Raw genomic sequence first — 72,089 nt, forward strand, 5'->3', positions numbered from 1 at the left:
TACCATATTACAACATATTTTTATTATGTTAGCATGAGTCCCATAAAGTGTTGCCGTTTTATTTATAAATTAAAATATTTAATTTTTTATTAAAAAAAAATTAAAATATGCTGACGTGTCACATATGGGTCCCACATAGGGGTTCCCCACTGCTCACTTGTCACTGATGTGGTCCCCAATGTGGGCCCCACTCTGCTGACGTGGCAGGTGAGTCCCTTATGTGGGCCCCACTCTGCTGACGTGGCAGGAGAGGGTCCCCCGTGTGGGCCCTACTCTGCTGACGTGGCAGGAGGGGGGTCCTAACATATGGGCCCCACGTTGCTGACGGGGCACTGGGTTCCCCAATCTGGTGACGTGGCAGGTGGGGGTCCCCTATATGGCCCCCACTTTGCTGACATGGCAGGGGTGTGGTGGCATAGGTGAGGTGGCAGTCTTAAGTGCTTGAGCCAAAATTTTATGAAATGTTGCACAACCTAGGAATTGAACCCATGACCTCCTACAATGAAAAATGAGGTACTAACCAATACACCACATGAAACAATGTGTTTTGCTCCACATTCTTTGAATATAACCTTATACAAATAACTCATTTTTAATTAAAAAAAAAAGACTCTTTAACTCCTTTAATTATTTTAAATAAAAATCTCGATGATCCGTCCGTACGGATGTTAGAAACGATCGATTTTAGGGGTGTACCATCATTATTAGCATTTTATTTATTTATTTATTTTGTGGGATAATATAACAGTGAATGCAGTCAGAACACACTATGCCCAGTATTCGTCCCGAATGAAGTATCGATTATTTTAAATTAAAATTTCGACGATCCGTCCGTACGGATGTTAGAAAATATCGATTTAGGGATGTACCATTATTATTAGGATTTTATTTATTTATTTTGTTTGATAATATAGCAGTGAAAGCAGTCAAAATACATTATGCCCTGTATGCGTCCTGAATGAAGTATCGATTATTTTAAATTAAAATTTCGATGATCCGTCCATATGGATGTTAGAAACTATCAATTTTAGGGGTGTACTGTCATTATTAGGATTTTATTTATTTATTTTGAGCGATGATATAGCAGTGAAAGCCGTCAGAATAGACTATGCCCTCTAAGCGCTACTGTCCCGAATGAGGTATCGATTAATTTAAATTAATATTTCGACGATCTATCTGTACGAATGTTAGATACTATCGATTTTAGCGGTGTAACATCATTATTAGAATTTTATTTATTAATTTTGAGGGATAATATAGTAGTCAAAGCAGTCAGAATACACTATGCGCTGTAAGCGCTATTGTCCCGAATAAAGTATCGATTATTTTCAATTAAAATTTCGAAGATCCGTCCTTACGGATGTTAGAAAATATCAATTTTATTGGTGGACCATCATTATTAAGATTTTATTTACTTATTTTGTGGGATAATATAGCAGTCAAAGTAGTCAGAATACATTATGCCAAGTATGCGCTACTATCCCGAATGAAGTATCGATTATTTTAAATTAAAATTTCGATGATCCGTCCATAAAGATGTTAAAAACTATAGATTTTAGGTGTGTACCATCATTATCAGGATTTTATATATCTATTTTGAGGGATGATATAGCAGTCAACGCAGTCAGAATACACTATGCCCTATAAGCGCTACTGTCCCGAATGAAGTATCGATTATTTTAAATTAAAATTTCGACGATCCGTCCTTACGGAAGTTAGATACTATCGATTTTAGGTGTGTAACATCATTATTAGCATTTTATTTATTTATTTTGGGGGATAATATAGCGGTCAAAGCAGTCAGAATACACTATGCATGTAAGCGCTACTGTCCCGAATGAAGTATCGATTATTTTAAATTAAAAATTTGAGGATCTGTCCGTACGGATGTTAGAAACAATCGATTTTAGGGGTGTACCATCATTATTAGCATTTTAATTATTTATTTTGAGGGATAATATAGCAGTCAAAGCAATCAGAGTACACTATGCCCTGTAAGCACTACTGTCCCAAATGAAGTATCGATTATTTTAAATTAAAATTTCGATGATCCGTCTATACGGATGTTATAAACTATCAATTTTAGGGGTGGTACCATCATTATTAGAATTTTATTTATTTATTTTGAGGGATAATATAGAAGTCAAAGCATTCAGAATACATTATGCCATGTAAGAGCTACTGTCCCGAATGAAGAATCGATTATTTTAAATTAAAATTTTGACGATCCGTCCTTGCGGATGTTAAAAACTATCAATTTTAGCGGTGTACCGTCATTATTAGCATTTTATTTATTTATTTTGTGGGATAATATAGCAATCAAAGCAGTCAGAATATACTATGCCCTATAAGAGCTATTGTCTCGAATGAAGTATCGATTATTTTAAATTAAAATTTCAACGATCCGTCCGTACAGATGTTAGAAACTATCGATTTTAGGGGTGTACCATCATTATTAGGATTTTATTTATTTATTTTAAGGGACAATATAGCAGTCAAAACAGTCAGAATACACTATACCCTGTATGCGCTACTGTCCCAAATGAATTATCGATTATTTTAAATTAAAATTTCGACGATCTGTCTATACGGATGTTAGAAACTATCGATTTTAGGGGTGTACCATCAATATTAGGATTTTATTTATTTATTTTGAGGGATAATATAACAGTCAAAGCAGTTTGAATACACTATGCCCTATATGTGTCCCGAATGAAGTATCGATTATTTTAAATTAAAATTTCGACGATCCGTACGTACGGATGTTAGAAACTATCGATTTTAGGGGTGTACCATCATTTTTAGGATTTTATTTATTTATTTTAATTTTAACTCTGAATGAGTATATATATTATAAAATTTAACACTATTTAATATATTTTTTATTATTCACATGAAATAGAAAAAATATTCATAAAATTCGGATATTAATTTCAAAACGAACAAGATATATAAAAATGAAAAACAATTAAACATTTTTTTGTGATAATTACACAAATTATGCATTTTTTGGCCCAAGTCCAATGGGCCGAAGCCCAAATTATTCAGCTATCCTAAATTTTGCCGCCTTGTCCTGAATATTCAGCTCAAGTTGACTAAGTAGTAAGTAGGGTTCCTTTTCTGAAAACAAGAGCGGGCTTTTCTGAAAACAAGAGCGGCACAAAGAGGGTTGTGAGTGGGAGATGAAAGTTGAAAATTACAGTTTTGGTTCAAGAGATTCAGGTTCAATTAGGGTTGAAGACTCCGTGGAAGAGCTGAAAATTAAATGAGGATCTCAATTAGGGTTCAAGAGATTCAATTAGGGTTTGGGCTAAAAATTATTTTTGCTTACAAGAATAACCTAATTTCCACTAGTAATTTAATTTTGTAATTGTATGTTCATTTTCAGAAAACAAAGACAGCTGAGAAAAAATAACCTCGTGCTGGACCAAGAACTCGCTCACAAGCAAACGGTTTAACTGCAACCAACAAGGATGCACCTGACAAGGAAGCCAAAGAAGCAGTCCTTACGGAACCTGCACCACCATGTACCATTCAACTACCATCACTGCAATGACCAGGAATGATGCTTGCTTATAATAATATGAGGAAGTGCCAGAGAGAAGATAATGAAAATGGTGGTACAAGTGGAAGCGACACTCTAAATCAAAGAGAGGCTGGAAATGCTGGAAATGAAGACGAGTTTCCATTATTTGAAAAGGAAGATGTTGAAGGTATGTAAATTCATGTTGGATTTTTAAGTTTTATTCGATAATGTTGCGTAATGTTGACAGTGAATTAGTTTGACTGTGAAAATAATGAAAATTAACTTAACAATTTTATTCATTATTTTAAGTATGGTAAAATAATGAATTAGGTTGATTATGAATTTTAGTTGCATAAATTACACTTTCATTTATGATATTATTTAACTATCATTGTCATTAGTTTTTCTGGTACATTATACTTGTAGATAAAGCTCCTATAAGACCCAGGGGAAAGACTAGAATTAATAAAGTCCATACTAGGTCAGTTGACAAATGAGTTGTCATAAGAAGGAATCACAAGTTCCAACCTGTAGCAGATGATGATACAATTAGAGCTGAGCTAGGAAGTTTTTTAGGAACGTTGAGGAGGTGTGTATCACTGACCTACAAAAATTGGGATCATCTTCCGGCAACCTTGAAGAAGACTCTCTGGAATTATGTAAAGATATTATATTAATTATTCTGATGTTTAAATAAATAAATAATAATTCTCATACACTAACTTTTCTTATTAATTCTTATGCTTTTTTTTGAATTTTATTTAAGCAACATTACATTATTCCCGATCAATTGGAAAAGTATTGTATCCAGTCATTAGTGATTCCTAAAGGGGGTGAAAGTGTTGCACTAAAAAGAATCATTATGTGGATTATAAACTGATCAAGAGAGGCTGGAACATAGGACAAATGATATTCCACTAGAGGAATTCAAAATGCTACTAATTTACAGGGCTGCTGAAGAAGTTCATGTAGAAATTGAAAATTGATGCCATTATGTTATCCATCCTCTGGTATGATTTTTTATGCGGAATAACGAATTGATCTTTTTCTTGTTATTGCAGAAAAAGGCTGAGAAAAATGCTGAAAGTCGTAAATTGTATACAGACACACACACTGCTGGTCCTGTATCTTTTGCCCAAATTCGGGACAAATTGGTACATACTACTTCTGTTATGTTATTAATTAGTGTCGTATGAAGGTTAATCATTTAGTTAGTTTTAGTTGTGCTTGTACTTTATATCTAGTGCTTTATATATAACACAAATGGTTGTCAAATATATAAGGTCTAATGATAATATGGGTAAACAAGGATGAGAATGCAGTATATAAATAGTAAGACCAAATTTTATTTAGGGATAGATTTTATCCCTGGATTTGTCCTCATATTTATGGTTATAATTTGAAAAAATGAAAGATAAGGTCTAAGTTTTGAAGACATCCAAATGTGAGTCATCACTTCATTTTTTTTAATAATTATTGGACAAATTAAACTTGGAGACATGGTACTTTTGGCCACTCAAAGTGGGGACAAGGTTAAAATAGCCCCATTATATTATTTGACTTTGTTTTCATATATCAGGTCATATATCTGAAAGAAAGATTTATTTGTGTATGCATGCCCATAAATAAATTCAGATAAAGAGATGATAGCAACGAAAGATAATCACCAGAGAAATGATGGGACTAATAGAAATAGCAGAATACTACTGTACAATAATATGTGTAGGCTAAATTAATAAAAACGATGATAAAAAAGGATGCTTATAGTTAACAATTCACAAATTGTTCGATCATCTGTACATTCTTTAAATATGCTAAAAAGTATAACTAAAATAGTTGATGCATGTATCAACCCATATCATCAGATGTAACAGTTTTTGTTAAAACCCGCAAACGAAAAGTCGGGCGCAAGTACAAGTCTGATACTGCGGTGATGAATTACAGACTTGTAATCATCTGATTTCTAGTCCAATAGAAACAAATTACTTAATGTAGTATCAAATGTCATAATTTGTTCTTGGTTTGTTTTTCAGGGAAAGATTGAAAAAGCACTGACTGGAGAGGACGGAAGTAGTAATGTCGAAGATCTTGTTACTGATGGTAAATCGCATGGCCCTTCTGGCTTGTTGGGCGACAGGTGAAGTCTGTCGATATTTCAGCCCCTTCTCCCACAGACACATACATCGAGGATTTGACAACTCAAATCAAGCAAAATCTCCAAGTTGAATTTGAAGCCAAGGTAAAGAAGGATATCGCTGTAGAGGTCAAAAAAAGAATGTACATGAAGAAGTAGATTCAAAGCTGGCCTGGGTTCTTAAAAAGTTGAGTGAGGCTAATCCAACAATGTAAATTAATTTAGGAGATATTTGTGCAACCATTTCTAGTGACGAAGACAATGGTACTCCATTGACCAGGGATTCGAAGTTGGCTTAGACAGATATTGGGTGGTTTTTTGGTACTTTATATCCCTTAGATATATGCTTGCAAATTTGCTAGGACCCTTATTTGCTTTTGTCCTATAAGATGGTACTTGTGTGTCTTTAGATGCTTTAATATTGGTGTATGCACCTCCAGTAAAATCACATTTGCAAATGTGACCTTTTGGTACTTATTGTCCAGGAATATGACATTTGCAAATGTGATCTTTTGGTACATGGACATTTTTTAAATGATGTAGTTAATCAGTACTGGTGATATTGTATTTTGTTTCTGATGACTTTGATTGGGAAAAGAGTTATATATGGAACTGGGCATCGATATATGCTGAAAGGATATTTGGAAATTAACCATTATGTAAGTGTTGCAATATGTATTAAAAATATTGCAAATACTGTATATTATTGTTGTTATCTTTAAAAAAATGTTGTAAAAGAGCATGAAAACAGCGAGGGCCCTGTTAGTAGGACCCACTCACTGGGCCCCACTTGACAGTGGCCCCCACCTGTCAGTGGGCCCCACCTCTTAGTGGGCCCCCTGTCAGTGGGCCCCACCTGTCAGTGGGACCCACATCCACGTGTCAAAATGCCATGTGTCGAAATACCTTGTGTCACGCTTAGTGGTAGTCCACGTGACATTCCACCTGTCACGTGGGCCCATTCTTTTTGTAAATTCACACTATTTGGCAACATAATTCTTGGTATTGCCCTAAATAAGAAAATTTTGCCTTTGAACCCTAAGGCAACATCAAAAATACTAACATCTGAAAAGTTTTGCCGTTAATTTTTTTAAAGTTTTTGCAACATTTTTTGGGCCTCTGGCAACTTATTTACAATATTGTAGAAAGCCAGTTTTGGCGTAGTGCCGGGTCATCCTCATTGTCTGGAGTACATCAGTTTCCTTTATGAATCTGGAAGCCATGGAGTAAGCTGCTGCCAGACTTTGTGGCTCCTTATTGATCAGTTCAACAATATTTCTCTCATTGTGCTCTGGGTCCAAGTTTCTCCTGAAAATACTCAGAGCCTCACCCTCATCCAGGCTCGAGACTTTATTGATTGCTTTCTGGAACCGGCACATATATGCAGAGAGAGACTCATTGTCATGCTGCCGGATGGTATCTAGGTGACACATATGCATTTCATGCGTCTTGTTTGCTCGAAATATCCGGAGTAAAGATGCGCGAAACTCCTTCTAACTATGGATGCTGAGGGAGGGGATCCTGCTGAACCATCTCTGGGCCCCTCCCTTAAGAGTTGATGCGAAGAACCTTGATTTTGCCAAGTCATTATAGTAATATATTTGCGTGATTTGATCAAAGTAGTTCAAGTGCTCTTCTGGGTCTCCCAGACTGTCAAAGGAATTGAAAAAAGTATTGCTTCAAGTCCCGCTGCCGGGGAATAGCCTCCGAGGAGTGGATAAAAGGAGTTAATGTTTCCCCAATTTCTACTCCTGAATCTATGTCCATCTTCCTTTGCAATTCATAAATCATATCTTTTAAGTCTTTCTACTTCTCCTCTTCTTCATCATCAGAAATCAGCTCCGGAGTGGGATCCCTCCGGGTTCTTTTGGTCCTAGACTTGGCCAGTAGCTTTTCTTCTTCTAACTGCATTCTTTTTTGGATCTTCAGCTCGAGCTTTGCTTCTTCCTCTTTTCTGATTTGCTCCTGCATCTCTTCCAACCTTTTCTGCTTAGCAGCTTCTGCGTCTTTCTTATTACCCTGATTCTTTTGCTTTTCTTTCCCTTAGCTCCAATTTGGTCAAAGACAGATCACTTAGATTACTGGGAGTCCCTGGACTCCTCCGGTTCTTCCTTAAGTTCGTCTTCTTCCTGGAGCCGGGTTTGCTACTGCCTGTAGAGCCGGATTGCTTCTGCCAGTTCATCACTTGTAAGGTTGGCCATTGCTCTTTGGCCACCGGGACATTAATGTATTTGTATTGGTTCAGCTCAATAAGGCTTCTGGCGTCCCGGGTGTTTACAATTCTCTCCACAACGGGAGTGTGTTTCAATGGTTGCTCCTGGAGTGCTTCTCTGTCGGCTCCTGGAACATGTCTATGAGGCATGAGCTTCATGATCTTCATCTAGAGTTTATTCTTAGGCTTGAGACTGTTTACAGAAAAATACTCCAATCTAATCTATTGACACTTTTACAGACTCAAATAATACAATACATAATACACACTTAGATTATCATACAACTTACTTAGGGTTGTCAATTTGAATTAGTATTGTTATAGTACAGACATGTCTTGCACAAAAAACACCCCCGATTTTTGAGAAGATTGCTTATCACAAATTCATGCATGTTAACAAGAATAACCCAAGCTATAATGAACAATGAAACATGATATACAAAATTGACAGAAATACAATATTTATACATTAAGTGATTTCTTGAGTTTGGAAGATATATTTATCAGATAAATGTCTCATCTCCTGTTTCTTCTCTAGTGAGGTCCTTTAACTTTACAAGTATTTACAGTTGCTCTATGATTAGTGTTCCACTTAGAGCTTCTACAAGTTTCAGTTTTTCAGGTATTGGATAATCACTCAATAAATCAATCCTAGATTTTTAGAATCTTCTAGCTTTGATGTTTAGAAATTGTTCATCCTTGGTAATTCTGCTCATCCCCTTTGCCTTGAGATCTTTAAATTTTTGTATATACATGTCTATCTCCTCAATATACTTTCTTTTTCTCTCCTCACTTTCAGCCTTGTTTCTTACTCTTCTTTTTTCCCTTTCTACCAACCATTCAGCCAAAATAGATCTCGATGCCTTAGTTGCAGTATCCATATATTTCAGTAAGCTTATCACTCTTTTGATCTATGTGGGTGAAAATATGACCATTAAGTTGCTGCCAATAAATATGAAGGATCCATCCTGATAGTAGATTATTACTTCCCTTAGTGTTACAACACAAACTCTGATAATTTCTTCAGCTAATTGTTGAAAGTAGTCTTCATCTGAGATGCACCAGTTCAGAGGTTAAAAATCACTTTGATTGAAACAGTTCTGGATGGCCCTTTCAGTTACTTACAGTTTCTCTAATTTTTTCTCCCAACAGTTTTGTATTGAATTTCGGTTGTTGGCTTTACAGAAGGTAGGTTTGAGATTTTCTTTAGATATGTTTTCCTTGAGGTGATTGGTATTTTTAGTAAGGTATTGACAGTTTGTTTGTACAAGAATTCAGGCTTTGAGGTTTGAGGTGGTTTATTATTTGAGTTTGTTGGCTTAGAGGGTTGAGTTTGATTGGTTTGGATATTTAGGATTTGTTGTTGTGGTTCTGAGGTGTCTTTCTTCTTCTTCCTTCTTTTCTCTTCCCCTCTCTTCTTCTCATCTTGCTTTTTCTCATCCTGCTTCTTATCTTTGCTACCAGTTGCTCTAGAAGTTTTGCTTGAATTTGAGCCAGAAGGTGGTTGATTATCTTTCTTCTACTCATCATCATCCGTGTCATCCTTTAAGTTGTATTGTAAGTTTGGCAACATGGTATCAACATTCAAAAGGTATCTTTCAAGGATTCTAATCGTCTCTTCATCTTTAGCTTTCTTGTGCTTCTTGCATTTCAGAGCATATTGAAGAGTCATTATTAGTCTCATGCTTCCTCTTACACAATCTTAGGAACATTGAAGATTTTGTATCTTTTAGACTGAGGACTGATGTAGGCCACCCCTTTCAATGGATATAGATAGGATTCAGGAAAAGCATCTATCTGAGCCTTCTTGAGTTTATGTAGCAATTGGGTGTCCTCTGAAATAACTGCTTGTACCTTATCAATCACTACATCCAGCTCAGATGCTCTCAATTTTTGAATATTAGAGAGAGACACATGTAGACATCTGTCCAATCCACAATCATTCACATTAGCTACAATCCTCTTTTCCAGAAAGTTATTAATCTTGACAATCACCACTCTAATAAAATTTATGTTGTTGGCCAATGCTCTTTTGTATCTGATGTAGTTGTTGTGGAGAGACACCCTCAAGCCTGCTAGAAGTTCATTGAATTCTTGATCTTGCACATGATCCTTCTACAGCTTTTAGAAGTCTGTCTTTTCCAACATCTTTAGATGGTTGAGCTTTTGAAGAACTTTGACCAACTTGATTAGAAGATGTCAATTTTCTAGGCTCCTTTGTTTTATCAGCATCCGTAGATTTTTGAATCGTTGCTTCTATCCCCCCTTAGTCTTGGTGATATGCATAAGTAGGGGAGTTGGAATTTCTGGCTTCACAGTCTCAAGAAGTGCAGGCAATAGAATGATAAGTTTTCCCATGATGGCTCCGAAAACTACAAAGTTTTGCATTTGTTAGTGCTTGTGGGAGTCCATTGTTATTGTCATCAGTTTAGCAGCTATCAATCACAAGATAGGTAATGTTACTCTCTATTCTTCTTGGGTTATTGCATGAATGCATGAACATCTGAAATTGTCCCTTCCCTGTTCTTATAGTATTTTGTAAGAATTTAATATCTATGTTCTGTTTCTTGATCACAGATTATTGTACGCATGGCCACTGAAGCAGGAAGCTCGACGGTTGCTAAGAGAAGAGCATCTGCACTTATTGTTGATGATAGTTCCATAGTTAGAATGATCACCACAAAACACCTGAGTACCATGGAGTTTGAAGTTTCCTCGGTTAAAGATGGAGTGGAAGTTGTAGCTATGTATGAAGCTGGAAAGGGGCATTTCGATGTTATAGTTATGGATTTGGAAATGCCGGTGGTGAATGGTATCCAGGTTAGTTCTTCAAATTATCGAATAATATTTGCCAATATAAATAAATTTAGATGTCTATATTGTTTGATTTCAGGCCACTGCAGAGTTACGGGCCATGGGAGTGGACTGCAAGATAATAGGAGCCACTGCCTGCAATGATGCATCTCTAAAGCAAAGTTTTTTTGAGGCAGGGTTGGATCACCTCTTTGAAAAGCCTCTGGACGTTGCTAAACTCAAAAGCTGCCTCCAGTGAAAAGCCTCTGGACGTTGCTATGTGTTGGAATACAATGTTATTGTATGTTAAATTATTAAATTTGTGGCGAGTGAATATGAACTTGGATAATAGTCCAATTTATCATATTTGGAATAACAATTTCTTAATATTCAATAATATATTTGGATATTTAATATTTACATAAATTTTTCTATATTACGTGACTGTCTTTCACGTTTTTAAATTTTATATCCTACAAGTTAAGAAAGTCATAAAATTGACTGTTTTTGATGTTAAAATTAAATAAATTACTGGAATAATATTAGTGAAAGTTGCCGATCAAAATTTAAAATAACAATCATATGAACTAAATAATTATTCTTTCGTACTTCTAGCAAAAATATTTTTCACTTTGTAATTTTTAACCAAATAATGTTAACATATATCATTAATAAAAGCTATATTTATGTTGAATTTTTTGTTTAATGATTATTATAAAAAAATAGAAATATCATATTATTGAATAAACTCAGATTTACTATGTTTAAAATTATTTTATAGTAGGAAAGGGCTGTAATTTGTGTCGGTCAGCTCGTGAGCTGGCCTGACTCGAACTCGTTTAAGTGCCCTCGAATTAGCTGGTTTAACTCTCAGTTTATTTAGTTAAACGAGTCGAGTTCGGGCCAAGATATCGGCTTATTTAATTAACCGAATCGGCTCGACTTGAGCCGTAAAATCAAATGAGCTAGTCGCCTTGTTAAAACCGGCTCATTTAAATAAACGAGACGACTCGACTTTACTCCTGAAGTTAAACGAGTCAAGTTCACGTAGAGATTTAGGTTCGATTAGTTAAATGAGCTAGTTCGGCTCGACTCGATTAATCTAGGCTCGAAACTCGGCTCGCGTAACCCGAATTACAGCCAAGGTATTCATAAATATATTTACCATCTTCTGAAAATATTTGCAAAAATATAGTGCAACCAAAATCAACCATATATGTAATTAGTTGTATCGAGTTTTTTTGTCGCATTTGACATTGCGTAGAGCTGCAAAAACTTGTCGATGTTGCATCCAATTGAATTGTCGTAGAAAGCTGTATTTTTATATTTTTTTTTAAAACATAACATTCTTGCAAAAAAAAAATTTTTTGCAATTTTAAATAAAAGTTGACAGTATTTTTATAAAAATATTTTTAAACTTAGATATTTTAGAAAAAAACTCTTTCCTTAACTCGGTTATAAGTCACGCTATTATCTCTATCTCTAGCATGATTTTTGTTACCTTAAAAACAAAATATATAAAAACCAGAAATACTATTTAATCTAATATTTAAATCTTTTTAACCTTTTAATATATGTTATTTATATTATTAAATTTAAGAAGAACAATTATGTCTAATATTGAAACATTTGTTTAAATATATTAACAACCATTTTGACGATAAACCTAATTTTTTGCATAAAGAAGCAAACAAAATGTTCGTAATAATTGAGCCCCTCACAATGCCCTGACAACCATATCCCTCAATTACTAGAGTCGAACGAGCTCCAACATGACTCCACCTCCTTATTTCATTCCTCATTTGTTCCAATCATCAACGCCTGTAGTAAAAATATTACCCATCTCATTCCAAAAAATGTTTCCACGTTTGATTGTCCAACATCTCGCATCAACGAACCACCCTCATTATCATCCGATTCCGTACCTTTGACCATTTCTCATAATTTATTCACCCTTTGGCCTTGTGCATTGACATGCTTCTCTTTTAAAAATTTATCAAAACTATTATGAATAACCCCAAGGTCCATAACAATCATTTACAATCCCATAACTCACCCAAAAGACTTCTCAAAAACTACCAACATGGCACGGTTCATGGATTTATCCATGGCCAAGAAACGAGCGAGACAGTTCTAACTAGCTTGCCAGACTGAGACTAGGAGTTAAAGTTTCTTGTCTTTATTTTTTGGCTCCAGTTGTTAAATCATTTTGGAGTGTTTTGGATTGATGAATCATCTCCATATCTTCCATTTTATTACAATCTCGTCATTATCAGTCTCAAGTTGTACATAATTTAGCTTCTCATAGTATGCTGTCCACAAAATTGGAAAAAAACTCTCATATTTTTAGTATAAATGCTCCTTCCTTTATATCATATAGTTGGCACCAAAGCTCCACGTATGATCACAAACATAATTTAAGTCATGTATACTTGCATTTACCTTATAGATACTATGTATAGACTTGTCATTAGCTATTAATACATCCAAGATGTGACCGACTACAATTATAATGGGGATTTTTTGTAGGTATTTTTCATCCAAGCTTATTATATGTCTTAAATAAATTATAGATGGAATTCGAGTTTGTACCCATAGATTTAGTCAGCTAGAAGTAGTTGCATATATTTTGATAAATATAGGAAGAGTCATGGGCAAGTTGGAGTCATGCAGTGTTTTTGAGAGTTTTTCTTGTAGACGTTACATTTAGTAGTTTATTTATTCAATTTTGTAATCTGATTTATCTTTTTTAGAAATATCAGTACTTAGCTTTATTTTTTCATTCAAATATATAAATGTATATATGTCTGCATCTGGTTTGAATATACCACTTGGTTCCGAGCTTTGTTTATTGCATGCCAAAGTTTATAAAAAAACACACAACAGTGGAGACACAAAAAAGCAAAGAGAGTTCAATATGGATTAAATACCTGGTGTTGACAAAAAGCAACTACATAACATGATCATTAAAAATGAAGGTTTACATGTAAGGAAATGTTGTTTGGGAGGCAGTGGAAAAGACAAATACAAAAGGGACTATTGATGATAAAATTGATAAGATGGCTCTAGCCTCCATTTATCAAGGCATGCTGAGGATATTCTATTATCTATTGTTGATAATAAAACAATGAAGAAGACTTGGGAAGCTGTAAAGACAATATGCTTGGGTCAGATCGGTTTAAGAAGGCATGTATGCAAATGTTGAAGGCTTAATTCGAGTTTTTGAGTATGAAGGACACATAACTGATCGATGATTTATGTATGAAGTTGAACAGAATAGTAACGAATATACGAGCATTGGAGGAAAATGTCGATGAGGTATATGGTGTAAAGAAGCTACTTTGAGCTGTTCCGTCAAAGTTTTTCCAAATTACTGCCCAATAGAACAATTTAGTAACTTGGAGATAATGACTATCGAGGAGGAAATGGGGTCTCTAAAAGAACACAAAGAAAGACTATGTGGACATATGAAAGCAATGATGGACAACTAATATTGACAGAAGAGGAATGGAAGAAATAGGAGGGAAATGAGAGCCAACTATTAATGACAAAGGGATGAATGAATGAGGAAATAAAATAAGGGACATATGTCTCTACGATAAGGGTCGAAATGGAAAGGCAGAGAAGGATGTGGGGCACATGACAAAGTAAAATCAAATGCTTTAGTTACAACATATATGGATATTTTGCCGCCGAGTGTCGTAAGCCACACAAAGAAAATCCCAAGGATCAGCTATAGGTGAATCAAACTCATATTCATGATGATGAGCCCACATTGTTAATGGTGGAATTAAATGAGAAAACCAGAGACGCTTTGTTACTCAACGAAGGGAAAGTGACATCAAAACTTCACTGACATTTCAAAAAACGAGAAGAATCAGGTCTTTGGTATTTAGACAATGGGGATAATAGCCACATGACGAGATTTTGATCAGGAAGAAAGTGTGACAAATCAGCTAAGTTTAAGGATGCTTCAATGGAAGAAATAAATGGGAAACGTTCAATTGGTTTTATGTACAAAATGGAAAAAAGCTCACATTTTATGAAGTTTATTAAATTCCTTCCCTCCGCAACAACATTATTTCTCTAGGACACCTATCAGAAAATGGAAATAAAGTCGTATTGAAGGGGGATTCTTTTGTAAATTTATGAGATTCAAGGATTTATGATCATGAGAGTCCAGCGTTTAGCTAAAAGATTATACAAAATTCTTCACGAGATAGTTGGTGAGCCTGCTTTTTTAATGATAAATAAATATGGATGAATCAACAAGACTTTGGCATTCAAGACTAGAGCACATTATATTCTGGGGAATGCAAATGATGTCAACGGTTAAAATAGATTGGAGTTTTCCAGAGTTTACACAACCAAAAGAAATATGTGTGGGTTGCTTAATGTCAAAACAGAATCAAAGGCCATTTTCCCAACAAACGAAATATGACGCAACATAGTGCTTGAAACTAATTTGCGGAGATCTTTGTGGACCAATGTCATCTAGAATAACAGCTAATCACAGGTATTTCTTTCTTTTAGCTGATGATTTTAGTCATATAATATGGATTTATATGTTAAAGGTAAGGATGAGACATTTGATACATTCAAATATTTTGAGTGTTAGTTGATAAGGAATCAGGATATAAGATAAAAATGTTGCAAACTGATCGAGGTGAGGAGTTTGGTTTATGAAAAGAATTTAAAAATTACTATGAGGATGCTGGTATTATGAGATATTTCACTACTCCTTATACTCCCCAACAAAATGGGGTAGTGGAACATTGGAACCGAATTGTTGTGGCTATGACTCGTAGTTTCATGAAAGGGAAGAAGATGACGTCTATGTTATGGAGGGAAACTGCATGACACTCGATTTATATTTGAAATCGACCACCCACCAGGGCCCTATCCGAGAAAGTATCATATGAAGTTTTTTATGATAGGAAGCCATAGCTTGAACATGTAAGAGTGTTTGGTTTGTGTGGCACACATGAAGTTACCAAATGCACACACAACCAAGCTAAGTGATAGAAGCAAATTGGTAGTAAACCTTGGAAGGTAACCTAGAACAAAAGGTACCGCTTATTCGATCCAGTGTCTGGCACTATACTCGTGAGTAGAGATTTGGTGTGTGAAGAAAAAAGAGAATAAATGTGGGAAGAAAATAAGCAATAAGAAAATCATGTGGTTATTCGAGATTCATTTATCATAATGGGGAGCCACTCAAACAACAGTGATGAAGGAGCGAGTGAAGAGGTGCCTCGGACTCCTACCAGTCACAATACATATATGAAGAATGCCACAACTGAAGGGTTTCGACCACATAAACGCAACGGAAACAATAATAAAAAATGTGAAAACTCAGAATTTTCGAAACTCACCGCATGATGGATGCGAAAAACAGATAATTAATTCGTAGATCAGATTGTTTACCTTAACAAACTTTACGATTATGTTTGTCAAAAGGAGATTCTAACTTTAACTGAACATCACGTATCCCGCCTTAACGATCTACGCCGTAGAGGTATCCACACGAAAGCTGGTTCGGAGGAGGCTTGTACTAGCACCAAGAACAGACCTATTTTTCCCTCTCACTCTCTCACCTTTAGCTGCTAGGGTTTTATGTTTTTATCTAATAAAAACATAACCCTAATTTTAGTCTTAAGGATGTTTATATAGAGAGGCAAAAACAGTCCTAACCCTAATCCAAGTTAGAGTTTATTAAAATCTGAAATTCTATGTATTTAATAATTAAGTTTAACTCAAGTACTAAATAACAACTGAATTTCATATTTAATAATATACAAATTTGAAATTTATTTATCCCATTAATTAAGTCCAACTTAATTAATAATAAATAATTCAAATTTCCTTTTAATTCAAATCCGAGTTTGAATCAAATATTTCTCCATGCTTTCTTTGTGCGACCCTATAGGTTATTATTACGTTAACAATAATTTAAATATCTCATATTTAAATTATAAACAATGAGTGGCATCTAGTAATATATCATTGCTACCCAAGTAATAAGTGATCGATTAAACCTTTCGTGAATAATGTATAATGTAATATAATCCCTTTAACCAAATATTATAGATTAAACTGGAGACATGTAATGTGTTATCTTCATCATAGTTTAATCCAAGTTTCCTTGATCAATGAGTAGACTATCATATCAAATCGACATTTGAGCGTGACCACACATTTCATAGTCTAGCTCACACAAGAGGTCAATAATATCACTCCTAAAATAAGAGGGTTAAATCTCATATAGATCATTCATATTTCTCATACAATTCATAATATACCCAATGTCCACTTTTATCATTACCCGGTCAGGGATAACTTTTAATGGAATCAATGTATATTAATTCTCGTATAGAAATGTAATGAATTTAGGTCTAAGGACCATTACATCATTATCACTGTGAGAATTACATAAGACACAACAGACATGTAAAATCTCACATTGGGTCTGTTCAGCACCATATACATATACATCTGCCTGTATTTTTGATTTTAGGATCACTATACCTATGATCAATGATATGTGATCATCAGTCAACAAACACACCAGTCTTAATGCATTATTATTGTCCGTTAATAATAATACTCTACTAGGGATATTTAGGAATATTGATAGTATTCTCATAATCTCATTTCTATGTCACGTATTTAGAGATATAGAATTGTATATCATATTCCAAGGACATTTATTAATCTTATATTTATATCACACTAAATTAAGAATTAATAAACTATAAAGGGAATAATCGATAGAACATAAACATTAATAATCCTAATGTCTTAAACTAAAACATCATAGTGTTGTCTTTAGGGCACAAACCCTAACAACAATAAGTGAGTCAAAAATTGGAGAGTACAACCTACATTTTCGTACTTGTATGTCTAGTAGTGGTACATCTAATAGCAGCAATAGTGAGCCTCCTAATTAACTACGTTTGTCAGCATTGCCAGTGGAAGAACCTACTAATTATAGAAAAGCATCATAACCAACACGATTTGTTTGTCTTTGGTTTCTTGGCCTTTTCCTTGTCACTCTTAGGTTTATTACTATTAACTTTCTTAGTAACAACATTTCTTTTCTGTCCTACAATTACTACATTTACGTTCGTGGTACCGTGCTCAGTTGGAATCACATGTCCTTGTTTGGACTTGTGTTGTTCTTGGACCGAGATGTCCAACATAAGGTTGGTGCAGGTTATCTCTCCTGTCTGTCTTTTCAGGGTGAGAGAGAACTCTTCCCTAGACTTGGGAAGCTTTTCAATCACGCTCATAACCTTGAACTTCTCAGTGAGATCCATTCCAGACTCCTTTAAAATATGCACTATCATCTCGAACTTATGCATTTGCTCAGTCATGGACTTATTGTGGACCAGCTTGAATTCAAGGAACCTAGCCACAAAATACTTTTCCAGACCTTGTGAGCAGTATTATGTGTATGGTCCATCTTCTCCCATAAGAGTTTTGCGGAGTAGGCATTAGAAGAATAAACATCAAACCAAGTGTTTGTTAGAACAGCCGACATGGCCGCCCCAACCACCCCATCCTTCTCAACCCACTTCGCAAAAGCCTTAACTGTGTCGGCCTTTTCTTGATCTACAACCGGTTTCTCATACTCCATAATCAACCACAAACCCTTTATAGTCAACCACAATTTCATCTTTTTCTGCCAGCGAAAAAGGCCGATGCCACCATTAAATTTCTCCGGAAAGCTAGTCAAGTCAATGATTTGTGGAAAACTATAAGTGGTCCAATCAATGACCCCAGCAGATGCACCAGAACTACCACCACGAACGGGACCTCAGTTTCACTAACCATTATGCTAAATAATATATAACTAATTATCTCTTCTACAATGTTAGAAATAATAACTATTACAACAACATAAAGGCAATTATATAACATATTTAGCAAGCCAAGGCCAAGATAACAATTAACGAAACAAAACATGTAGGTAAACAACATGCATACCGGATACTGTAAGAACAAAGAAAGAACAGAAAGTGTACCAGTAAGCATAACTTTAACACAGTCAAAAGACACAGAAAAAATAGTGGTAGCCAACAGGTACAATGCAACAAGAAAATAATTAACTGAGTAGCTAGGCCTTACTCGAAGCCCTGAGTATCGTTGAAGAGATATTTGCCCCCACCTGTAGTGTTGGGATGCTAGCAATGTCTCCTCCAGGATAAAGCAACTCCAGACTTGATGTTCACAACAACAATAAATCCAACTTCGACTAGCACCTCAGTCGCCAGAAAAATAAGCAGCTCTTAGACAGTGTTCGGGAGAGAAGAAAAAGCAGAAAGGAGAAGAAGAGAAGGTAGGTGTGGGGTAAAAAACTCAGCAATTTAGTCCTCTATTTATACTAGAGGCTAAGTGTAACTGGCCACCCTGAATTAATTTCAGAACTAAAACTACACATTTATTAAATAAATCAAAACTGATGAGTTTCGAATTTAAATAAAATATAACCCAAACTGATAAATAAATTATAATTAAAATATTAAATCACATATAAAGAAAATCCTCGCCCAGGTAGCCTCGCATACGCGAGACGCGAGACATTCGCCCAAATCGCCCTGGTCCGGTCTGGTGCGGTGCGCGTGTTCGCGCGCGCGTGAAGCACACAAGAACACAATGCACTATCACACATCTTAGTATTTATAAACTACCCATGTGTGTCATACTCAATAAAGCCAACACCCCCTTTATTAAATTTCAATGTGGGACAAAACACATTCTTATTTTTTTTCAAGCTCTTTCAAGCTAACTTCAACTCTAATTCTCTATGGATTTTATTAAAAAATATTCTTAAAACCATACATGAACGTTTAAGTTCACACATCATGGAACAACTTTCAATAATTAGATTTCAGGATTATCATCAAGACCATAATAAAAATTATGATCTAAAATCCATTTTTAACACATAATTGTTTAGAAAGAGGGAAAATGTATTTAACTACAAAAAGACCTACTCCATTCAAGTGCAGAAACAAGATTTTAAATAATGGTAATGGAAATTAAAATCTATTACTGCAGAACCATCAAACTATAAGGGGCAGTACAATTTTTCAACTTCTTAAACATTAAGTTGTGCATGCATTGATTATATAAAGTTAGGATGTTAAGCTGCAAAATACCCACTCTATTCAAGTGCGCGAACATGATTCTAAATAATGGTAATGGAATTCTAAATCTATTATCACAGAACCATCAAATTAACAGATTAATGAGTGTATGTTACTAGTGAGCAGTCCAATTCTTTTTTTAATCATTTTTTAGATGTTTAGATTTTTTTAATATTTAATTTCTAAAAATCAATATTTCAGGCTTTAATCTTTTAACGTCCAATTTATACTCATATAACTATAAATAATACTAAATCTAACCCAAAAAATAAAAAAAATTACTAACATTAAAGGAATACTTAACTATTTTAAGAAAACACTTTATATACATATACTTATACTTTAAAATAATAGTAAAAAGATACTATTTTTTATTTTCTTGGGAACACCTGTAGTCGAGAAGTAAGTCGGCCCATATTAACGAAATGAACTATCAATGTAAATTATTTTACTAAGGTTGTTTGTTGATGATAGTTCCATTGCTCGAAAGATTACCACAAAACACATGAGTACCATGGAGTTTGAAGTTGCGTCAATTAAAGATGGAGTGGAAGTTGTAGCTATGTATGAAGCGGGAAAGGGGCATTTCGATGTTATAGTTATGGATTTGGAAATACCGGTGGTGAATGGTATCCTGGTTAGTTCTTTAAATTATCTAATAATATTTGTGAATATAAATAAATTTAGACTTCTATATTGTTTGATTTCAGGCCACTGCATAGTTACCGGGCAATTTGGAGTGGACTGTCTGCAATGATACATCTCTAAAGCAAAGTTTTATGGAGGCAGGGTTAGATCACCTCTTTCAAAAGCCTCTCGACGTTGCTAATCTCAAAAGTTATCTCCAGTGAAAAATAAATCAACAGAATTTAATTTATACGCCGATTTTCTAATGACAGTTGTGCTATGTGTTGGAATACAATGTTATTGTATGTTAAATTATTAAGTTTGTGGTCGATCTCAGTGAATATGAACTTGGATAATAGTCTAGTTTATCATATTTGGAATAACAATTCCTTAATATTCAATAGAATATTTAACATATGGTTGCATATTTGCATATTTATGCAAATTTTTCTATTTTACGTGACTGTTTTGGAGGTTTTTAAATTTTACATTCTACAAGTTAAGAAACTCGTATGAATTGATTATTTTTTGCTTGTATAAAATAAATTATTAAAATAATATTAAAGAAAGTCGCCGATCAAAATTTAAAATAAAAAAATGCCCTAAATAATTTTTCTATCGTACTTCTACCAAATTTTAACCAAATATTATTAACATATAATATTAATTTTTCTATTGTGTTTAAAATTATTCGACCAAATTTTTGGACACGTAATAAACAAGTTATCTTATTATATAGTAGCAAAGTCGGTCAGGTCATGAGTTCATTCGACTCGGCTCGTTTAAGCGGGCTTAACTCTGCTCATTTAACTCTCGGCTTGTTTAATTAAACGAGGTGAGTTCGAGCCGAGATATCGGCTCGTTTAATTAAACGAGTCAACTCGACTCGACCCGTAAAATCAAACGAGCTAGCCGGCTTATTGAAACCGGCTCATTTAACTAAACGAGACGGCTCGACTTTTCTCGTGAAGTTGAACGAGTTGAGTTCGGGCAAAAATTTAGGAATAACACTACTAAATTGATAACTCATATGACGCAATTTTTTTAAGAAAATTACCAAAACTTACTAACTTTTCTAAGTTTTTGTGTACTTACCATCTTCTGAAAATATTTGCAAAAATACAGTGCAACCAAAATCGACCAAATATGTAATTAGTTGTATCAAGTTTTTTTTGGTTGCACTTGAGGTTGAATAGTGCTCCAAACATGTCGATGTTGCATCTAGTTGAATAAAATTATAGAAAGCTGTATTTTTTCTAAAAATATAGTATTTTTGCAAATAAAAAAATTATTTTTGCAATTTTTTTTTTTAAAAATGACAGTATTTTTACAAATATATTTTTTGAACTTAGGTATTTTAGAAAAAAAGCCCTTTTATTAACTCATTAATAAATCAAGCTATTATGTCTATCTTTAGCATTATTTTTGTTACCTTTAAATTAAAATATGTAAAAAAAACAAATTATGTACTTGCAACTATGAACTAAATTAGTCTGAAGTAAACAATTAAAATGATATTATTTAATATTCTAGTATTGTAAAACATTTGATTTCCGCTCACCAAATGTGATTGTTACTGATGTGCTTGAAAGATTCAATAAGCTGATTAATAATTTGCAGCTTCATGACAAGTACTATGAAGCTGAGGAGGTTAACTTGAATTTTTTGCTCACGCTTCCTGACCATCTTTAGCAGAAAATATCATCCATAAGAAGTCCGAGGAGTACGACAGGGCGATTGCGAAAGCTGGTGCTCCGGAGATTACTCGTTGATGGCTTATCGCGTACAGGCATATTAAGACAAATCCGCAGGCATACTGGGAGAGTTTTTTTGAAGATTTTATCAAGGGAAAATAACATATCAAGGCTGGACTCGGGGAGCCTGAGCTGTTTGATGGTCTTTACCCCAGTTTCCTCCCTCCAAATGCTCCTGACTTTTAATTTTGTATTTGATCTTTGAACTAAAATTGTGGAACTTGTAGTGTTGTTGGATTGCTTATTGGTTTGTAATTTTTGTATTTGGCTCCGGGCTATTTTAGTCCGGTTAAGTTTGAATATTTGCTTTTATTTGCTTTTATTCTTCTGTGTTATCATAGTTTATTCTTGCCTTAGAAATTTTTCTAAGTTAATGATGTTTGCTTTAGTCCGGACTCATATTTGGTCCGGACTAGTGGTTGCTTATTTTTACTTAGAAAATTAATTTTAAGTGAATATGTGTGCTCTAGTCCAAACTCCTAGTTTGTGTGGACTAGTGGTTGCTAATTTTTTCTAAGAAAGTTAATTCTAAGTAAATATGGTTTCTCTAGTCCTGACTAATATTTTGTCTGGACTAGTGATCGCTTATTTAATTAGAGAATTAATTTTAAGTAAATATGGTTGCTCTAGTCCTGACTAATATTTTGTCTGGACTAGTGATGGTTTCTTTACTTAGAAAATTAATTCTAAGTAAATATGGTTGCTCTAGTCCTGACTAATATTTTGTCCGGACTAGTGATGGCTTCTTTACTTAGGAAATTAATTTTAAGTAAATATGGTTGCTCTAGTCCAGACTCGTGGTTGGTCCGGACTAGTGGTTGCCTATTTTTACTTGGAAAATTAATTCCAAGTGAATATGTGTGCTCTAGTCCAGGCTCCTAGCTTGTTCGGACTAGTGGTTGCTGATTTTTACTTAAAAAGTTAATTCTGAGTAAATATGGTTTCTCTTGTCCTGACAAATATTTTATCCGGACTAGTGATGGTTTATTTAATTAGAGAATAAATTCTAAGTAAATATGGTTGCTCTAGTCCTGACTAATATTTTGTACGGACTAGTGATTGCTTCTTATTAAATTAATTCTATGTAAATATAGATGCTCTAGTCCTGACTAATATTTTGTCCGGACTAGTGGTGGCTTCTTAGAAAATTAATTCCAAGTAAATATAGTTGATCTAGTCCTGACTAATATTTTATCTGGACTAGTTATGGCTTCTTTACTTAGGAAAATACTTCTAAGTAAATATAGTTGCTCTAGTCCAGACTCGTGGTTGGTTCAAACTAGTGGATAGTTTGAATAATTGTAAAAAGAGAAATGCTTTTCATTAATCCGGAGTTTCGTTCATACAAAAGATATGGAAAAACAAACTGGTTGCTTGCTATATTTGCTACAAGATGTTGGTTGCTTTGTTTCCTTTTTTCTATTGGTAGAAATTTCTTAGCCTGAGTCCTTGCCAAGTATTGGGGACTTTTGAGCCATCCATATTCAGGAGTTTATTGATTCCTAGTCTCAGGACTTTTTTGACCTGCATTAGCTTTCCAGTGTTTGTAGGATCTGATGCTTTAGTGTCTCGAAGAACTAAGTCTCCAACTTGGAAGTTTTTGACTCTGGACTTCTTGTTGAATCGCTCCCTTGTCTTCTCCTTCTATCTTTCCATCTTTTGTACAGCCTGGTCCCGAACCTCATCAATTATCTCCATATTTGTTCTAAGTCCTTCTTCGTTGGCTTCTTCATCAAAGTTTATTGCTTTGTTAGAAGGAGATCCCACCTCAATAGGAAACATTGCTTCTGTGCCATAAGCTAGTTTGAATGGAGTCTTTTCGGTGCTTTTCTTTGGACATATCATGTAGGACCATACTACGCTTCGAAGTCCTTCTGGCCATTTTCTCTTGCTTTCTTTGAATCTCTTTTTAATACACTGGAGCAGGATTATGTTGGAGACTTCTACTTGCCCATTTCCTTGGGGATATGCTACTGATGATTTTTTGTGCTTGATCCCGCGCTCTTGAAGGTAGGATTCAAATTCTAAACCGATGAATTGTAGGTCGTTATCTGATACTAGGACCCGTGGAATCCTAAACCTCATCAAAATGTTGTCCATAAACTTTCTGCAGTCCTGCTGGTTTATGGTCCCCATTTCTTTGGCTTCGACCCATTTGGTCAAATAATCAATTAAAACTAACAAGTACCTGAGATCTCCTTTGGTCCGGGAAAAGGGTCCCATTATGTCGATACCCCAGATCGCAAAGGGGATTGGTGATAGGACTGAGGAAGGTAGGACTGGGCTGATCCGGGATACATTGCTGAAGAGTTGGTATTCCTTACATTTTTTCATGAATTCCATTGCATCCTGGTGAATAGTTGGCCAGTAGTAACCTTGCCTTATGATCTTATGAGCTAGGGCCTTTATGTACATGTGATCTCCGCATATCCCTTCGTGTAATTCCATCAAACAGTATTTTTCTTCTTCTGGGCCAACACATTTGAGAATAGGAGATGAGAAAGTCCTGCGGTAGAGTAGTCCTTCTTCGAGGAAGAACTTGGCTGTTTTGGCTTTCAGTCTTTGGGCCTTTCCTTTATTTTCTGGGAGCTCCCTTTTATCTAAGTAGTTGATGAAGGGAGTCATCCAGTTCTAGTTGCTTTCGATCTCTAGGACTTCTCCGAAAATAATATATGGTTTGTGGAGTTCTTCAAAGTAAACTGAGCAGTCCAGGTCTGATGAGTTCTGGACTAACTTGGATAGAATATCTGCTTTTTCATTTTCTTCTCTACATATCTGCAGGACTTGATGTTTAGGGATTGAAGCTAGGTAACTTTGAACCAGTGCTTGATACTTTGTAAGAATAGGGTCCTTTGCTATGTATTCTCCATTTGTTTGTTTGACCACTATCTGGGAGTCACTGAAAAATCGGAGTAGTTTATCTTTCTTGGTTCTGTTGGTTTTGCTTGAACCTCATGTCCTGATGGTAACCCCCTTTCGGTCGATCATCAGTGTTCTTACTCCTGGATCCCCAACTCGTGGATACAACATAATAATGTGATGTTGCCATAGATAAAGTTGTTGTATAATTATGATACTCTACCATATTACAACATATTTTTATTATGTTAGCATGAGCCCCATAAAGTGTTGCCGTTTCATTTATAAATTAAAATATTTAATTTTTTATTAAAAAAAATTAAAATATGCTGACGTGTCACATATGGGTCCCACATAGGGGTTCCCCACTGCTCACTTGTCACTGATGTGGTCCCCAGTGTGGGCCCCACTCTGCTGACGTGGCAGGTGAGTCCCTTATGTGGGCCCCACTCTACTGACGTGGCAGGAGAGGGTCCCCCGTGTGGGCCCTACTCTGCTGACGTGGCAGGAGGGGGGGTCCTAACATATGGGCCCCACGTTGCTGACGGGGCAGTGGGTTCCCCAATCTGGTGACGTGGCAGGTGGAGGTCCCCTATGTGGCCCCCACTTTGCTGACATGGCAGGGGTGAGGTGGCATAGGTGAGGTGGCAGTCTTAAGTGCTTGAGCCAAAATTTTGTGAAATGTTGCACAACCTAGGAATTGAACCCATGACCTCCTACAATGAAAAATGAGGTACTAACCAATACACCACATGAAACAATGTGTTTTACTCCACATTCTTTGAATATAACCTTATACAAATAACTCATTTTTAATTAAAAAAAAAGGACTCTTTAACTCCTTTAATTATTTTAAATAAAAATCTCGATGATCCGTCCGTACGGATGTTAGAAACGATCGATTTTAGGGGTGTACCATCATTATTAGCATTTTATTTATTTATTTATTTTGTGGGATAATATAACAGTGAATGCAGTCAGAATACACTATGCCCAGTATTCATCCCGAATGAAGTATCGATTATTTTAAATTAAAATTTCGACGATCCGTCCGTACGGATGTTAGAAAATATCGATTTAGGGATGTACCATTATTATTAGGATTTTATTTATTTATTTTGTTGGATAATATAGCAGTGAAAGCAGTCAAAATACATTATGCCCTGTATGCGTCCCGAATGAAGTATCGATTATTTTAAATTAAGATTTCGATGATCCGTCCATATGGATGTTAGAAACTATCAATTTTAGGGGTGTACTGTCATTATTAGGATTTTATTTATTTATTTTGAGGGATGATATAGCAGTGAAAGCCGTCATAATAGACTATGCCCTCTAAGCGCTACTGTCCCGAATGAGGTATCGATTAATTTAAATTAATATTTTGACGATCTATCTGTACGAAGGTTAGATACTATTGATTTTAGCGGTGTAACATCATTATTAGAATTTTATTTATTAATTTTGAGGGATAATATAGTAGTCAAAGCAGTCAGAATACACTATGCGCTGTAAGCGCTATTGTCCCGAATAAAGTATCGATTATTTTCAATTAAAATTTCGAAGATCCGTCCTTACGGATGTTAGAAAATATCAATTTTATGGGTGGACCATCATTATTAAGATTTTATTTACTTATTTTGTGGGATAATATAGCAGTCAAAGTAGTCAGAATACATTATGCCAAGTATGCGCTACTATCCCGAATGAAGTATCGATTATTTTAAATTAAAATTTCGACGATCCGTCCATAAAGATGTTAAAAACTATAGATTTTAGGTGTGTACCATCATTATCAGGATTTTATATATCTATTTTGAGGGATGATATAGCAGTCAACGCAGTCAGAATACACTATGCCCTATAAGCGCTACTGTCCAGAATGAAGTATCGATTATTTTAAATTAAAATTTCGACAATCCGTCCTTACGGAAGTTAGATACTATCGATTTTAGGTGTGTAACATCATTATTAGCATTTTATTTATTTATTTTGGGGGATAATATAGCGGTCAAAGCAGTCAGAATACACTATGCATGTAAGCGCTACTGTCCCGAATGAAGTATCGATTATTTTAAATTAAAAATTTGAGGATCTGTCCGTACGGATGTTAGAAACAATCGATTTTAGGGGTGTACCATCATTATTAGCATTTTAATTATTTATTTTGAGGGATAATATAGCAGTCAAAGCAATCAGAGTACACTATGCCCTGTAAGCACTACTGTTCCAAATGAAGTATCGATTATTTTAAATTAAAATTTCGATGATCCGTCCATACGGATGTTATAAACTATCAATTTTAGGGGTGGTACCATCTTTATTAGAATTTTATTTATTTATTTTGAGGGATAATATAGAAGTCAAAGCATTCAGAATACATTATGCCATGTAAGAGCTACTGTCCCGAATGAAGGATCGATTATTTTAAATTAAAATTTCGAAAGTCCGTCCTTGCGGATGTTAAAAACTATCAATTTTAGCGGTGTACCGTCATTATTAGCATTTTATTTATTTATTTTATGGGATAATATAGCAATCAAAGCAGTCAGAATATACTATGCCCTATAAGAGCTATTGTCTCGAATGAAGTATCGATTATTTTAAATTAAAATTTCAACGATCCGTCCGTACAGATGTTAGAAACTATCGATTTTAGGGGTGTACCATCATTATTAGGATTTTATTTATTTATTTTAAGGGACAATATAGCAGTCAAAACAGTCAGAATACACTATACCCTGTATGCGCTACTGTCCCAAATGAATTATCGATTATTTTAAATTAAAATTTCGACGATATGTCCATACGGATGTTAGAAACTATCGATTTTAGGGGTGTACCATCAGTATTAGGATTTTATTTATTTATTTTGAGGGATAATATAACAGTCAAAGCAGTCTGAATACACTATGCCCTATATGTGTCCCGAATGAAGTATCGATTATTTTAAATTAAAATTTCGATGATCCGTACGTACGGATGTTAGAAACTATCGATTTTAGGGGTGTACCATCATTTTTAGGATTTTATTTATTTATTTTAATTTTAACTCTGAATGAGTATATATATTATAAAATTTAACACTATTTAATATATTTTTTATTATTCACATGAAATAGAAAAAATATTCATAAAATTCGGATATTAATTTCAAAACGAACAAGATATATAAAAATGAAAAACAATTAAACATTTTTTTGTGATAATTACACAAATTATGCATTTTTTGGCCCAAGTCCAATGGGCCGAAGCCCAAATTATTCAGCTATCCTAAATTTTGCCGCCTTGTCCTGAATATTCAGCTCAAGTTGACTAAGTAGTAAGTAGGGTTCCTTTTCTGAAAACAAGATCGGGCTTTTCTGAAAACAAGAGCGGCACAAAGAGGGTTGTGAGTGGGAGACGAAAGTTGAAAATTACAGTTTTGGTTCAAGAGATTCAGGTTCAATTAGGGTTGAAGACTCCGTGGAAGAGCTGAAAATTAAATGAGGATCTCAATTAGGGTTCAAGAGATTCAATTAGGGTTTGGGCTAAAAATTATTTCTGCTTACAAGAATAACCAAATTTCCACTAGTAATTTAATTTTGTAATTGTATGTTCATTTTCAGAAAACAAAGACAGCTGAGAAAAAATAACCTCGTGCTGGACCAAGAACTCGCTCACAAGCAAACGGTTTAACTGCAACCAACAAGGATGCACCTGACAAGGAAGCCAAAGAAGCAGTCCTTACGGAACCTGCACCACCATGTACCATTCAACTACCATCACTGCAATGACCAGGAATGATGCTTGCTTATAATAGTATGAGGAAGTGCCAGAGAGAAGATAATGAAAATGGTGGTACAAGTGGAAGCGACACTCTAAATCAAAGAGAGGCTGGAAATGCTGGAAATGAAGACGAGTTTCAATTATTTGAAAAGGAAGATGTTGAAGGTATGTAAATTCATGTTGGATTTTTAAGTTTTATTCGATAATGTTGCGTAATGTTGACAGTGAATTAGTTTGACTGTGAAAATAATGAAAATTAACTTAACAATTTTATTCATTATTTTAAGTATGGTAAAATAATGAATTAGGTTGATTATGAATTTTAGTTGCATAAATGACGCTTTCATTTATGATATTATTTAACTATCATTGTCATTAGTTTTTCTGGTATATTATACTTGTAGATAAAGCTCCTATAAGACCCAGGGGAAAGACTAGAATTAATAAAGTCCATACTAGGTCAGTTGACAAATGAGTTGTCATAAGAATGAATCACAAGTTCCAACCTGTAGCAGATGATGATACAATTAGAGCTGAGCTGGGAAGTTTTTTAGGAACGTTGAGGAGGTGTGTATCACTGACCTACAAAAATTGGGATCATCTTCCGACAACCTTGAAGAAGACTCTCTGGAATTATGTAAAGGTATTATATTAATTATTCTGATGTTTAAATAAATAAATAATAATTCTCATACACTAACTTTTCTTATTAATTCTTATGCTTTTTTTTGAATTTTATTTAAGCAACGTTACATTATTCCCGATCAATTGGAAAAGTATTGTATCCAGTCATTAGTGATTCCTAAAGGGGGTGCAAGTGTTGCACTAAAAAGAATCATTATCTGGATTATAAACTGATCAAGAGAGGCTGGAACACAGGACAAATGATATTCCACTAGAGGAATTCAAAATGCTACTAATGTACAGGGCTGATGAAGAAGTTCATGTAGAAATTGAAAATTGATGCCATTATGTTATCCATCCTCTGGTACGATTTTTTATGCGAAATAACGAATTGATCTTTTTCTTGTTATTGCAGAAAAAGGCTGAGAAAAATGCTGAAAGTCGTAAATTGTATACAGACACACACACTGCTGGTCCTGTATCTTTTGCCCAAATTCGGGACAAATTGGTACATACTACCTCTGTTATATTATTAATTAGTGTCGTATGAAGGTTAATCATTTAGTTAGTTTTAGTTGTGCTTGTACTTTATATCTAGTGCTTTATATATAACACAAATGGTTGTCAAATATATAAGGTCTAATGATAATATGGGTAAACAAGGATGAGAATGCAGTATATAAATAGTAAGACCAAATTTTATTTAGGGATAGATTTTATCCCTGGATTTGTCCTCATATTTATGGTTATAATTTGAAAAAAATGAAAGATAAGGTCTAAGTTTTGAAGACATCCAAATGTGAGTCATCACTTCATTTTTTTTAATAATTATTGGACAAATTAAACTTGGAGACATGGTACTTTTGGCCACTCAAAGTGGGGACAAGGTTAAAATAGCCCCATTATATTATTTGACTTTGTTTTCATATATCAGGGCATATATCTGAAAGAAAGGTTTATTTGTGTATGCATGCCCATAAATAAATTCAGATAAAGAGATGATAGCAACGAAAGATAATCACCAGAGAAATGATGGGACTAATAGAAATAGCAGAATACTACTGTACAATAATATGTGTAGGCTAAATTAATAAAAACGATGATAAAAAAGGATGCTTATAGTTAACAATTCACAAATTGTTCGATCATCTGTACATTCTTTAAATATGCTAAAAAGTATAACTAAAATAGTTGATGCATGTATCAGCCCATATCATCAGATGTAACAGTTTTTGTTAAAACCCGCAAACGAAAAGTCGGGCGCAAGTACAAGTCTGATACTGCGGTGATGAATTACAGACTTGTAATCATCTGATTTCTAGTCCAATAGAAACAAATTACTTAATGTAGTATCAAATGTCATAATTTGTTCTTGGTTTGTTTTTCAGGGAAAGATTGAAAAAGCACTGACTGGAGAGGACGGAAGTAGTAATGTCGAAGATCTTGTTACTGATGGTAAATCGCATAGCCCTTCTGGCTTGTTGGGCGACAGGTGAAGTCTGTCGATATTTCAGCCCCTTCTCCCACAGACACATACATCGAGGATTTGACAACTCAAATCAAGCAAAATCTCCAAGTTGAATTTGAAGCCAAGGTAAAGAAGGATGTCGCTGTAGAGGTCAAAAAAAGAATGTACATGAAGAAGTAGATTCAAAGCTGGCCTGGGTTCTTAAAAAGTTGAGTGAGGCTAATCCAACATTGTAAATTAATTTAGGAGATATTTGTGCAACCATTTCTAGTGACGAAGACAATGGTACTCCATTGACCAGGGATTCGAAGTTGGCTTAGACAGATATTGGGTGGTTTTTTGGTACTTTATATCCCTTAGATATATGCTTGCAAATTTGCTAGGACCCTTATTTGCTTTTGTCCTATAAGATGGTACTTGTGTGTCTTTAGATGCTTTAATATTGGTGTATGCACCTCCAGTAAAATCACATTTGCAAATGTGACCTTTTGGTACTTATTGTCCAGGAATATGACATTTGCAAATGTGATCTTTTGGTACATGGACATTTTTTAAATGATGTAGTTAATCAGTACTGGTGATATTGTATTTTGTTTCTGATGACTTTGATTGGGAAAAGAGTTATATATGGAACTGGGCATCGATATATGCTGAAAGGATATTTGGAAATTAACCATTGTGTAAGTGTTGCAATATGTATTAAAAATATTGCAAATACTGTATATTATTGTTGTTATCTTTAAAAAAATGTTGTAAAAGAGCATGAAAACAGTGAGGGCCCTGTCAGTAGGACCCACTCACTGGGCCCCACTTGACAGTGGCCCCCACCTGTCAGTGGGCCCCACCTCTTAGTGGGCCCCCTGTCAGTGGGCCCCACCTGTCAGTGGGACCCACATCCACGTGTCAAAATGCCATGTGTCGAAATACCTTGTGTCACGCTTAGTGGTAGTCCACGTGACATTCCACCTGTCACGTGGGCCCATTCTTTTTGTAAATTCACACTATTTGGCATCATAATTCTTGGTATTGCCCTAAATAAGAAAATTTTGCCTTTGAACCCTAAGGCAACATCAAAAATACTAACATCTGAAAAGTTTTGCCGTTAATTTTTTTAAAGTTTTTGCAACATTTATTGGGCCTCTAGCAACTTATTTACAATATTGTAGAAAGCCATTTTTGGCGTAGTGCCGGGTCATCCTCATTGTCTGGAGTACATCAGTTTCCTTTATGAATCTGGAAGCCATGGAGTAAGCTGCTGCCAGACTTTGTGGCTCCTTATTGATCAGTTCAACAATATTTCTCTCATTGTGCTCTGAGTCCAAGTTTCTCCTGAAAATACTCAGAGCCTCACCCTCATCCAGGCTCGAGACTTTATTGATTGCTTTCTGGAACCGGCACATATATGCAGAGAGAGACTCATTGTCATGCTGCCGGATGGTTTCTAGGTGACACATATGCATTTCATGCGTCTTGTTTGCTCGAAATATCCGGAGTAAAGATGCGCGAAACTCCTTCTAACTATGGATGCTGAGGGAGGGGATCCTGCTGAACCATCTCTGGGCCCCTCCCTTAAGAGTTGATGCGAAGAACCTTGATTTTGCCAAGTCATTATAGTAATATATTTGCGTGATTTGATCAAAGTAGTTCAAGTGCTCTTCTGGGTCTCCCAGACTGTCAAAGGAATTGAAAAAAGTATTGCTTCAAGTCCCGCTGCCGGGGAATAGCCTCCGAGGAGTGGATGAAAGGAGTTAATGTTTCCCCAATTTCTACTCCTGAATCTATGTCCATCTTCCTTTGCAATTCATAAATCATATCTTTTAAGTCTTTCTACTTCTCCTCTTCTTCATCATCAGAAATCAGCTCCGGAGTGGGATCCCTCCGGGTTCTTTTGGTCCTAGACTTGGCCAGTAGCTTTTCTTCTTCTAACTGCATTCTTTTTTGGATCTTCAGCTCGAGCTTTGCTTCTTCCTCTTTTCTGATTTGCTCCTGCATCTCTTCCAACCTTTTCTGCTTAGCAGTATCTGCGTCTTTCTTATTACACTGATTCTTTTTGCTTTTCTTTCCCTTAGCTCCAATTTGGTCAAAGACAGATCACTTAGATTACTGGGAGTCCCTGGACTCCTCCGGTTCTTCCTCAAGTTCGTCTTCTTCCTGGAGCCGGGTTTGCTCCTGCCTGTAGAGCCGGATTGCTTCTGCCAGTTCATCACTTGTAAGGTTGGCCATTGCTCTTTGGCCACCGGGACATTAATGTATTTGTATTGGTTCAGCTCAATAAGGCTTCTGGCGTCCCGGGTGTTTACAATTCTCTCCACAACGGGAGTGTGTTTCAATGGTTGCTCCTGGAGTGCTTCTCTGTCGGCTCCTGGAACATGTCTATAAGGCATGAGCTTCATGATCTTCATCTAGAGTTTATTCTTAGGCTTGAGACTGTTTACAGAAAAATACTCCAATCTAATCTATTGACACTTTTACAGATTCAAATAACACAATACATAATACACACTTAGATTATCATACAACTTACTTAGGGTTGTCAATTTGAATTAGTATTGTTATAGTACAGACATTTCTTGCACAAAAAACACCCCCAATTTTTGAGAAGATTGCTTATCACAAATTCATGCATGTTAACAAGAATAACCCAAGCTATAATGAACAATGAAACATGATATACAAAATTGACAGAAATACAATATTTATACATTAAGTGATTTCTTGAGTTTGGAAGATATATTTATCAGATAAATGTCTCATCTCCTGTTTCTTCTCTAGTGAGGTCCTTTAACTTTACAAGTATTTATAGTTGCTCTATGATTAGTGTTCCACTTAGAGCTTCTACAAGTTTCAGTTTTTCAGGTATTGGATAATCACTCAATAAATCAATCCTAGATTTTTAGAATCTTCTAGCTTTGATGTTTAGAAATTGTTCATCCTTGGTAATTCTGCTCATCCCCTTTGCCTTGAGATCTTTAAATTTTTGTATATACATGTCTATCTCCTCAATATACTTTCTTTTTCTCTCCTCACTTTCAGCCTTGTTTCTTACTCTTCTTTTTTCCCTTTCTACCAACCATTCAGCCAAAACAGATCTCGATGCCTTAGTTGCAGTATCCATATATTTCAGTAAGCTTATCACTCTTTTGATCTATGTGGGTGAAAATATGACCATTAAGTTGCTGCCAATAAATATGAAGGATCCATCCTGATAGTAGATTATTACTTCCCTTAGTGTTACAACACAAACTCTGACAATTTCTTCAGCTAATTGTTGAAAGTAGTCTTCATCTGAGATGCACCAGTTCAGAGGTTAAAAATCACTTTGACTGAAATAGTTCTCGATGGCCCTTTCAGTTACTTACAGTTTCTCTAATTTTTTCTCCCAACAGTTTTGTATTGAATTTTGGTTGTTGGCTTTACAGAAGGTAGGTTTGAGATTTTCTTTAGATATGTTTTCCTTGAGGTGATTGGTATTTTTAGTAAGGTATTGACAGTTTCTTTGTACAAGAATTCAGGCTTTGAGGTTTGAGGTGGTTTATTATTTAAGTTTGTTGGCTTAGAGGGTTGAGTTTGATTGGTTTGGATATTTAGGATTTGTTGTTGTGGTTCTGAGGTGTCTTTCTTCTTCTTCCTTCTTTTCTCTTCCCCTCTCTTCTTCTCATCTTGCTTTTTCTCATCCTGCTTCTTATCTTTGCTACCACTTGCTCTAGAAGTTTGGCTTGAATTTGAGCCAGAAGGTGGTTGATTATCTTTCTTCTGCTCATCATCATCCTTGTCATCCTTTAAGTTGTATTGTAAGTTTGGCAACATGGTATCAACATTCAAAAGGTATCTTTCAAGGATTCTAATCGTCTCTTCATCTTTAGCTTTCTTGTGCTTCTGGCATTTCAGAGCAAAAATAAAAAAATTACTAACATTAAAGGGAAACCTAACATGTAGTCCATAAGTGAATGGACCCATATTAAAAAAATTAACTACCATTGTAAATTATTTTACTAAGGTTGTTTGTGTACCTTAATTGGCAATCAATATAGTGTATATAAGTTAAACTCATAAAAACACCAGAGATGGGTTTGGGTTTTTAATTTAAAAAAAGTTAAAAATAGATAATTGAAGAATAAATAAATAAATAAAAATACATGTCTAAAAAATATTTACATTATCTCATAAAGTGCAAAATTTAAACTTAGAGTAGCAATAGTTTACGGTAGAAGGATGTGGATTTATAAAATCCAAAAATTTGGATTCACTGGAATATCAATATCTACTATTTTATAATTTTCTATAGAAAACCCGTCACAAATATAGACTTTAACGTTAAAAAGATCCAAATGCACCTAAAATATATAAAATCCTGAATAAAAACCTGTTTAATTTAGAGATTTTAATAAATTATACATTTATAAAATATTCTTAATTTACAATCTCAAAATATCCAAATCCTCATCTCTAAGCCTATAAAACGGAAATTCCTCCATTGCTATTGTCATCAGTTTAGCAGCTATCAATCACCAGATAGGTAATGTTACTCTCTATTCTTCTCGGGTTATTGCATGAATGCATGAACATCTGAAATTGTCACTTCCCTGTTCTTTATAGTATTTTGTAAGAATTTAATATCTATGTTCTGTTTCTTGATCACAGATTATTGTACGCATGGCCACTGAAGCAGGAAGCTCGACGATTGCTAAGAGAAGAGCATCTGCTCTTATTGTTGATGATAGTTCCATAGTTAGAATGATCACCACAAAACACCTGAGTACCCTGGAGTTTGAAGTTTCTTCGGCTAAAGATGGAGTGGAAGTTGTAGCTATGTATGAAGCGGGAAAGGGGCATTTCGATGTTATAGTTATGGATTTGGAAATGCCGGTGGTGAATGGTATCCAGGTTAGTTCTTCAAATTATCGAATAATATTTGCGAATATAAATAAATTTAGACTTCTGTATTGTTTGATTTCAGGCCACTGCAGGGTTACGGGCCATGGGAGTGGACTGTAAGATAATTGGAGCTACTGCCTGCAATGATACATCTCTAAAGCAAAGTTTATGGAGGCAGTTGGATCACCTCTTTGAAAAGCCTCTCCACGTTGCTAAACTCAAAAGCTGCCTCCAGTGAAAAATAAATCAACACAATAAAATTTAAATGTCTATTTTCCAATGATAGTTGTGCTATGTGTTGAAATACAGTGTTACATTATTAAGTTTGTGGTCATTCTCACTGAATATGAATTTGGATAATAGTTCAATTTATCATATTTGGAATAACAATTTCTTAATATTCAATAATATATTTGAGCATATAATTGCATATTTGGATATTTAATATTTACGTAAATTTTTCTATTTTACATGACTGTCTTTCAGGTTTTTAAATTTTATATCCTATGAGTTAAGAATGTCATATAATTGACTATTTTTATGTTAAAATAAAATAAATTACTGAAATAATATTAGTGAAAGTTGCCAATCAAAATTTAAAATAACAATCATATGACCTAAATAACTATTCTTTGGTACTTCTAGAAAAAATAGTTTTCACTTTGTAATTTTTAACCAAATTTAGTTAACATATATCATTAATAAAAGCTATATTTATGTTGAACTTTTTGTTTTATGATTATTATAACAAATTAGAAATATCATATTTTAGAATAAACTTAGAGTTACTGTGTTTAAAATTATTCGACCAAATTTTTGGACACGTAATAAACAAGTTATCTTGTTTTATATTAGGAAAAGGCTGTAATTTGAGTCGGTCAGCTCGTGAGCTCGCGTGACTCTAACTCGTTTAAGTGAACTCGAATCAGCTCGTTTAACTCTCGGCTCGTTTACTTAAACGAGTCGAGTTCGGTCCGAGATATCGATTTGTTTACTTAAACGAATCCGCTCGACTTGAGCCGTAAAATCAAATGAGCTAGTCCGCTTTTTTAAAAAGGGCCCATTTAACTAAACGAGACGGCTCAACTTTACTCGTGAAGTTAAACGAGTCAATTTCAGGTACAAATTTAGGTTCGATTAGTTAAATGAGGTGGCTCGGCTTGACTCGATTAATCTCGGCTCGAAACTCGGCTCGTGCAACCCGAATTACAGCCAAGGTATTCATAAATATATTTACCCTCTTTTGAAAATATTTGCAAAAATATAGTGCAACCAAAATCAACCATATATGTAATTAGTTGTATCGAGTTTTTTTTGTCGCATTTGAGGTTGAGTAGAGGTGCAAAAACTTGTCGATGTTGTATCGAGTTGAATCTAGTCGTAGAAAGCTGTATTTTTGTATTTTTTAAAATTAGCATTCTTGCAAATAATTTTTTTTTTTTGCAATATTTTTAAATGTTGACAGTATTTTTATAAAAATATTTTTAAAATTAGATATTTTTGAAAAAGCCCTTTATTTAACTCAGTTATAAGTCAAGCTATTATGTCTATCTCTAACATGATTTTTGTTACCTTTAAAATAAAATATATAAAAAACACAAATACTGCACTTTTGACTACCAACTAAACTATTTTGAAGTAAACAATTTAAAATGATAATTTTTAAAAATTTTAGTATTGTAAAATATTTTATTTCCTCTCATATAATTGAATAAAAATTTTAAAAATTCTATTGAGGGTCAGATATGCTTAGTAAAGATTTTAAATACTATGTTCGGGACTCGATAATCATCGGGAATGAGAGTGGTCCACTGGTATCATGAATTACAAATCAATTAGTAGACCCAAGTATAATATTTTAAAAACTAATAATTTTTATCATTAATATAAGATTTCTCGTTTATTTACCATAATATACCTGTCATTAACTTTGTAAGGTTTTGACCGTAAGCTAAACCGTTCATTTATCTCATAATCTAAGGCAAATTTTACCAACAAAATTGCTCAGATTATCCTAAACTTACATTATAAGAAAAAACATGTTTTTTCTAAGTGATAGCATATCCAAAATCGGCAGGACACATCACATTGGTTGAAAAATACTAGTTAAAAATATCATTGGTAAGTATTAATTTGATGGGGTGGATATGGGCCCACATGTTGACATGAACTTCCTATGGATTCATATGCTAAAATTCCATATTCAATTTTTTAACACGCTGAAAACCTATTTCATAAAGACCATCTTCCAACATGCCCAATTCGACTATTTGTGTTATTTTATATATCATATAGAGGAGTTGTAATACAATTTTAATATTTAATATTGTATAAAAAAGAATTAATATTTTCATCGCATAGCCATAAGATGCATGTAAAATTATTACTTTCATGTATAGAACACGAGGCGAGTAGGGGTGTAGGAATATGTTGTGAACTTGATGGTAAATTAAACAAAACACATTAGTAGATTTAACTTAGTAAATTTTATAGCACTCGACGGATGCTCAATTATACTCCCGATGGATAAAATATTATAGTCCCGAAGGATGACTAATTGACATCCACCGGGTGAGTAGCTTATGTACAAATAAGAACTGTAGCACATTTCTGCAAATAAATTTGTGTAAATTCTGTAGGAGCATATGAATCATGTTGACTACTAGTAGATATGCAGAATAAGTTGATTAATTGTAAATATAAGATGTCTTCTAATTCTGCATAAGTGAAGGGAGTCAAGTGATAATTAGCTACCCGACGGATGATCAACATAGCTACCCGACGGATGATCAACAAAGCTACCCGACAGATAACAGGCATGTACACAACGGATGATCAATTCAAATATCTGTTGACAGTGACAACACCGTCACATGCGTTGGGTGTTTGCAAAATGAATGTGGCAGTCTGTTTAACAGGAAATCGAGAACAAAGAAATATTACCATTTTCATGCAAGTTATGAAGATTTTGAAAGATGCTAGAATAGAGTAATGAAGGAGCATGGAGTTAGACTTGATATGTTTCATTTTATTATCTTGTCTTATTATCATGTAAACTTGGTGATATATAAACCAAGTGTAGCAAGTAGAACAATTATCAAACTAAGCAAACACATTTTCAGAGAAACATTTGTAAGTTGTATTCTGTAGCATTTCTCTGTAAGTTTACTTGTTCATACTTGTAAGCAGCTGTGAGCTATTCAAGCTTCACAAGGCTGTCAATTGATATATATATATATATATATATATATATATCTGGTCGATACATTCAAATCCACCAGAATATTTTAAAGACTTGTGTTTTTATTACTTTGTGTTTTGATTTATATAACTTCTTTATTCCGCAATTTGTAAATCAAACACATATATATATGTCGTGTTAGAACTATTTTTTAAATCTTGAAAAAGTAGCAAGAATTACATTCAACCCCCCTTCTGTAATTCTTGTTGTATTGTTAGGGAATAAAAATTTGTATCAGAGCAAGCTCTTGAAGTACAAAGAGTTTAAAGATCAAAACAAACAACAAGATGAACAAGAAGGATATTGGAGTTAAAATTTATCACCACTGGAAGGTGAACATGCACCTGCCTCTTCTTTCTCAAGATGAGGCCTATGTGGATTGCATAGAGAGAGGTCCTCATATACCAATGAGAGCTGCAACTGGCAATGAGCCATCTGTTCCAAAACCAAGGCATGAATGATCAGACCCCGATATTGAATAAGTCAGGAAAGATAAGAAGGCCATAAATATACTGTTCAATGAAGTTGATGGTGATATGTTTGATAATATCATTAACTGCAAAATAGCCAAAGAGGTTTGGGACATAATCCAGATTATTCGTGATGGTGCTGAGCAAGTAAGGGAGAATAAGATGCAGTTGCTAATTCAGCAATATGAGCACTTCCAGTGTGAAGATAGTGAGTCTCTCACTGATATATTTAGTATGTTTTAAAAGCTACTAAATGCTCTAAAGTTGCATGTAATAGTCTATCAAACAAAAGACTCTAACATCAAGTTCCTGAGATCTCTTCCAAAGGAGTGGAAACCAATGACAGTGTCATTGAGAAATTCTCAGGATTACAAGGAGTATACCTTGGAGAGACTGTATGGCATCCTGAAGATATATGAGCTTGAAATAGAGAAAGAAGAGAGGATGGGGAAAGGAAGGAAGTAAGGAGGGTCCATAGCACTGGTTGCTGAGTTAGAGAAAGAGAAAGAGGTGAAGGTAGAAGCTGTTGAGTCTACTTTAAAGGTTTGTCAAAACAAGAGAAAGGGGCTGGTAGCTGAAAATGAAGATCATTTGAGCCAAGATGATATGGATGATATTAATGAAAATCTAGCATTCCTTTCCAAAAGATTTTCCAAGCTCAAGTTCAAAAAGAACTTTGGAGCAGCTAAGCCAAGTAGAAACATGGTGGATAAATCCAAATTCAAATGTTTCAAATGTGGCTTGGAAGAGCATTTTGACAGTGAGTGTAGAAAGTCAGATTTCAGCAAGAAGGATCTGAGCCTGTTGTTTAAAAACAAAAATATTTTGAGTTGCTCAAGCAAAAGGAAAGGGCTTTCATAACACAGGAAAATGACGGGGCAGCTGATGGATTGGATGTGGATGAGGAAGTAAGCTATGTCAATCTAGCCCTGATGGACAAGTATGATAAAACAGAAACAGGTTCTTCAAGTAATCGAGTAATCACCACTAACCTAGCACATTTATCTAAAGCTGAGTATAATGGTGCAATCAATGACATATCAACTGAATTATACCATCTACGTGTTATACTTAAGTCCTTCACTAAGGAAAATACTAAAATTAAAGAAAACAATTTGTTTTTAAGTGAGAGGAATAATGTGCTAGAGTCTCAGTTCATTGAATTTGAAAAAATTGAGAATTGAGTGTAAGATTGCTAAGGATGAATTAACTGAGTCCTTGAAGAAAGAAGAAATTTTGAAGAAGCAACTTGAATGAGAGCAGGAGGTGATTAAGGCATGGAAATCATCAAGAGATGTCCATGCTCAAATACCAAAAGTTCAAGGAATTGAGTCCTTTTGTGATGCAGCCTGGAAGAAGAGTAATGAGAAGCTGAAATCCAATTTGGTTGAAGGATTGCAAACAGATGTGGACTCGACGGATGATGAGAGTCATCCGTCGGATAATCATAACGATTATCCATCGAGTGACAAAAAGCCACATCCGTGGGCTGTGAGTAAACTTGTGAGCAAAGCTAAGATTACCAAGATGAATGAGAAGTATGGATCAGTTTCCAAAAACTTTATCCCAGGAGAATCAAGTCAAGTGAAGAAGGAGAAGAAAGTCAAAGTGGTTCATCTGTCTATCAAGAAATTGAATGACATATTAGAAAAGATTGCGGTTAAAACGAAAACTAAAAAGAAAACCAATATAAATGGGAAAGTTGGAATTAACAAGCATAACAACTACACACCTGATAAGTATGCACCAAGAAAAATCTGTGTTAAGTGTGGTAGTGTTAGTCACTTGTTCGTTAATTACAAACTTGCCATGCCTACTCCTATGTCTATACCTCCTTCTTTTCCCAACAAGACTACCATGCCTACTATACCTATGAATGCTATGTCTGCTCAGAATATGAATGCACAATTTGCTAATATGCCATTTGCACCTAATCCTTATAATCTGCATTTAGTATGCCTTAAATGCCATTTAGCATGCCTTACTGGAATAACATGTTTGCAAATAGCATGCCTTTTCCTGTTAATCAAAATGTGTATGATAATTCTGTTTTAATGACTGGATTCAAAGGTCCAACTCAGATGACTAGGGATGATTCAGAAATCCCTAAGTTAAATGAGATCAAATCTACGAAACAAAAAAGAAAGCTAACAAGGCAGGACCCAAGGAAACTAGGGTACCAAAATCAACTTGATTTGATTTTGATGTGTGCAGGGAAACAGAAAGAATCTTTGGTATCTGGATAGTGGTTGCTCAAGGCACATGACTGGAGATTTCACCCTGCTCACTGAGTTCAAGGAAAGAGTTGGCCCGAGTATTACTTTTGGAGATGACAGCAAGGGTTATACTATGGGATATGGCTTGATTTCAAAAGACAATGTCATCATTGAAGAAGTTGCCTTAGTGGATGGTCTCAAGCGTAATTTGTTGAGCATCAGCCAACTCTGTAATAAGGGCAACTTAGTGACCTTCAATTCAGAAGCCTGTGTTATGACAAACAAAAGGAGCAACAAAGTGGTTTCACTGGAGTGAGAAAAGGAAATGTGTACTTAACTGACTTCTACTCATCAAAAGCAGAATCAATCACTTGTCTTCTCGGTAAAGCAAGTAAAGATGTAAGTTGGTTATGGCACAAGAAACTGTCCCATCTAAACTTCAAGACCATGAATGAGCTTGTCAAAAAAGAACTGGTTAGAGCTATCCCTCAAGTGGAGTTTACAAAAGATGGTTTTTGTGATGCTTTCCAAAAGGGAAAGCAAATCAAAGCATCATTCAGAAAGAAGCTTGATTTAACAATTGAAGAATCTTTGCAATTATTACACATGGACTTATTTGGACTAGTCAATGTATTGTCTATATCAAAGAAGAGATATTGCCTAGTTATTGTGGATGATTTCTCAAAATTCTCTTGAACATATTTTCTTAAGTCTAAAGATAAAGCTGGTGAAATCATCATCAATCAAATAAGGCAAGTCCACAATCACCCTGATTTCAATATAAGGAGAATCAAGAGTGACAATGGAACTGAGTTCAAGAATTCTGTGATGAGATCATTTTGTGAAGAGAATGGGATTGTGCATGAGTTTTCTGCAGCAAGGACTCCACAATAAACTGGAGTAGTGGAAATGAAGAACAGATCTCTTATTGAAGCTGCTAGAACAATGCTTGAAGAATCATAGTTACCAACATATTTCTGGGCTAAAGCTGTGAACACTACTTGCTACACTCAGAATATCTCTTTGGTAAATCAAGCTACGTGCATGACACACTATCAATTGTTCAAGAATAGGAAGCCAACTCTAAATTTTCTTCATGTCTTTGGCATAGTGGTCTGGAACAAAGCAAGATTGGTTGTTAAAGGCTATTATCAACAAGAAGGAATAGATTTTGATAAAACTTTTGCTCCTTTTGCAAGACTTGAAGCCATCAGAATTTTCTTAGCCTATCCAGCTCATGCTAATTTCAAAGTTTATCAAATGGATGTCAAAACTACCTTTCTAAATGGAGATTTGGAGGAGGAAGTTTATGTAAGTCAGCTTCCTGGTTTTGAAGGTCCAAGTTTTCCAAATCATGTGTACTATCTTTTGAAAGCACTTTATGGACTGAAACAAGCACCTAGAGCCTGGTATGAAACTTTATCAAAGTTTCTTTTGGAAAATCACTTCACAAGAAGTACTGTTGATAAAACCTTATTATTTAGAAAAGTTAATCGCTCTAGTATACTTGTTAAATTTATGTAGATGATATTATATTTGGCTCTACAGTTGAAAAAATTTAAAAAAAAATTCCAAATCACTACGCCATAAAAGGCCTTCTACCACATAATTACGTGATGTTGCCTTATATAATGTTGCAGTAGCTATATAATAATGTATCATACTGCAACATATTTTAATTATGTTAGCATAGATCTCGTAAAGTGTTTCCAATATATATATTAATAAAAATATTCAATTTTTTATAAATAAATAAATGCTGATGTGGCAGAGCTGGGTTCCCACACTTCTGCGTGGCAGGTGGTCCCTGCTGACGTGGCAAGTGAGTCACCCCATCTGGGTCCCTCCCTGCTGACGTGGCAGGTGGACCCTTGCTGACGTGGAAGGTGCCCCCTGTGCGCCCAACTCTACTAACGTGGCAGGGGGCCTACTAACCTGGCAGGTGGGTCCCCCATGTTGGCACCTCCACGCTGACATGGCGGGGGGTCCCTGTTAACGTGGAAGGTGGGTCACACGTGGGCCCCACCATGCTGACGTGGCAGTGGTCCCCTGCTGACGTAGCAATGGTGAAATATTAAATTAAAAATTTTCTGATATTTTGCACTACCCAGGATTTGAACCCAAGACCTCCCACTTCACAAAGTGTAGTGCAAACCACTATACCAAGGAACACAATGTGTTTTATTCCGCATTATTTAAATATAACCATACAGAAATAATTCATTTCTACTTAAAGTAAAGGCTCTTTTAATTCCTTTAATTTTTTTATAATAAAATTTCAATGATCCGTCCATACGTATGTTAAAAACAGTCAATTTTAGGTATATACCATCATTATTATAAATTCTTTATATTTATTTTGCAAGATTTTATATCAGGCAAAGCAGTCAAAATAAACCAAGCCATGTTTGTGCTACTGTCCCGAGTGAAGTATCGATACTTCTAAAATAAAATTTCGACGATCCGTCCGTATGTATGTTAAAAACAATCGATTTTAGGCATCTACCATCATTATTAGGTTTTTTTTATTTATTTTGCGAGATTTTATATCAGGCAAAGCAGTGATAATAGTCCAAGGCCTATTTGCGCTACTGTCCCGAATGAAGTATCGATACTTTTAAAATAAAATTTTGACGACCCATTTGTACGGACGTTAAAAATAATCGATTTTATGCGTGTACCATCATTATTAGGTTTTTTTATATTTATTTTGCAAAATTTTATATCAGTCAAAGCAGTGATAATAGACCAAGGCCTATTTGCGCTACTGTCCCGAATGAAGTAGCGATACGTTTGAAATAAAATTTCGACGATCCGTCCGTAAGGATGTTAAAAACAATCGATTTTAGGCGTGTACCATTATTATTAAGTTTTTTTATATTTATTTTGCGAGATTTAATATCAGTCAAAGCAGTGATAATAGACTAAGGCCTATTTGCGCTACTGTCCCGAATGAAGTATCGATACTTTTGAAATAAAATTTCGATGATCCGTCCATACGGATGTTAAAAACAATCGATTTTAGGTGTGTACCATCATTATTAGGTTTTTTTATATATTTATTTTGCGAGATTTTATATCAGTCAAAGCAGTGATAATAAACCAAGGCATATTTGCGCTACTGCCCCGAATGAAGTATCGATACTTTTGAAATAAAATTTCGATGATCCGTCCGTACGGATGTTAAAAACAATTGATTTTAGGCATGTACCATCATTATTAGGTTTTTTACATATTTATTTTGCAAGATGTTATATCAGTCAAAGCAGTGATAATAGATCAAGGCCTATTTGCGCTAGTGTCCCGAATGAAGTATCGATACCTTTAAAATAAAATTTTGACGATCCGTCCGTACGGATGTAAGAAACTATCGATTTTACGGGTGTACCATCAGTATTAGGTTTTTTTATATATATTTTGCCGGGTTGTATAGCAGTCAAAACACTCGGAATAGGCTAAGCCCTATATGCACTACTGTCCCGAATAAAGTATCGATTCTTTTAAAATAAAATCTCGTCGATCCAACCATACTGATATTTAAAACTATCCGGTTTAGGGGTATCCCATCATTTTTAGAATTATATATATTTATTTTGTGGGGTTGTATAATTGTCAAAACACTCAAAATAGACTAACAGCTCCACTATTATTCTGAATGAAGTGTCGATTTTTTTAAAAATTAATAATTATATAAATAAATAAAAAACAATGAAAGGACACTAAACATTAATAAAATCACATATGAAATCTAAAAATATTTACATATAAGTAAGAATTTCTAATAATATTAAAAATAAATTAATAAATAAGTTTTTTATTAACAAAATCAAAATCCAACAAAAAGAAACTGAATCCAACAGTTGTAAATGATGCCAGCTCATCGATCCAAAGAAACACTAACTTCTGTATATACTCGAATCCCTAGATTTGTGTGTTGGCTCCCAAAGCAGGAAAGAAGATGTCGGCCAAGAAGAAGTAAGTCCTCCGGCGGAGAAGAAGTCAAGGCCGGAAAGAAGCTCAGAATGATGGCTTGAAAGATTGTAAATCAGTTTACACTGATTTAGAAGTCAGTCCACCGACTGTGTGTGTTTTGTGTAGTGTTTTTCCTGTTTTACGTTTTAGCTCTTCAAAGTTGTTTAGAAAGGGTTTTTGATTGGTTTTTTTTAACTTCATGGATTTTTAATTTTAGGGGTTTTAATTAGGGTTATTCTTCACTTGTTGCGTGCAATTCCTAATTTTTTGATTTTAATTTCAGACTTTTTCAGCATTTGTACCCTATTTTAATTACGATTATTTATGTTAACAATTTCTTACTGTTATACGTACATTATATAGGTGAAGAGCCAGAGGCTTCAGAAACTGTACTCGAGTATAGAGAATCAGTTGATGAGTTATTTGTTGCTACCAGAGGTTATGTGGATGACATACTTAGAGATCTTGTGGTGGCAAGCATTTGTAAGGCATCATTGGTATGTTTTCTCCTTGTGAGGCTATTCCTTTAAGGCCCAAGATTTGATGTATTGATATGGTAATGTCCTGATATAGGTTGGCTATGTTTGGGTACTTCTGGATGGGGGCCCCTCTTGTGCATTTTCTGAGGTTAATAATCCCGTTGAAGTAAAAGTTTGGAAGCACGTGTGTTCTGTTTTCTGGGAGGAATGTCTAGGGAATTGAAGCTGGGAAAGCATGAGAAGGGTTTGGATGCTGCTATGGAAAAGGTTATTGTGGTGGTCAAGGCGGCCAAGGAAGTACCTAAAAACGGTCTTGTTTGGGCTTTAACTCATGTTGTTCAGCCTGGTGACTCCATCATACTGCTTTTGGTTATTCCTTCACAGAGTTCTAGTACCATTTAATGGTTTTATCAATTCATTGGATAATTACTGTAAACATATTTGATGATGCTTGGACTGTTAACATGGAGAGTTGACAAGCAGTTAAGCCTTTATTTATCAATTTTAAGTCCTTGACCTTTCTTCATCTGCATCAGCATTGTGGTAGCTTCTAAATTACTGCAACTCAATGAAACTACTAAATATTGATCGAAGTTTTGGTAATATATTTTCGGAAGCTATTTAGTTTTGCTCATGTTTGCTTTAGGAAGCAACCAACCTGAATATCTCAATCAGTCTTTCTGTTTTTTAAACAAAATAAATTGAACTAATGTGCTCAGTCTAGATAATCACAAAGCATGTTATTTGATACCAGACGCCACTCTTGTTTTCTTGTGTTCCTGTACTGGTCAAATGATAATGATATGAACAATTATTTCTTTTTACATCTGTCTCGTTATGCTGCGATACTGCATGAACTGATGACTGACCTGTGCAAGTAGTATCAATTTTTTTTATGTTAGATACTGTACTAGTAATCACTCTCATTTAGGTATAGAAAATGGCAATTCCCAAGGTTTTCTGGGGACTGTGTTAGTGGCCATAGAAGATCTTGTCCAGGAACAAGTTCAGAACAGAAAGTTGACATTACAGATTACTTTTCTCAGATGATACTTCAGCTCCATGATGTATATAATCCTAAAAAGGTCAGTGTTCCATTAGTTATACCTCGATACTCCGAAATGGTCATCTACTCCAGTACCTATGTCACAATGTGTCAATCTTGTCCTCTTTCTATACAGATAAATTTGAAGATAAAACTTGTCTCTGGAGCCCCATCTGGATCAGTAGCTGAGGAAGCTAAGAGGACTAGAAATAGTTGGGTTGTTCTGGATAAGTAATCTCACTTTTTCTTCTCTCTATTAGTAATGATGATATCTATTCTAACTTGTAATGTGAATATGAATACAACTATTACTATGAAAGCTGAGCGTTATTAATTTGCTTTTGCAATGTTTGATTGACCTTTCATGGTAAAGTTTCTGGAGCTTATATGAGCGTAACCTTTATTTTTCAGGCATCTCAGACAAGAGGAGAAACTTTGCATGGGAGAACTACAGTGCAACAACGTCTCAGTAAAGAGATCACGTCCTAAAGTTCTCCGTATGAATCTGGTTGGATTACCTAACATGGAAACATAGGGAGGCCAGTTGCTCTCCGTGCTAGATCAGTCCTCTGATAAACACTTCAAAAAGATTTTTTTTTAGATTCTGTTCAAGGCTAAGTTGTTACGCCAACTGGTAGTTCAGAGCTTTACACTGCTACCGAAGGCTACTAGTTTATGAATATATATGGGTCACTCAATTCTCATCTCTATGGTAATTGCAACACTACAAAACACCAGTACATTAATCTATTCAGAGATTCTATTTTTTCATAAATGGTACATAGTACACAAAATTATGCTTCGACCATCACACATGATAAAAGTTTCCAAACTGAACAAAAAAATGCTTTTGTTTGGACTGAAATATAAGGTTAGATAGAAGATGTATGAAGTATATGGATGCATAATGTCATGATGAGGATAATTGCAAACTATTTTCCTTTTAAAGTTCACATCTTCAACTTTTATTTGTAAATATTTGGGAAAATAAGCAAAAAAGATTATCTGGCTTTCTTGATGTGCTTCTTTTGTTGTAACTAACTATAAACTTGAACACTTGGAATAATTTGTGCCACAGGACGCAAACGAGATCCATTACAGTGGTCTGTACGTCAAAAGATTGCAGTTGGAGCTGCTCGAGGACTGAGATATCTGCACGAAGAATGCAGAGTTGGATGTATTATCCATGGTGACATGCGGCCCAACAACATTCTTATCACCCATGATTTTGAACCATTGATATGGAGATTTGTTCATTTTACTTGACAGTTTGTAATATGAATATCCTAATTAAATCAATTAAGTTGGCTCCTTTTAATTTTCTCTAAAGTAATGTTTAGCTCATTTTTTGTGTAGTTTATTTTTTGTATTTACTAAAAGTAGAAAGTATAAAATTAATTACAGGCACATAGATATTCCTTCTTGTAAGTAGCATGTGTTTGGTAGAGGTCTCCAATGACTAGTACTTCTGGACTATGCTTCAAAGGTTTCAGTGAGAATGATGCCTAAACTGTAGTTGGTTAACATTTTCGAGGAGAAAACAAAAGAAGAGAATGATGCCTAAACTAGTAATCTCACTTTTTGTTCTCTCCATTAGTAATGATGATATCTATGTTTGGGTACTTCTGGATGGGTTGTTCTGTGATCCAGAAGTTGATGACTGCAAGTAAACTCATTCCGATATGATTCGAATCACAGAAGCATGGGCACATGCACGTGGTAGATGCTAGTACATCAGTTAGAGTTTTATCCCAGTTCTTAAAATTGCACTATCACCTGCCTGCATTATCAGGTAATGTTTTTCTTCATACATATTATAAGTGATCTCTGTTTAGTATAAAACCTGCACTAGTTAATTTTCCTGTACAAATAAGTCTGATATTGTGACTGGAGTTGAGACATTATAACATCGCAAATAACTAGTTTTTGCAATGCTTTGTCTTTTGATATTATTTCCCTGAAATTTTAAACAAATGAAGAATGCAAAATTCTCTCATTTGCGTATCTTGTATTTGTTATCAAAAATAAAAAAATAATTATTAGCAAGACGTAATTTTAGAATCTCTTAATTTCACTATCTTATTGTGTTACCATACTCAACAAATTAGTGTGTGTTTGACTGTATGGACTCTGAATCTGATCCTTGATGTTGCAGTTCTACACTTTATGCACAGTCCAATCTGCAAATAGGATTTAAGGTCGTTGAGAAACTTATTTGTTAGGAACAAGACCTCTGCAAAACTGGCTCTAGTTTATCCTTTTGATGTTTTTTTAATTTTTTTTTTTTATCTTTTTGATGTTGTGTTAAAGTAGTTATATGATTAAGTAAAACAATTTTATTGGTAATCCTTTTTTTAATTGAAAAAAGACACTGTTTAATAATGAAAGATTTTATCAAATTAGATTACTCTGTCATCCTTGCAGGTTTGTCCCTGCACTCGTGTCCAATTTTGTATTTAGGATTCTTGATATTTTCTATATTGGAAATCGAATGCGTTGATCAATATCTAAATCCCACACTCGCCACACAAAAGCGGTGGCCTTTCTTTCCTGCACACATGATTTGTATGTATACAAGATATACCCTTGACTAACTAGAGTTTTTTTATGTGCATATTATGATGATGAGAGCCCGTTAAAGGATTCTGGTCTGAAACCACCCATGATGGCAAATTTTATAAGAACTACCTCATTACAGTGGTCAAATAATGGCCATGACACCAGGCCAAGACATGTCATTTTATCTGCTAAAGTACTTGTTGATTTTGTAAAGCAGAGTTATGTAGTAATTTCCAAGTCTGAACGTGTGTAGTAGCTGTATTAATCCCGATACTTTGGAATTGTCCAGTAATATCACATTTGCAAATGTAATCTTTTGGTAATTAGAAATTGTCTAAATGATGTAGTTCATCATACTGGTGATATTGTATTGTCTTTCTAATGACTTTGATTGGGAAAACAGTTCTAATATAGAACTGCGCTTGAATGTATGCAGAAAGTACATTTTAAAATTTGACCATTGTTATTGTGTTGCAATAGGTATTAAAAATGTTGCAAATAGGTACTAAAAAGTGTTGCAAAAGTGCCACGTGTCAAGCTGGACCCACATGTTAGTGGGCCTCACAACTGCCACATGTCAAAAAGCCACGCGTCAAAGTGCCACATGTCAGTCCACGTGGCAGTCCACGTGTCACTTTGGCCCCCTTTTTTTCCATGTCATTTCTTTTTGCAACATAATTTTTGGTGTTGCCCTTGATAATAAAATGTTTCCTTTGAACCCTAAAGCAACGCCAAAAATACTAACATCACAAAAGTGTTGCAGTTGAAATTATTTGGTCTGTTGCAACATTTATTTGGCCTGTTGCAACATTTGTGGAATGATGCAGAAGGCCACTATTACTGAAGTGAATTGATGCAAAGTAAGTATGAAATGAGTATGATGGGAGAACTAACTTACTTTCTTGGTTTATAAGTTAAGCAAGTTAGTGATGGAATATTCATTAGTCAATCTAAATACATTCATGATCTTTTAAAGAAGTTTGATCTAATGGATTGCACATCTGCAAAAACTCCCATGGCCACTGCAACAAAGTTTGAATTAAACACTACTGAAAAGTCCGTGGATATTTCAAGCTATAGGGGCATGCTTGACTCACTTATGTACTTAACATCTAGTAGGCCAGATATAATATTTGCTACTTGTCTTTGTGCTAGATTTCAGGCTGATCCTAGAGAATCTCACCTAGTAGCTATTAAGAGAATTTTCAGATATCTCAAGGGAACATCAAAACTTGGCATTTGGTACCCTAGAGATTCTGGTTTTGATCTAATTGGTTATTCAGATGCAGATTATGCAGGTTGTAGAATAGACAAAAAAAGTACAACAGGAACCTGTAAATTTCTAGGGAACAAGCTTGTGTCCTGGTTCAGTAAAAAGCAAAATTCAGTTTCCACTTCTACAGATGAAGCTGAATATATTGCTGCTGGAAGTTGCTGTGCACAGATTTTGTGGATGAAAAACCAATTGTTGGACTATGGTCTACAAGTGAATAGAATTCTCATTTTCTGTGATAACACAAGTGCAATTGCCATCACTGAAAATCCAGTACAACATTCAAGAACAAAGCACATAGACATCGAGTACTACTTTATTAGGGTGCATGTGATGAATGGTACTATGGAACTGCATTATATTCTAGGTGAAAATTTCCCAAAAGCAAACTCTCTCTACAAATTTCCCAATCTCTAACAATGGCACCAGTCGTCAAAATCATGTCTCAAACTGGATACATCTATGAAAAGAGCAACATTACAACTCCAGTGAACAAGAAGATTCAACAGTCTGGAAATTACCATAAAATGATGGATTTTGTGAAAGCCTATAAACTCAACTATGCTATGCTGGAATCTCCCACTATCTACTGTGAGGTTGTAGAGGAGATATGGACAACTGCAGTGTACAACTCAACTGATAAGACCATCACTTTTACTCTTAAAAGTAATCAGTTTTGCATAAATAGTGATATTATCAAAGCATGCTTTAGAATCCCTGATAATACTGTTACTGCCCCACACACATACATTATTATAGTTAACATGCTAAATTCCATGGACTATGAACTCACTACCTCTAAATTAAGTGAAATTAGGAGGTTGGGTCTTAGAAAAGAATGGAGCAATCTGTGTGATGTGGTAACTAAAGTATTTTCTGGTAACATTAGTAACTTTGATTCTATCAACATATCCATGCTTAACATGCTTTACATGCTAGTTACTGATAAGTATTTCAATTTCAGTGACTTGGTTTTGTTTGAGTTAGGCTTTAAATTAGGAGAACATTGTGATTGAGAACCCAACCAACAAGTTTAATTGTTGGGTTCAAGAAAGAAGAATAATTGCAGATCTTAATAGAGCAGACCACCACAAGGAGGTTCCCCTCTTGTGATGCACTCTTCCAGCCTCACATATTTCATTGCCTTCTAATTTAGCAATGGCATCGGTGTCAATGACCAAACAGATGCCTACCCAAGCTACTAAATCACAAAGTTCAAAATCCAAATCTAAGAAAGCCCCCTCTCGTTTCTCTCAAAAGAAACCAGTTACAAAATCTACTAAACAAAAAGAGGGGAGTGTAAAGAAGAGTGAGAACGATGAGGGATAGGGTGAAAATTAAAGAAACCTTAAGGATAAGGTTGGTGAGAAGTGTATACCTAAACCTAGCCACGCCATAGTTTCCCAAAAAATTATGGTTGTTAATTAGGAAAGAATCTCATTACTAGTTTCATCCTCCCAAAATGATATCACTATTGAAACAAGCTCCCAACCAGGAGCACAGGCCACAAGGGGTATGGACACTAGCTCACCACAAACCTATGCTACAAAGAAAAGGTCAAAAATCCTTGGGGATGCACAGGGCACACACACAGTGCAAACTGGTGCTAAAGACCCAGTCACTGCACCATCTCAAAGTCATATTGACGTGGCTCCAATAAATGTGAAGTCACAGCCAAAATTTCTCATAATTGAAGCACTTGATACACTAAATTCTTCCACACACTCACTGGATGTTGACATGATAAATACATCACTTCCAAATTCACCATCTTTAACTCTCATGGAGAAGCCAAAAATCCAAGCAAATGAGCATCATCTTTTAGATGATTTGTTGGATCACTTGCCATTTCTTTCTGAGTCTGTTGAGACATATATGCCAAAATTTTCATCAATCTGCACAGATTCTACAATAGTCTCCACTCCAAGCTCATTCATTTCTTCTATCCCGATGGATATTCATCATATGTCGAGTAGTGATTGTATCTCGACGGATAAGCCTAACAGCAGTCATCCGTCAAATAGCCAAACTACTAACCCGATGGATATTCCTCATCCGTCAGGTGTGTCTGCACAACTTCCAATTTCCTTAATTCTCACAAGTGCAGAAGACTTTGTAGTAAAAAAATCACTCTTAGGACTGAGGGAAGGGAGTGAATTGAGTGAGAGTCTTGGTTGCTCCCAGGAAAATGGAGAGAAAAAGAGTGATCCAATGCAGTCCATTTCTTGAGGACTGGAAAAAGTGAGTGATAAGGGTCCCACCTTAGATGGTGAAGGTGAGGGTGGGTAGCCAAGGGGAACCCTTGATGAAAAAGAGAGAGAAATTGAGAGAAATACGGGTACAAGAGAGATAAGGATGGCTATCATTGCTAGTGAGTCAATGAATGCCAATGATGCAGACATAGAGAAACTATCTCAGCATGATCAAGCTGTTATAGGTTCCATCTCTTTGGATGCTGAGACATTTACTCATCCTATCCCAGCATATCAAATTTTGGTTGGACATGGCAATGAAAATGTAGAAAGAATGCTGAACTTGGTGCACACCACCCAGTCAATGCAAAAAGCTAAGGATGCCATCAAAACTATGCCTCCTAAAGCTGATGATGATGTTGACTATGGGACTTGAGAATCTGAAGATTTCTTTGGAGATGATAGTGAAAGTGAGGAGCTCATGAACATAGGGGGAGAAGCAGGCACAAGTTCTAGATCAGGCTTGTCTTCATGGGCATTCTCCAAGGACTGTGATCTTCAACATTTCAAGGTCACTCTCATTTATCAAATTCAAGAAATACACAATACCATTCAATCTACAACAGATGCAGGCACCAAGTAGCTCTTATAGACACACCTAAATTCCTTGCAACTGCATCAAATTCAAGGCTTCCAACGCAATCAGGCTATCACTTCTATCAAGACAGAAATTGATCAGGTGAAGAAGGATATTTCTGATAGATTAGATGCCAAACTTCCTGAAGCAGCAATGATTGATATTAAAAGACATCTTAGGAAGAACTATGATCTTGCAACCAAGCTTTTATTTTGTGCCTTTTATATTTTTATTTTGTGTTGTTTTATGTGTTATGTATTTTCTAATAGTCTTTAAACTTTTATTTTATAATATGTTTGTGTTTTATTTATAAAACTTTTTTTTCATAACAATGTGATACAAAACAGTTATCATAACCGACTTCGGGGTCATGTTAGTATATCAAACAAATAATACAAAGTGATCTAACAACAATTGTTTTAGTTACTGAGTTAGGAGAAAAAAGGTTATCATTTAATGCTCACTCTATATATATATATAGTGGATACATTCAAATCAACACAAAATTTTAAAAACTTATGTTTTTATTACTTTGTGTTTTGATTTATATAACTTCTTTATTCCGCAATTTGCAAATTAAACACATATATAATATAATTGTGGAGTTATTACTGTTTTTTAAATCTTGAAAAAGTAGCAAATTACATTAACCCATTTCTTGTTGTATTGATAGGGAATAACATGGAGGTATATAAATTGAATCCATATTGATCATTAAAAGTCTGTAAAGTATCTATTCGGGCTTCAAATCATTTTTCTCAACTTTTTTTATAATTAAAATATATTTATAATTGGATTAATTTATATTGACAATTGCTAAAATTAATTCTTATATACTATAAGGGTTGAGGAAAATAATATGACAGTACTATCCAAGGTTAGGGTTCGATTCTCATTTCCAACATTTTCAAATTTAAAATTTCATATTAGCAAAGATTAAAAATTCAAATCTTATTAATAACATATTACTTTCCAATAATCATAAATTCAAAATTATGAATATTTAATCTAATATTTAAATCTTGTTAACTTTTTAATATATGCTATTTATGTTATTAAATTTAAGATCAACAATTATGTCTAATATTGAAACATTTATTTGAATATATTAAGAATCATTTTGACCATAAACCTAATTTTTTGCAAAAAGAAGCAAACAAAATGTTCTTAATAATTGAGCCCCTCACAATGCCCAATAATCAGACCACCATATCCTGCAGTTACTATAGTGGAACCTATTCCAACATCGACTCCACCTCCTTCATTCCTCATTTGTTCCAATCATCAACACCTATAATAAAAATATTACCTATCTCATTGCCAAAATTGTTTCCATGTTTGATTGTCCAACATCCACTACAAGAAATTTGCTTTGACACGACAGTTTTACACCGTTGTCTGACTTCAAAATTTTCAGTTGAATACCCAGCACTCGTCTGATATTAAGTAAGACAGCGGTTTTTCAACCTTTGTTAGAACAAAATAGCACAACAGTTATGCAAAACTTGTTACAGTTTAAAACAAACAACTGAATTAGAAACAAGTTGAAAATAGAGTAAAACAACAGTTTTAGTTCTACACAAAGCTAAATTTTTGTCAACTAAGAGTATTCAATTTACAGTTCAACGCAAAGAACGGAATTGGAAATAAGAACCGTTGTTGAAACAGAGTAAAATAATTGTTTTAATTCTACACAACCGTAAATTTGTGTCAACTAAGAGTATCTAATTTTCTAGCAGCCTTGTCAAATAACAGTTTCAAATTTGTTCAAACTTTTGTCACACTATTCCTCAAACAGTTTTTTATAAAGTATTGTGTGGATGACTATTCAAAAATAGTTTTATTCAAAATCAATTATACCAAATTATCATAAATAACGGTTATTTTACAAAACTTATTTTGTGTAATGAGACACACCACAGTTTATGTATATATTAATTTAAGAACTATTGTTCTAAACAATGCAACACAACTGTTGTCTAAGTTGTAGTAAAAAAATGTTTTGTGAAATTATACAAAACAACATTATAAAAACTATATAAATTTAATAACCGTTTTAAGAAAGAGTTTAAACAACAGTTTTTATTAATTACAACTATTCTTGTAATTAAAATAATACCCATTAGCTAAAAACAGAGTGTACAATAATTTTATATAAAAAAATAAACCAAACAAATATAATGAGCAAACCAAAAAGAACACAGCTAATATATATATTTATTAGCAATATTGTTATTACAATGAACTGAAATTCAATACATATATCTATTGCAAACTTCACCGCCTCGAAAAGCACCACCTTGGTATAATTCTTAAGCATATATTTAAAACGACTAGCTCCATGCATATATGTAACGAAAGCTTGGTGAGTTCACGGGCCAAATTCTTTAGTTATGTAGTAGCAGCAGAGGCTTGGTTCTGCACATGTAATCCAGTGTTCCCCTCTCACAAATGAATGTGTTCTAGCTTAATTTTTTCATTTTCACTCTCGTGCTTATAGAACATAAGAAATAACAGAACAATGAGTAACAAAACTTATCATTTATTTGGTACCAGTCCCCACCCTCAAACAATACTATACTTATTGTGCTCCTGACTAATGCCCCATTATGGAACTACCAGCTCAATAATACGAGTTATAGGCTGATTCTTATTTAACTTCCGATCCAGTTGACATAAAAAAGATAACAAAAGTAAAATGAAAGGTTTATCAATATAAGGGCAACCCATTAAGGATTTTAATGTGAAGGAAAAAAACCACTTGAAGATTACTAGGAGAAAAAGACACACCAGGCCTCCCAAGAGACAAAGACACATCAGGTCTTCCAACTGAAGGTGCGGTTTCATTTTGAGAAGCTCGCATGACTAGTCCAAACTGAAAATACCCCGAAGTTGTGGGCTGAAAGCAAGAGAAATCAACTCTTACACAATGAGGACTCAAAGTTGGATTGGGATGTCTCAAGCCAACAGGCGGGAAAGTTTTTTTCAAATGCCCAAGCCTAACTAAACGTAATTGCGCGTTAAGTCCACCAACTAATGTATACAAGGTGGTGGAAAATTTTAACTGCAATATTGTAATTTTTTTAACAATGTGAGAAATTTCACGTAAAACCTTGCCTTCTAAAAACACAGGACTTACAGTTGTTAGTAGCCAATATTTAAATTTATAAAATACAACATACCTGATTTATGAGACTTGTCAAAATTTAATCTCTGTGAAGAGTGAAAGGAGTCATGTAACTTCCATCTCCCCCAAAAACTAAAGACAATGGAAATCTTTGATGAAGGCGACGAGGAAGATAAGCTTTCTTCTCATCTCCACCAAGGAAAAAATCTACATATGCAAGCATTAGATCAGTAGTTGTTGCAACCTGCAAATAAACTTAACATTATCTACAGAGTGAAACTAATAAATCAATGTAAAGTAAACAGCAAACTTAGTAAACTAAAACACATGAGACACCCTTACCCCATCCTAAACAACCTTACCTTTGTCTCAAGTGGTGAAGATACACAACAAAACAGAGAGCAACAGCACGAGCAGAAGCTGCCACCAGAGGCCATTCCACATTGAACCCCGACAAACCTTTTTTGTCATCAGCAACAATTCCCCTGCCAATAACCACATTATCCCCATTCATCCCATCAGCTGCCTTCTCTTTCAACCCACTGTTCATTTTCTCAGACCCTTCCAATTCCTTATGTAACAACCCCGTCTTACCCTCCATCTCCTTAACCTTCTTCTCCGACTTTTTGAAAAGTGCTTCCAACTCATTATTCACAATCTTGAACTCTTCTCTCTCTTTCTTTGACCTTTCAAACACTGCCTCGAAATCATCAACTGAACTATGCATACTGGTCTTCAAATCCCTCTCCTCAACTTTATCCTTCAGGGTACAACTTTAGGATTTAACTGTTTAACACCATTAATCTCTTAAGCTCTTAGAAAATCCAAACAAAATATATATCCCAGTAAAACTAAAAAGGTAAGGCCCTGAAAAAGGTTTGATGCGATGAGATGTGTGTAGAGAACTAAGGGTACATGTTTCATTGAAAAAGATAGAAACAATGAAATAAGCTAATCGAAAAATAACAGATGCACATATATTTGCTAACAAAGAATGTACCTTCAATCTAGTAACAAGAGGTTCTTCCTTGGTTACAGAATCTTATTCAGTAACATCAGAAATTTGTCTCTCTTTAAGGACCGGATTGATGATTTCGCCATCAACTGTACTTGGGTTGCACACATGATCAATTTCATCTCCTTAATGCTTGAATTTTTGACAGCCATGCCCTCTTTCTTAAAAGTAGCCACTAGAACCATTTTTTTCCCTTAACCTTCTTCCTGCATTCATTTTCCCCTTTTCAGCCAAAGTAGCCTCAAGGGCAGACTTCCTTTGCTTTCTTGCTTGCAACTCCAATTGGAGAGAGAGCTATACAATAGGAAGAAACAACAAGTGAAACCTAATCCACGAAAGAGTCACGGAGAGAGAGGGAATTTAGATGAACAGTGAGATTTGGGGAAGATATTATCTCGGATATGGAAGTAAAGGGGGGAAACCTAATTTTGTTAGGTGGGAAAGAAAAATTGGCCGAAGGACCCAAACAAGATATTGGTTTGATATTATTGGAAAATCAAATTTTAAATTATTATTTTTAAATAATAATTTTTTCATTTAATAAAAATCAAAGTCTAGCTAAATTTTAAACTTTTTTAATACAATAAAATTAATACGGTTGAATCGTCGACGTGATATATAAAAAAAATTATTTGTATAGTTGAATCATAGACGTAATATATTAAATTTGGTATTTTTGCTAGATTTTTCTAATACTGACATGGAAGATAAATTTTAAATTTGTTAATAATGTTCTCATATGGCTAAATTTGATATAAATTAACATCCGTGTGGTTGGATTGTCGAAAAAACTATTTTAAAAATTAATCTTGTAAATCGGGAACGAGTCTCGTTGTGGGGAGTGCTACTTTTACTGGATTTTTGTAATTCTGAAATGCAAGATTAATTTCAAATTTGTTAATAATTTTTTTATATGACTAAAATTGATATATCTTAACATCCGTATGGTTGGATCGTGGAAAAAATCATTTTAAAAATTAATTTTGTAAATCGAGAACGAGTCTCGTTGTCGGAAGTGGTACTTTTACTCGATTTATCCAATCCTGACATGGAAGATGAATTTTAAAATTTTTAATAATTTTTTGATATGACTAAAATTGATATATCTTAACATCCGTACTGTTGGATCGTCGAAAAAATCATTTTAAAAATTAATCTTGTAAATCAGGAACGAGTCTCGTTGTTAGGAGCGGTACTTTTACTGGATTTTTATAATCCTGACATACAAGATAAATTTCAAATTTGTGAATAATTTTTTCATATGACTAAAATTGATATATCTTAACATCCGTACGGTTGGATCATCAAAAAAATCATTTTAAAAATTAATCTTATAAATCGGGGACGAGTCTCGTTGTGGGAAGTTGCACTTTTACTCGAATTTTCTAAATCCTGATTTGCAAGATAATTTTCAATTTTTTAATAATTTTGTCATATGACTAAAATTGATATATCTTAACATCCGTACGATTGGATCGTCAAAAAAATCATTGTAGAAATTAATCTTGTAAATCAGGAATGAGTCACGTTGTCGGAAGTGCTACTTTTACTAGATTTTTCTCTTCTTGACAAGCAAGATGAATTTCAAATTTTTTAATAAATTTTTCATATGACTAAAATTGATATATCTTAACATCCGTACGGTTGGATCGTCGAAAAAATCATTTAAAAATAATCTTGTCAATCGGGAACGAGTCTCGTTGTCGGGAGGGTTACATTAACTGGATTTTTCTAAACCTAACATGCAAGATGAATTTCAAATTTTTTAATAATTTTTTAATATGACTAAAATTGATATATCTTAACATCCGTACGGTTGGATCGTCGAAAAAATTAATCTTGTCAATTGGGAACGAGTCTCGTTGTCGAAAATGATACTTTTACTAGATTTTTCTAATCCTAACATGCAAGATAAATTTCAAATTTTTTAATAATTTTTTAATATGACTAAAATTGATATATCTTAACATCCGTATGGTTGGGTCGTGGAAAAAATCATTTTAAAAATTAATTTTGTAAATCGAGAACGAGTCTCGTTGTCGGAAGTGGTACTTTTACTCGATTTTTTCAATCCTGACATGCAAGATGAATTTCAAAATTTTTAATAATTTTTTGATATGACTAAAATTGATATATCTTAACATCCGTACTGTTGGATCGTCGAAAAAATCATTTTAAATATTAATCTTGTAAATCAGGAACGAGTCTCGTTGTTAGGAGCAGTATTTTTACTAGATTTTTATAATCCTGACATACAAGATAAATTTCAAATTTGTTAATAATTTTTTCATATGACTAAAATTGATATATCTTAACATCCGTACGGTTGGATCATCAAAAAAATCATTTTAAAAATTAATCTTATAAATCGGGGACGAGTCTCGTTGTGGGAAGTTGTACTTTTACTCGAATTTTCTAAATCCTGATTTGCAAGATAAATTTCAATTTTTTTAATAATTTTGTCATATGACTAAAATTGATATATCTTAACATCCGTACGGTTGGATCGTCAAAAAATCATTTTAGAAATTAATCTTATAAATCAGGAATGAGTCACCTTGTCGGAAGTGATACTTTTACTAGATTTTTCTATTCTTGACAAGCAAGATGAATTTCAAATTTTTTAATAAATTTTTCATATGACTAAAATTGATATATCTTAACATCCGTACAGTTGGATCGTCGAAAAAATCATTTAAAAATAATCTTGTCAATCGGGAACGAGTCTTATTGTCGGGAATGTTACATTAACTGGATTTTTCTAAACCTGATATGAAAGATGAATTTCAAATTTTTTAATAATTTTTTAATATGACTAAAATTGATATATCTTAACATCCGTACGGTTGGATCGTCGAAAAAATCATTTTAAAAATTAATCTTGTCAATTGGGAACGAGTCTCGTTGTCGAAAGGATACTTTTACTAGATTTTTCTAATCTTGACATGCAAGATGAATTTCAATTTTTTTAATAATTTTTTAATATGACTAAAATTGATATATCTTAACATCCGTATGGGTGGATCGTGGAAAAAATCATTTTAAAAATTAATTTTGTAAATCGAGAACGAGTCTCGTTGTCGGAAGTGGTACTTTTACTCGATTTTTCCAATCCTGACATGCAAGATTAATTTCAAAATTTTTAATAATTTTTTGATATGACTAAAATTGATATATCTTAACATCCGTACTGTTGGATCGTCGAAAAAATCATTTTAAAAATTAATCTTGTAAATCAAGAACGAGTCTCGTTGTTAGGAGCAGTACTTTTACTAGATTTTTATAATCCTGACATACAAGATAAATTTCAAATTTTTTAATAATTTTTTCATATGACTAAAATTGATATATCTTAATATCCGTATGTTTGGATCATCAAAAAAATCATTTTAAAAATTAATCTTATAAATCGGGGACGAGTCTCGTTGTGGGAAGTTGTACTTTTACTCGAATTTTCTAAATCCTGATTTGCAAGATAAATTTCAATTTTTTTAATAATTTTGTCATATGACTAAAATGATATATCTTAACATCCGTACGGTTGGATCGTCAAAAAAATCATTTTAGAAATTAATCTTGTAAATCAGGAATGAGTCGCGTTGTCGGAAGTGATACTTTTACTAGATTTTTCTATTCTTGACAAGCAAGATGAATTTCAAATTTTTTAATAAATTTTTCATATGACTAAAATTGATATATCTTAACATCTGTATGGTTGGATCGTCGAAAAAATCATTTAAAAATAATCTTGTCAATCGGGAACGAGTCTCGTTGTCGGGAGGGTTACATTAACTGGATTTTTCTAAACCTGACATGCAAGATGAATTTCAAATTTTTTAATAATTTTTTAATAGGACTAAAATTGATATATCTTAACATCCGTACGGTTGAATCGTCGAAAAAATCATTTTAAAAATTAATCTTGTCAATTGGGAACGAGTCTTGTTGTCGAAAGTGATACTTTTACTAGATTTTTCTAATCCTGACATGCAAGATGAATTTCAAATTTTTTAATAATTTTTTAATATGACTAAAATTGATATATCTTAACATCCGTATGGTTGGATCGTTGAAAAAATCATTTTAAAAATTAATTTTGTCAATAGGGAACGAGTCTCGTTGTCGAGAAGGGTACATTAACTAGATTTTTCTACTCCTAACATGCAATATGAATTTCAATTTTTTTATAATTTTTTAATATGACAAAAATTGAGATATTTTAACATCTGTATGATTGGATCGTCGAAAAAATCATTTTAAAAATTAATCTTGTCAATCGGGAACGAGTCTCGTTGTCGGGAGGGGTACATTAACTGGATTTTTCTAATCCTAACATGCAAGATGAATTTCAAATTTTTTAATAATTTTTTCATATGACTAAAATTGATATATCTTAACATCCGTACGGTTGGATCGTCGAAAAAATAATTTTAAAAATTAATCTTTTCAATTGGGAACGAGTCTCGTTGTCGGGAGGGGTACATTAACGGGATTTTTCTAATTCTGACATGCAAGATAAATTTCAAATTTTTTAATAATTTTTTAATATGACTAAAATTGATATATCTTAACATCCGTATGGTTGGATCGTTGAAAAAATCATTTTAAAAATTAATTTTTTCAATAGGTAACGGGTCTCATTGTCGAGAAGGGTACATTAACTGGATTTTTCTACTCCTAACATGCAAGATGAATTTCAATTTTTTTATAATTTTTTAATATGACAAAAATTGAGATATTTTAACATCTGTACGGTTGGATCGTCGAAAAAATTATTTTAAAAATTAATCTTGTCAATCGGGAACGAGTCTCGTTGTCGGGAGGAGTACATTAACTGAATTTTTCTAATCCTGACATGCAAGATGAATTTCAAATTTTTTAATAATTTTTTCATATGACTAAAATTGATAAATCTTAACATTCGTATGGTTGGATTGTCGAAAAAATCATTTAAAAATTTAACTTGTTAACCGGGAATCTTATTTCATATAATAATACTTTTACAATGGTTTCCTTGAAACACCATTGTGTAAAGATAAACTAAGACAACACTTTTTTTATTATAAAATCGTTGTGTAAGCATATCAGCTTTTTTCAATATAACGGCTAATATTTAATCTCATTTCAATCAAGGGCTGTCATTCCGACACTTCAGCAATCCGAGTAAAATGTTTACAACCTATCATCGGGTGCCACCTCATCAAGTGGTGCCCATTAAAATTATAAAATAACTATTTTGGACAACTGTTTTATTCTGTTGTATGAAGGTAACTAAGACAACCCTTCTAAAAACTGTTGTGTGAATTATACAACGTAATATCTAAAAGCTTGTATGAGACCAACTAAGAAAACACTTTTGTTTTAACATAAAACTGTTGTATAAGAATATCATCTATTTTTCAATCTAACGGCCCATATCAAATCTCATATCAATGAAGGGCTCTCATTTCGCTACCTCGTCAATCCTTGTGAATGATTTACCACCTATCACGTGCTGCCACCTCAACACGTGGTACCCACTGAAATTCCTCAAATAACTATTTTATTTCGTTATTTGATGGTTTAGAGGACAACCTTTCTGAAAACCCGTTGTCTGAATTACACAATGTAATGTCAAAACCATTGTCTTCTATCCCTATACGTTAATATAGTAACAACGGTTTGCACTCGTTGTGTTAAAGATCTACAACAACACTATATTTAAAAAACCGTTGTCTGATTTGATGAGAGGATATAACTTCTACAATAGTTTAAAAAAGATGGATATCCGTTGTTTAACTTGTCTGTGAACTTTCCTTTTAACAATGGTATATAAAAACCATTGTCCGATGTTCAATAAAACAATGGTTATAATAAACACTTGTATAAATTTCACAATATTAAGTCGAAAACCATTATCTGATCTACAATAACTTAGCTTATTTACAACGGTTTTGGACTGTTATGTTAAAGATGGATGACAACAGTGCTGTATAAGAACTGTTGTCTAGCTCGATAAGTGGATGCCACATAGACAAGTCTTTCAAAATACATCTATAACCATTGTTCTACATGTAGTCCAACAATAGTTTTTCAGGGAAAGAAAATTCACAGTTGTCTACTAATTTGGGGCAACGGTTTTTTTATCGACCGTTATTTCATAGGTGTTGTGTGATTGCAAATTTCTTGTAGTGATCTCGCATCAACCAACCACCCTCATTATCATCCGATTCCATACTTATGACCATTTCTCATAATTTATTTACCCTTTGGCCTTGTGCGTTGACAAGCCTCTCTTTTAAAAATTTATCAAAACTATTATGAATAACCCCAAGGTCCATATCAATCATTTAAAATCCCATAACTCACCCAAAAGACTTCTCAAAAACTACTAACATGGTACGGTTCATGGATTTATACATGGCCAAGAAACGAGTGAGACAGTTCTAACTAGCTAGCCAGACCGTGACTAGGAGTTTAAGTTTCTTGTCTTTATTTTTTTACTCCAGTTGTTAAATCATTTTGGACTGGTTTGGATTGATGAATCATCTCCATATCTTCCATTTTACGACAATCTCATCATTATCGGTCTCAAGTTGTACATGATTTAGCTTCTCATAGTATGCTATCCATAAAATTGGAAAAAAACTCTCATATTTTTAATCTAAGTGCTCCTTCCTTTATATCATACAGTTGGCACCAAGGCTCCACGTATTATTAGAAGGATAATTTAGGGCATGTATACTTGCATTTACCTTATAGATACTTTGTATATACTTGTCATTAGCTATTAATATATCCTATATGTGATAGACTGCAACTAAATGGGGATTTCTTATTGGTATTTTTAATCTAAGCTTATTATATGTCTTAAATAAATTATAGATGGAATTCGAGTTTGTACCTATAGAATTTAGGCAGCTAGAAGTAGTTGCATATATTTCGATAAATGTAGGAAGAGTCATGGGCAAGTTGGAGTCATGCAGTCTTTTTAAGAGTTTTTTCTTGTAGAAGTTATAGATAGTTGTTTATTTATTCAATTTTGTAATCTGATTTATCTTTTTTCACAAATATCACTACTTACCTTTATTTTTTTTCATTCAAATATATAAATGTATATATGTGTGCATCTGGTTTGAATATATCACTTGGTTCCTAGCTATGTTTATTGCATGCCAAAGTTTATAAAAAAATACACCATAATGGAGATACAGAAAATCAAAGAGAGTTCAATATGGATTAAATACCTGGTGTTGACAAAAAGTAACTACACAACCTGATTACTAAAAATGAAGGTTTACATGTAAGCACATGATGTTTAGGAGGCAGTGGAAAAGAAAAATACAAAAGGGACAGTTGATGATAAAACTAATAAGATGGCTCTAGCCTCCATTTACCAAGGCATGCTGAGGATATTCTTTTATCTGTTGTAGATAATAAAACAATAAAGAAGAGTGGGGAAGCTATAAAGATAATGTGCTTGGATCAGATCGGTTTAAGAAGGCATGTATCCAAATGTGGAAGGCTTAATTCGAGTTTTTGAGTATAAAGGACACATAATCGATCGATGATTTATGTATGAAGTTGACAGAATAGTAACCAATATACTAGCATTGGAGGAAAATATCGATGAGGTATATGGTGTAAAGAAGCTACATTGAGCTGTTCCGTCAAAGTTTTTGTAAATTACTCCTCTATAGAACAATTTGGTAACTTGGAGATAATAACTATCGAGGAGGCAATGGGGTCTCTAAAGGCACACAAAGAAAGACTATATGGAGAAATGAAAGCAATGATGGACACCTAATATTGACATAAGAGGAATGGAAGAAATAAGAGGGAAATGAGAGTCAACTATTAATCACAAAGGGATGAATGGATGAGGAAAGAAAAGAAGGGACATATGTCTCTATGATCAGGGTCGAAATGGAAAGGCAGAGAAGGACGTAGAGGACATGACAAAGCAAAATCAAATGCTTTAGTTACACATATATGGATATTATGCCGCCGAGTGTCATAAGCCACACAAAGAAAATCCCAAGAATCAGCTAGAGGTGAATCTAACTCATATTCATGATGTTGAGCGCATATTGTTAATGGTCGAATCAAATGAGAAAATCAGAGACACTTTGTTACTCAACGAAAGGAAAGTGACACCAAAACTTCACTGACATTTCAAAAAATGTGAAGAATCAGGTCTTTGGTATTTAGACAATGGGGATAATAACCACATGACGAGATTTTGATCAGGAAGAAAGTGTGACAAGGCAGCTGAGGTTTGGGGATGCTTCAATGGTAGAAATAAAAGGGAAAGGTTCAATTGGTTTTATGTACAAATTGGAAAAAAGCTCACGTTTTATGAAGTTTATTAAATTCCTTCCCTCTGCAATAACATTATTTCTCTAGGATAACTAAAAGAAAATGGAAATAAAGTCATATTGAAGGGGAATTCTTTTGTAAATTTATGAGATTCAAGAACGTATGATCATGAGAGTCCAGTTTTTAGCAAAAAGATTATATAAAATTCTTACGAGATTGTTGGTGAGCCTGCTTTTTTAATGATAAATAAATATGGATGAATCAACAAGACTTTGGCATTCAAGACTGGGGCACATCATATTCTGGGGAATGAAAATGATGTCAACGGTTAAAATAGATCGGAGTTTTACAGAGTTGCTTAATGTATGTCTGGGGAATTAAAATGATGTCAACCAAAAGAAATATGTGTGGGTTGCTTAATGTCAAAACAGACTCAAAGGCCATTTTCTCAACAAACGGAATATCACGCAACATAGTGCTTGAAACTAATTTGCGGAGATCTTTGTGGACCAATGTCACCTAGAATAGAAGCTAATCACATGTATTTTTTCTTTTGGCTGATGATTTTAGTCGTATAATATGGATTTATATGTTAAAGGTAAGGATGAGTCATTTGATGCATTCAAATATTTTGAGTGTTAATTGAAAATGAATCAGGATATGAGATAAAAATGTTGCGAACCGATTGAGGTGGGGAGTTTGTTTCAAAAGAATTTGTAAATTACTATGAGCATGCTGGTATTATGAGACATTTCACTACTCCTTATACTCCCCAACAAAATATGGTAGTGAAACGTTGAAACCAAATTGTTGTGGCTATGACTCGTAGTTTCATGAAAGGGAAGAAGATGACGTCTATGTTATGGAGGGAAACTGCATGACACTCGATTTATGTTTAAAATCGACCACCCACCAGGGCCCTATCCGAGAAAAATCGTATGAAGTTTTTTATGATAGGATGCCATAGCTTGGACATATCAGAGTGTTTGGTTTGTGTGGCACACATGAAGTTACCAAGTGCACACACAACCAAGCTGAGTGATAGAAGCAAATTGGTAGTAAACCTTGGAAGGTAACCCAGAACAAAGGGTACCGCTTATTCGATCCAGTGACTGGCACTATACTTGTGAGTAGAGATTTGGTGTGTGAAGAAAAAAGAGAATAAATGTGGGAAGAAAATAAGCAATAAGAAATTCCTGTGGTTATTCGAGATTCATTTATCATAATGGGGAGCCACTCAAATAACAATGATGAAGAAGCGAGTGAAGAGGTGCCTGGGACTCCTACCAGTCACAATATAGACACGAGGAATGCCACAACTGAAGGGTTTCGAGCACATAAACACAACAGAAACAGTAATGGAAAATGTGAAAAATCATAATTTTCGAAACCCACCGCAGGATGCATGCGAAAAATAGATTATTAATTCGTAGATAAGATTGTTTACCTTAAGAAGCTTTACGACTATGTTTGTCAAAAGGAGATCCTAGCTTTAACCGAATACCTCGTATCCCACCTTAACGATCTACGCCGTAGAGGTATCCACACGAAAGCCGGTACGGAGGAGGCGTGTACTAGCACCAAGAACGTACCTGTTTTTCCTTCTCTCACTCTCTCACATTTAGCTGCTAGGGTTTTATGATTTTATCTAATAAAAACATAACCATAATTTTAGGCTTAAGGATGTTTATATAGAGAGGCAAAAACAGTCCTAACCCTAATCCAAGTTAGAGTTTATTAATATATGAAATTCTATTTATTTAATAATTAAGTTTAACTCAATTACTAAATAATAACTGAATTTTGGATTTAATAATATAAAAATTTGAAATTCATTTATCTCATTAATTAAGTCCAACTTAATTAATAACAAATTATAAACAATGAGTGACATCTAGTAATACATCATTACTACCCAAGTAATAATAATTAAATCGGTGATCGATTAAACCTTTCGTGAATAATGTATAATGTAATATAATCCCTTTAACCAAATATTATAGATTAAACTAGAGATATGTAATGTGTTATCCTCATCATAGTTTAATCCAAGTTTCCTTGATCAATGAGTAGACTATCATATCAAATCAACATTTGAGCGTGACCACGCATTTCATATTCTACCTCACACAAGAGGCCAATAATATCACTTCTAAAATAGGAGGGTTAAATCCAATCTAGATCATTCATATTTCTCATACAATTTATAATATACCAAATGTCCACTTTTATCATTACCCGGTCAAGAATAACTTTTAATGGAATCAATATATATTAATTCTCGTATAGAAATATAATGACTTCAGGTCTAAGGACCATTACATCACTAACACTTTGAGAATTACTTATGACATAACAGACATGTAGAATCTCATATTGGGTCTGTCCAGCACCATGTACATATACATCAGTCAACAGTCAACAAACACACCAATCTTAATGCATTATTATTGTCCCTTAATAATAATACTCGACTAAGGACATTTAGGAATACTGATACTATTCTCATAATCTCATTTTTAAGTCATGTACTTAGAGATATAGAATTGCATATCATATTCCAAGAACATTTATTAATCTAACAATTATATCGCACTAAATTAAGAATTAATAAACTATAAAGAGAATAATCGATAGAACATAAACATTAATAATCCTAATGTCCTAAACTAAAACATCATAGTGTTATCTCTAGGATATAAATACTTACAACAATAAGTGAGTCAAAAATTGGGGAGTACAACCTACATTTTGGTACTTGTACATCTAGTAGTGGTACATCTAATAGCAGCAATAGTGAGCCGCCTAAAGAATTCCATTTACACAGTGATATTTATAATGATACATATGAAGTGGGGGTCGAAAATGAACTACATTTGTTAGCATTGCCAGTGGAAGAACATGCTAATTATAGAGAAGCATCATAACCAATACGGTTTATTTGCCTTTGGTTTCTTGGCCTTCTCCTTGTCACTCTTAGGTTTATTACTATTAACTTTCTTAGCAAAAGCCTTTCTTTTCTGTCCAACAATTGCTACGTTTACCTTTGAGGTACCGTGCTCAGTTGGAATGACATGTCCCTGTTTGGACTTGTGTTGTTCTTGGACCGATATGTCCAGCATAAGGTTGGTCCAAGTTATCTCTCGTTTCCAACTTTTCAGAGAGAAAGAGAACTCTTCCCTAGACTTCGGGAGCTTTTCAATCACGCTCATAACCATGAACTTCTCAGGAAGATCCATTCCAGACTACTTCAAAGCATGCACTATCATCTCGAACTTATACACTTGCTCAGTCATGGACTTATTGTCCACCAGATTGAATTCAAGGAACCTAGCCAAAAAATATTTTTCCAGACCTTGTGAGTCAGTATAATGTGTCCGGTCCAGCGTATCCCATAAGAGTTTTGCGGAGTAGGTATAAGAAGAATAAACATTAAAAAAAGTGTTTGTTAGAGAAGCCAAAAGGGCCGCCCTAGCCACCCCATCCTTCTCAGCCCACTTCATAAAAGCCTTAACTATGTCAGCCTTTTCTTGATCTACAATCGGTTTCTCATACTCCACAACCGGCCACAAACCCTTTATAATCAACCATAATTTCATCTTTTTCTGCCAGCGAGAAAAGCTGATGCCACCATTGAATTTCTCCAGCAAGCTAGTCAAGTCAACAACTTGTGGAAAACTATAAGTGGTCCAATCAATGACCCCATCAGATGCACCAGAACTACCATCACGAACAGGACCTTCAGTTTCGCTAACCATTATGCTAAATAATATATAACTAATTATCTCTTCTAGAATGTTGGAAATAGTAACTATTACATCAACATATAGGCAATTATATAACATATTTAGCAATCCAAGGCCAAGATAACAATTAATGAAACAAAATATGTAGGTAAATAACATGCATATCAGTAACTGTAAGAACAAAGAAAAAACATAAAGTGTGACGCCCTCCAAACCCGGGGTCTAGATTTAGGGGTCACTTGCCACTAAACTGTAATAAAATACTCACAGCGGAATAATATAATAAATACGACCCCTTTACCTACACTGGATCGATCACAGGTTATAGTATGGAACAGGCACTAATACAAACCAACTGTTATTACAGACCATAAGTCTAATTAGTTTTACAAATTATTCAAATTTTATTACAAACCTCTAGACTATCCAAGCATCCCAAAACAGTCTATCTGGAATACACACCACTATTTACAAGCACTCGACTTCTGACCAAACCTGGATCTCAAGCCTGCTCTGGCTTAGCTGAAAGATTAGATTGATAAACAAGTATGAGCGAAAGAAATGTTCAGCAAGCAATATAAAATGTACTTGAAATGATAAACCACATTCTGATAATAACTGAACAAAAGGGATGAAAGCATTAATATAAAGCTTCACAAGCTATCAACAATAAATGATAATTTTTAGATTGGAATCTAACTCCGACGGACGTACTATCACATGCTGATCAGCCCGTATGATAGCACAAGGTCACGATTCATAGAAACATATCCCCAAAATATGAGTACTCAAATAAAAAGGTAATATACCTGCCTGTGGCAAAAATGGTGTCATAATATTTCATACAACACATAGAAATAGCCCTCCGCTGGACGGTCCGTCCCGGTCACTTACGCATTCATCCAACCCATAAAACATTTTGATCAAAGGAGCTGAATCAAAGGACATCCTTAACCATATAACTCCTCATTTCTCATGGTCCAGGGTTATCTCGACAATCGATGGCGAAATAACTAGAACAATTAGTTATTCGCTAATCTCAATTCAATGTTCTACTGTATAGAGTAATTTATAGCGAAATATAAAACGTTGAACTATTCTGAACTTAGAATAGTATGGAAATTGAAAGAATAAAGTTTAGAGTCAATACGAATGGAATGATAAATGAAGATAGAGATACTTGCATAATATGATTCAAAATAACCGTCCCTTGAACAATAAGTGAAGTTAGGGGTACTTGCCTGGTATGCTTGATAACTTCTTACTATAACTCAGCTTATAACTGATGGCTACTATCTCCGTCTAACACTTGACTGCACTCCTTGCTACTCGATTCTATAAACAAAAGAACTATATTAATTGACAGAACCAAACTCATTCGACGTAACTATACGTCTGAACATCTATCCGATCGTTTATAACTAGCATGGCATTTTAAAACTGTAAACAGATAACATGCATATCATGCAACACCAAGTCATGGCATTCATATAACACATAATCACATATTTCATGTAACACATAAGTCAGATCATTAAAAGATACATTCTAAGGCGTTTAGAATTAAAATCAGGTCAATATTGGCATTTATCGATCAAATACCGACTCAAACTGATGCACAAATCAAATGACATTGCAATACAAAAGAAATTAGGTCTTAAAAGTATTTTTATTGGAAGCGCAACATTTTTCTGAGTCTGTACGCGTTTGCTTCGTATTAAACGGACAAACGGTTGATTTATTATGAATTTTTGAACATTTTTCGGAATAAAACGGGTCTCCGAATCATTTAATAATTAAATAATAAGGCTCAAACACTCGAAAATAGTTTTATAAAAATTATCGAACTTGGAAAATAATTTAAAATAATATTTTAAAGCTCGAATTTATTTTTCGGAATTTTTAAATCAATTTTAAATAATTAAATCTAATTATTAAATCAATTAAGATCAATTAATAATTAATTAAATTAATTAATCAATTAATTATAAATTAATCGATTAATTAAAATAATTAAAAACTAATTA

The 72,089-nt window shown here is 34.2% G+C and overlaps 2 protein-coding genes across 11 annotated transcripts; one reads left to right on the plus strand and one right to left on the minus strand.

Annotated features, from left to right (window-relative positions):
- The first annotated feature begins 45,580 nt into the window (after positions 1-45,580).
- Positions 45,581-48,518, plus strand: LOC141682777 (inactive protein kinase SELMODRAFT_444075-like). Of its 3 annotated transcripts, none has more exons than XR_012559943.1 (6): positions 45,581-45,802; positions 46,055-46,188; positions 46,265-47,255; positions 47,352-47,446; positions 47,627-47,927; positions 48,294-48,518. XR_012559943.1 is itself a non-coding variant. In XM_074487470.1 (5 exons), exons 3-5 carry the CDS (start codon positions 47,217-47,219, stop codon positions 47,748-47,750), a joined length of 258 nt encoding a protein of 85 aa, XP_074343571.1. In that variant the 5' UTR covers positions 45,584-45,785; positions 46,055-46,188; positions 46,265-47,216; the 3' UTR covers positions 47,751-48,208. The 3 variants fall into 3 exon arrangements, 1 of the variants encoding a protein (XP_074343571.1); XR_012559941.1 differs by having other exon boundaries at positions 45,584-45,785; XM_074487470.1 differs by lacking the exon at positions 48,294-48,518 and having other exon boundaries at positions 45,584-45,785; positions 47,627-48,208.
- Positions 48,519-54,957: 6,439 nt separating this feature from the next.
- On the minus strand, positions 54,958-58,462 carry LOC141686980 (uncharacterized). Of its 8 annotated transcripts, XR_012560878.1 has the most exons (5): positions 58,004-58,462; positions 57,366-57,789; positions 57,059-57,247; positions 56,667-56,775; positions 54,958-55,312 (listed from the first exon to the last, which is right to left on the minus strand). XR_012560878.1 is itself a non-coding variant. In XM_074492101.1 (3 exons), the coding sequence occupies exons 2-3, from the start codon at positions 57,728-57,730 to the stop codon at positions 57,189-57,191; spliced, it is 387 nt and encodes a 128-aa protein (XP_074348202.1). In that variant the 5' UTR covers positions 57,731-57,789; positions 58,004-58,462; the 3' UTR covers positions 56,058-57,188. The 8 variants fall into 8 exon arrangements, 3 of the variants coding, with proteins under 3 accessions (XP_074348202.1, XP_074348200.1, XP_074348201.1); XR_012560879.1 differs by lacking the exon at positions 56,667-56,775; XR_012560877.1 differs by having other exon boundaries at positions 56,667-57,247.
- Between the last annotated feature and the right edge of the window lie 13,627 nt (positions 58,463-72,089).

This window comes from Apium graveolens, chromosome 9 (assembly GCF_009905375.1).
Source record: "Apium graveolens cultivar Ventura chromosome 9, ASM990537v1, whole genome shotgun sequence".
In the NCBI taxonomy this organism is placed as follows: domain Eukaryota; kingdom Viridiplantae; phylum Streptophyta; class Magnoliopsida; order Apiales; family Apiaceae; genus Apium; species Apium graveolens.

Coding starts and splice junctions, on each gene's coding strand:
- LOC141682777 (XM_074487470.1), top strand. CDS start 47,217: ATGATACTTCAGCTCCATGATGTATATAATCCTAAAAAG. Junction 47,256..47,351: donor ATGTATATAATCCTAAAAAG/GTCAGTGTTCCA, acceptor CTTTCTATACAG/ATAAATTTGAAGATAAAACT. Junction 47,447..47,626: donor AGTTGGGTTGTTCTGGATAA/GTAATCTCACTT, acceptor TTTATTTTTCAG/GCATCTCAGACAAGAGGAGA.
- LOC141686980 (XM_074492101.1), bottom strand. CDS start 57,730: ATGCATAGTTCAGTTGATGATTTCGAGGCAGTGTTTGAAAGGTCAAAG. Junction 57,211..57,365: donor CTTCACCACTTGAGACAAAG/GTAAGGTTGTTT, acceptor TTGCATATGTAG/ATTTTTTCCTTGGTGGAGAT.